Source organism: Zingiber officinale, unplaced genomic scaffold (genome assembly GCF_018446385.1).
Source record: "Zingiber officinale cultivar Zhangliang unplaced genomic scaffold, Zo_v1.1 ctg79, whole genome shotgun sequence".
Taxonomy (NCBI): Eukaryota; Viridiplantae; Streptophyta; class Magnoliopsida; order Zingiberales; family Zingiberaceae; genus Zingiber; species Zingiber officinale.
The window spans coordinates 431,813-495,659 of record NW_024589974.1 but is presented as its reverse complement, the minus strand read 5'-3'; the positions used below and the strand labels follow the sequence as shown (position 1 = coordinate 495,659).

Sequence of the window (63,847 nt, the reverse complement as noted above, 5' to 3'; positions counted from 1 at the left end):
TGTTTGTAGTTGTTCAATTAATTTATATTGTAGATAACATAGTATGTGTGTCGCAGAAGATGATGTTATCGATTACCTTATAAATTATAAGCGATTATCACGTCAAAATGGAAAGGAACAAACCATTAGAAAGTCGTAGTGTAATTAGGTATCGGTTTATCTGGACTGTATAATTACACTAGTCAGTGTATTGAGTGGGACCATTTGAGGTCGTTTTTTACTGACTTTATAAAGAAACATAGACCTCGGTTATTATGGAAGTGTGTTCTTAATCTAATATAATAACAAGCACATATATTTGATATTTATTTCTTTAATTTATCAATAGGTGAGATTTAGTTCGATGAATCAATAAACCCGATAAGTTGGGAATATCACTTATAGTGTGTTGTTGATTATAGAAGAAGCTGTTCCTAGAGATACTAGGTTGATAATGTCCCAAGAGGAGCTCATAAGGATTGTCATGTTAAACCCTGCAGGTGGACTTAGTATTAGACATCAAAGTGATGATCTTACTCTGGTTTAGATATTAATTAAATGAGTTGTCGTAACTCACTTAATTAGTGGACATTCGATATCTTAAACACAGGGAGACTAACACATTCATAATAAAGGAGCCCAAATTTGGGATTAGTGCGGTAGTTCATAATAGTTCTCTGGAATGAATTATTATTGATAAAATTAAGTTGTGTGTTCGGCGAACACGGGATGTAATTTTATCGGGAGACAAAACCAATTTCTCCTCTCGATCCGTAGCCTCTTATTTATAAGTACTATACCCACCTATACCCACTTTCTATACCCACTAATAGCCAAGCTAGCTTGGGAACCAAGCTAGGGCAGCTAGGTATAAATTGGGTGGCCTAGCATGACCCAAGCTAGTGGGGCTAACAAATTAAATTAAAAGAATTTTAATTTTAGTTTTATTATGTGGAAGAAATAATTTATTAAAGAGAATTAAAATTAAATATCTCTCTTGTAAAAGATTTACAAAGATTAAAGAAAGATTAGATCTCTTTCCTTATTTGTAGATTGGTGAGATATTTTATTTTCTCTTTAAAATTATCCACATGTTGATAAAATTAAAATTATAGAAATTTCTTTTTATCAACCATGAAGAGATTTTTAAAGAGAAATTTTATTTTTAAAATTTCTGGAAACAAATTAGGAAGTTTTAATTATTGATTAAAACTTGTCTAATTTATCTCTTTTGATGTGGCCGGCCATTAGAGATTAATTGGGGAAATTTTATTCTATTTTTTCTCAATTAAATCATGTCAAGGGAATTAAGGAAACTTTATTGTAATTAAATTTCCTAATTTGCCTAGGCCAAGGAATATAAAAGAAGGGGTGAGGGTGCCTTCATGGGAGACAACCTCTATTATTTCTCTCCCTCTTTTATTCCTTGGAGTGGCCGGCCATCCTCTTCCTCTCTCCCTCTTTGTGGTGGCCGAAACTCTCAAAGGCTTGGAGCTCTTGTGGCGGCCGAATACTACTTGGAGAAAAAGAAGAAGAAGAAGGAGAGGAAGCTTGCATCTCTTGGAGCTTGGTTGGTGTTTCGTTCTTCATCCTTGGTAAAGCTTCTTTGTGGCCGAACCTAGCTAGGAGGAGAAGAAGGTGGTTGGTGGTTTCTCATCTCGGAAGATCGTTGCCCACACAACGTCCGAGGTTAGAAAAGGAATACGGTAGAAGATCAAGAGGTCTTTCTAGAAGGTATAACTAGTAGTTTTTCCTTTTCCGCATCATACTAGTTATTTATGGAAATAATACCAAATACAAGAGGCTTACGTTCTAGTATTTCGAATATATTTTTCGAAGTTGTGTTCTTTTGTTTTATTTTTTCCTTGTGATTTGATTGTTCTTTTTGGTTAACCTAAAGTTATTTTAGGAAATTAAATATTAGATTTCTATAAAAGGTTTTGTCTAGTCGGTGGTGGTTGCTCCCATATCCAAGAAGGCCATGTGCCTCGCCACGTCAGTACTGGGAACCAATTATGAAAATTAATATTTAATGGAATTAATAACTTAAGGCGATTTGGGTCGAACGTGTTAAGTTCCGGAGACCCAAGTCAAAACCTAAAAAACGAATAGATTAAGTTTTGGATCAAACGTGTTAAGTTCAGATCCAAAATTTAATTTAAAAGAACACATGGTAGCTAGAAAAGGTTCGGACCTTTGTACAAAATTTTTCTATAGGAATCTCTAGGTTTTAGAGTAGCAACCAACAATTGGTATCGAGCTAGGGTTTTGCCTCTGTATTTAGTATTAGTTTAATTATGCATGTCATACATAATTTAGGCGGGTTAATAGTAGGATGTGCTAACTTTGTGGATGTAGGATCCAACTATTATGGCTTTTAGTTATTATGTGTGTGATTGGACCCTTGGACATGTCAAGGGCATTTATTTGTGTGTCGTGATTGTATTAAAATACAACAGGTGTATTTAGTTTTATTAAGATTTTATTTTTGATCTAGATATATGCATTCCTTTTATGGAATATAGGATCAAAATATAAAATTCTATTTATGTCATGGATCAAATCTTGCAAAGCGTGGAACCTTCGAGGACGGGCAGTGGAACAAGGAACAAGATGGATGCGACAGCTAGACCCGGTGGTGGTGGCCAAATATGGCAGCAGCTTGGGATGACAACACACGGAGGACAACTATAAAAGCCATAATAGTTGAAAATTAGATTTTCTATTTATTGCTTTTATATTATGTTGTGTGTGCATGTTAGTATACATGACTAGTAGGCTAGCATAGTTAAAATTCCTCGTTTATAAATAACTAAGTGGGAGAGGGATTTTTAAATAAATCCCATGGTCTCCATTACTGGTTTGTAAGTGATGCAAACAAGCTTGCGCGTTGGCTCTGAGTGCCTTCCTCCATAACGGATGAGCTTGTTTGTGGATCACTAGAACAGACTTCCATTTTTGGATGACTATAGGAAGTTAATTAAGCGTGTGATCTTCCCCAACGGAAGGGGCATAATCTTATTAATGGACTTAGTGTCAAGTAATGGTATACACTTAGACACATCTAATAGTATCCTCCCCATCGGAGTCACTGCTATTATTTGTGTGACCAAATGATACCAACTATTAATTTTATTTGTCAAAAAGTTAGGTTGACAAGATAATAAAATTAATGGGTTAAAACCCTCCTTTACAAATGTTGAATTTGTATCGTCCACACTAACGTGGCATACAAAATTCACGGTGTTTTGAGTGTTGGTTAATTTAAAATAATATTGTTTGAGGAATCAATATTATTCTAAATTTAAGTTCGACCAAAAGTTATTTGTGATTCTTAGGATGACTTTCAACCCTTGCCATCATTCTGAGAATAGACTTATTGGACCTAATTACATAGATTGGAAAATGAACTCGGACATTGTTCTTCTTCTGAAAGCTATAATTTATCTTGTTGAGGTGCGGTACAGAAGTACCTCTTGGTGAATCTACCCAAGAGATTGAATATCATAGGAAATGGGTAAAAGCGGATAAGATGGCGCGGTGCTACATTTTGGCTTCAATGTCAAATGTATTGCAACATCAACATCAAGATTTACCAACAACCTATGATATTATGAACAATCTCAAGGAACTCTTTAGTCATCAGGGATAGGGCTTCTAGGCAAGAAGCCATGAGAAAGATAATGGCGACCACCATGCAAGAGGTACCGTGAGGGATCATATCCTAAAGATGATGGCTTATCCAGAGATACAGATCCTTGGAGGAGAAATTGATGGGAAACCCAGATCGATATGATCCTCAAACGCTACCTAGAAGTTTTGAGCAGTTCACTTTGAACTAGAATATGAATAAAAGGATTTATTCATTAGCGGAACCACTGATGAAAGCAACAGAAGGATTATTTCGTCACAATGCTCAAATTCACTATCTTGAAAATGGTTCTACTTCTAAAGGAAAGAAGAAGAAGAAATAATTTGGTTCAACAAAGAAAGTGAATAAATCTCAGTGTACGGGATTTAAAGTTGGAGTGAAGAAGCCGAAGGGCAAGTGCTTCATCTGCAAATAGATGTTCTCGTAGGAACCAAAACAAAGGTATATCTCATACTCTAGTTGTTGAAACATGTTTAGCGGTGTTATCTACCGACACAGGTGTATAGATCTGGGAGCACGATCATGTCTGCAATTCCTCGGGGTTCGGAAACAGGCGACTATCTGAAGGAGAGATTACCATCTACATGGGCAATGCTACTAAGGTGGCATTGTTGCAGTGGAGACGTCTACTTATCTTTTAGTAGAAATAGAAATGTGATTTTAAAAATTATCTTTATGTACCCGTTTAGAAAGAATTTAATTTCAGTTCTAAACTGTTTTTAGATGGATATTCGGTTTCTTTCGATACGATGTTGTTATTAAAAGAAATAATGTGATTATCTGTTACGGTGCATTGGTTGGCAATTTGTATACTTTAAATCCAATTTCTTCCACGCAAAAAACATGGAAATTTATAACTCATCTTCTAATTCTAATAAGAAAAAGAACCTTGAAAATAAACCAAGCATATCTTTGGCATCTAAGGCTTGGTCATATTAACCTAAGTAGGATTCAGAGGCTTATAGCTGATGGACTTTTGAGTTCGGTAGAGTTGGAAAATTTTCCAACTTGTGAATCTTGCTTGGAAGGTAAAATGACCAAGAGGTCGTTCAAGGCCAAGGGTATAGGAGAAGTATTGGAATTGGTTCATTCGATTTGTGTGGTCCTATGTCCATCCGGGCAAGAGGTGGTTTTGAATATTTTGTCTCTTTATAGATGATTATTCAAGATATGGATATATTTACCTAATGCGCCGTAAGTGTTTTGATAAGTTCAAGAATACAAGGCGATGTGGAGAAACGATTAGGTAAAAGTATCAAGACACTACGATCGATCGTGGTGGCGAATACCTCTTAGGAGAATTTAGGAATTACTTATCGAGGCCGGGATTCAATCCCAATTGTCCGCACCGGAACACCCAACAGAATGATGTAGCAGAGCGAAGGAATAGGACTCTTATGGAGATGGTTAGATCGATGATGAGTTATTCAGAATTATTCGTTTTGGGGATATGCTCTGGAAACAGCAGTATACGTTTTGAACTTAGTACCTTCTAAATCAGTTTCTTCTACTCCCATATAATTGTGGAATGGGCGAAAACCAGATCTAAGATATTCAATTTGGGGTAGTCCAGCACATGTCTTTGAAACGAGATGTTGATAAGTTAGAATCCCGCAGAAGTTTGCGTGTTTGTAGGATATCCCAAAGGAACGAAGGTGGTTTATTTTATAGTCCTAAAGACCGAAGGTCATTGTTAGCACCAATGCCCGGTTTTAGAAGAAGACTATATAATGGATCACAAGCCCATAGTAAAGTTGTTTTAGAAGAACTAAGAGAGGACACGTCTACTTTAGTACCAACACAAGATGAAGTACCACAAGAGACGCAACACGTGTCACACATGATACACAACCACGACGGTGCCTTGTCGTAGTGGGAGGGTTGTAAAGCGACTGAGATTCATGTTTTGGGAGAGTCTTGGACTTGATCCATGGTGAACATGATCCCGAACATATGATGAAGCACTCCAAGATATAGATGCATTATCTTGGCAAAAGGCGATGAATTGAAATAGAGTCTATGTACTCTAATAAGGTGTGGGAGCTTGTAGAACCACACGATGGTGTAAAAGCCGTTGGATGTAAGTGGATCTACAAAGAAAAAGAGGACGACGGGAAGGTAGAAACCTTCAAGCTAGGCTTGTTGCGAAAGGGTATACTCGAAGAGAGAATCGATTATGAGGAAACCTTTTCACCGTAGCCATACTTAAGTCTATCCGGATACTCTTATCCGTTCTTGCTCATATGGATTATGAGATTTGGTAAATGGATGTCAAGACTTTCCTTAATGGAAATCTTGAAGAGAACATCCATAAGCAACGAAGGTTCATTGAAAAAGGCAAAGAGCATCTAGTGTGTAAGCTCAATCGGTCCATTTATGGATGAAGCAAGCTTCAAGATCTTGGTTTAATGAAGTAATCCAGTCATATGGATTTATTCAAAGTCCGGATGAGTCTTGTGTATATAAGAAGTGTAACGGAAACGTGGTGGTATTTCTTGTACTATCGTAGATGATATTTTGTTAATTGGCAACAATGTCAAGGTATTATCGGGCGTAAGGGTATGGTTGTCCAAATAATTTGATATGAAGGACTTAGGAGAGTGTGCACATTTTGGGATCAAAGTGATAAGGGATCGCAAGAAAAGAATATTGTGTCTGTCCCAAGCTTCATATATAGATACAATCCTTGCTCGTTTTAGCATGCAAGATTCCAAGAAAGGTTTCTTACCTTTTAGGCATGGAATAGCTCTATCTAAAGAGATGTCTCCAAAGACATCAAAGGAGATAGAAGACATGAAAGCAGTTCCTTATGCTTGGTGTAGGAAGCCTTATGTATGCAATACGAGACCTGATATTTGTTTTGCCATGGGCATGGTCAGAAGATATCAGAGTAACCCTGGACAAGGACATTGGACTGTGGTAAAACATATATTAAAGTACCTGAGAAGGACTAGAGATTATATGCTAGTTTACCAAGCAGACGATTTACTCCCTGTGGGTTACACGGATTCAGATTTCTAATCAGATAGGGACAATAGTAAGTCTACATCAGGCTATGTGTTTACTTTAGGAGGTGGAGTCATTTCATAGAGGAGTGTTAAGCAGAAATGCGTATCGGACTCAACCATGGAAGCTGAGTATGTAGCTGCCTCTGAGGCAGCTAAAGAAGCAGTATGGCTCAGGAACTTTCTAATGGACTTAGATGTGATTCCTGGTTTGCCCAAAATCATCACAATTTATTGTGATAATAGCGGAGCAGTCGCAAACTCGAAGGAACCACGAGCTCATAAGGCAAGTAAATATATAGAGCGCAAGTACCACCTGATACGAGATATCGTGAAGCGAGGAGAAGTTGTCATCACCAAGATTGCATCAGTAGATAACCTGGCAGATCCTTTCACTAAGGCCCTTTTGGCGAAAGCTTTCGATCAGCATGTGGAGGGAATGGGAATCAGATGTATGGTAGAAGATATGACAGCTTAGTCATTAGTATAAGTGGGAGATTGTTGGAGTGTATACTGAAAGCCTAAGCTTTGTAAACATTTGTTATGAATAAAGAATCACATTTGGTCAAATGATCTACATTTAGTTGTAGTTGTTCAATTAATTTATATTGTAGATAACATAGTATGTGGTGTCGCATACAGAAGATGATGTTATCAGTACCTTATAAATTATAAACAGTAGCTCACGATCAAAATGGAAAGGAACAAACCATTAGAAAGTCGTAGTGTAATTAGGTATCAGTTTATCTTGACTGTATAATTACATTAGTACACTCAGAGTGTATTGAGTAGGATCATTTGAGGTCGTTTCTTTTATACTGACTTTATAAAGAAACATAGACCTCGGTTATTATGGAAGTGTGTGCTCTTAATCCTTATATAATAACAAGCACATATATTTGATATTTATTTCTTTAATTTATCAATGGGTGAGATTTAGTTCGATGAATCAATAAACTCGATAAGTTGGGAAATGATATCACTTATAGTGTGTGTTGTTGATTATAGAAGGAAACTGTGTCCTAGAGATACTAGGTTGATAATGTCCCCAAGAGGAGCTCATAAGGATTGTCATGTTAAACCCTGCAGGTGGACTTAGTCCGACATGACAATAAGGTTGAGTGGTATTACTCTTGGATTTAGATATTAATTAAATGAGTTGTCAGTAACTCACTTAATTAGTGGACATTCGATATCTTAAACACAGGGAGACTAACACATTCATAATAAGAAGGAGCCCAAAAATGTAATTTGGGATTGGTGCGGTAGTTCAATAATAGTTCTCTAGTGGAATGAATTATTATTGATAAAATTAAGTTGTGTGTTCGATGCTTAATTTTATCGAGAGACCAAAACAATTCCTCCTCTCGGTCCCTATCGTAGCCTCTTATTTATAGAGTACTATACCCACCTATACCCACTTTCTATACCCACCAATAGGGGCCGGCCAAGCTAGCTTGGGAACCAAGCTATTGCCGGCCTAGGTATAAATTGGGGTGGTCGGCCCTAGCTTGAATCCAAGCTAGTGGGGGCCGGCCAAATTAAATTAAAAAAAGAATTTTAATTTTAATTTTTATTATGTGGAAGAAATAATTTATTAAAGAGAATTAAAATTAAAATATTTCTCTTGTAAAAGATTTACAAAAGATTAAAGAAAGAGATTAGATCTCTTTCCTTATTTGTAGATTGGTGAGATATTTTATTTTCTCTTTAAAATTATCCACATGTTGATAAAATTAAAATTATAGAAATTTCTTTTTATCAACCATGAAGAGATTTTTAAAGAGAAATTTTATTTTAAAATTTCGAAACAAATTAGGAAGTTTTAATTGTTGATTAAAACTTGTCTAATTATCTCTTTTGATGGTGGCCATTAGAGATTAATTGGGGAAATTTTATTTTATTTTTCTAATTAAATCATGTCAAGGGAATTAAGGAAATTTTATTGTAATTAAATTTCCTAATTTGCCTAGACCAAGGAATATAAAAGAAGGGGTGAGGGTGCCTTCATGGGAGACAACCTCTATTATTTCTCTCCCTCTTTTATTCCTTGGAGTGGCCGGCCATCCTCTTCCTCTCTCCCTCTTTGTGGTGGCTGAAACTCTCAAAGGCTTGGAGCTCTTGTGGCGGCCGGATACTACTTGGAGAAGAAGAAGAAGAAGAAGGAGAGGAAGCTTGCATCTCTTGGAGCTTGGTTGGTGTTTCGTTCTTCATCCTTGGTAAAGCTTCTTTGTGGCCGAACCTAGCTAGGAGGAGAAGAAGGTGGTTGGTGGTTTCTCATCTCGGAAAATCGTTACCCACACAACGTCCGAGGTTAGAAGAGGAATACGGTAGAAGATCAAGAGGTCTTTCTAGAAGGTATAACTAGTAGTTTTTCCTTTTCCGCATCATACTAGTTATTTATGGAAATAATACCAAATACAAGAGGCTTACGTTCTAGTATTTCGAATATATTTTTCGAAGTTGTGTTCTTTTGTTTTATTTTTTCCTTGTGATTTGATTGTTCTTTTTGGTTAACCTAAAGTTATTTTAGGAAATTAAATATTAGATTTCTATAAAAGGTTTTGTCTAGTCGGTGGTGGTTGCTCCCATATCCAAGAAGGCCATGTGCCTCGCCACGTCAGTACTGGGAACCAATTATGGAAATTAATATTTAATGGAATTAATAACTTAAGGCGATTTGGGTCGAACGTGTTAAGTTCCACAGGAGACCCAAGTCAAAACCTAAAAGAACGAATAGATTAAGTTTTGGATCAAACGTGTTAAGTTCCGCAGGCGATCCAAAATTTAATTTAAAAGAACACATGGTAGCTAGGAAAAGGTTCAGACCTTTGTACAAAATTTTTGTACAGTGGAATCTCTAAGTTTTCCGAGTAGCAACCAACAAGCAGAAGCGGCAGATGCGGCTGATCTCTGAAACTGGCAGATGCGGCTGGAAATGGTCTAGAAATCAGAGGGGAAGGCAGAAGCAAACACTCATGCCCCTTTAGATGGCTGCAGAGCTTCGAGGAAGAATGTCGTCGGCTAGAAGGAGGGAGAGAATTCGGCTCAAACCACTAAATCGCTCCACTTCTCCGTTCTTTTTCTTAGAATCACAGTGGATCAGGGATGAATCAGATGGTTGAAATGGTGTCACCGGCTTGAAGATGGACGATGACCGGAGGAAGGGAAACACCCTTGACCTCAGTAGCTCGCCGGGGGTGGAATGGATCGAGATCCATATCGCTGGAGTGCACCTCCTCTGTCTTTGACGCAAGGAGAAGAAAAGTCCCCCTCATTGTAGCTTCTCATCCCCTTTAAATCTAATCAAGATTAGAATGGACGACTGTGATTTCTCCAGATCGATCCAACGGTGGGAATTACTCCAAATCTGTTCCAAATCTTCAGATCTTGATCAATGGTCGTAATCTACTCCCCTGTGGCTTGGATGGCCTGGATCATGATAGATGGCTCAGATCTCCTCAAGTCTTGAATGAACGATTCATATTACTCCAAATCTTGATCTCTTCATTTAAGCCCTAGATTTGAACCCAAATCTGGTCTGATCTGATCGAGCCCTTGCCCTTTTGATGCCTATAAAGAATATATCAAAATATTAGCATCAAATACTGTAATTATAATATAATTTGTAATTAAGTCCACAAATGAATACAACTCATGAAATATGATATTAATATGAAATTAATACATGAGAAGATTAAAAAGTATGTTTATATGAATCAAAGTATCGTGACAAAATGATGACTATCAGCCTCCGCTCTCTTCTGTGGTTAGGCCCCTCTTCCCCTATCTCCCTACTCATACTTCCGTAAAATTATGAGCAGATGTTTGCTCAGTCGCTCCGCCTAAACCAGACAATGCACATATATCGACACAATAAAATCTTAAAGGATTGAGTGGCAGATCTAGAGTCTCAAATCTTCGACCCTAAGGCAGTCGTGTCGGGACATAGGGTAGAAGTGGCGGCCTTGAAGAAAGCAAGCACCTCTAGGGAGCAAACCTTGGAAGAGGCCCAGTCAAAAATCGATCTCCTGCGGGAGGAGAAGAGCAAGCTTGAAGCTCTTCTGTAGACCTTTGAGACTAAGTGTCAAGAAATGCAATCGACACTAACTCAACTATCTTCAGTTCTGGAGGATGTCAAGCTTACACATAAGCAAGAAATAGATCGCATGTCCCAAGAGATGAGTTCCCGAGACCTACTTATCATGGATCAAAGGAGAGATCTGGAGTCTCAAGCTACAAAGCTAGGTTCTATACAAGGAAAGCTATCTCAAGCTCAATCTGCACTATCAACCTCAGTTATCACCTTGGAGACCTACAAGGTGGGGGAGAGCGACTGTCAGCAGGCAAGCCTACAAGAATACTTGCATTCTTCAGAGTTTGGCACATAGGTAGAGGGACACTTCGTCACGTCCGTGGCCTATGGTGTGGTAAGGACATTGCAGCAACTTAAAGAAGAGGGATATCTACCTTCTGTTCCCCTTGCAGATTTTCTAGACCATCGTCACATCCTCAAAGAGATGTCTGATGATGTATTTGCTGAATTTAAATGATTTGTGTATGAATCGTAAGAACATTTTATTGCACTCTACTTAGTAAAGATGTCATATCTTCTCCTTAGTTTGGACGCTTAACCCAATAGGACCAGAGTTACTTTATCCTGAACACCGGGTCCTATCTTGACATGAAAAAAGATTCTCGAGCGTCCTGAACCTAAGTATCCTAACCTGACAGTTTGTACCCAGCCTATCATACTTTCTTGATCAAAGTCTTACAAAATATTAATTTTGGGTGCGATAAGGCTGGAGGTAATTAGTACTCCAGGGATAATCTAGTTTCCTACCCTAAGCATTTTGCAAATAGTAAGTGCACGATGCTAATCATTTAACAATCTTATTAGGGGCATCTCACTGAGGTGCTAATTTTGTTACCTCCTCTATGGGCTTTGTCCTCTTCCGCACTAAGTCCCCTTCTCCGAAGAATCGGGGAGCAACCCTTTTATCATAGTTTTGACGCATCCTTTACCGATATGCCATTACAAGGGTTGTTGTGCATTTACAAACTTCATTGATTAAATCCAACTCTGAGAGTCGCCGCTCGACATTCCCTTCATCGTATAGCACTCTCCTGACTGAAGGTACCCCGACCTCGATAGGAACCACTGCCTCACTGTTGTAGACCAGGTGAAATGGTGTGAGCCCCATGTTTTCTCGAGGAATAGTGCGAAAGGCCCAAAGGATACTGAGCAGCTCCTCCACCCAATCACTCCCAACATGATCCAACTTGACTTTCAACCCCCGCACTATCTCCCTATTGGTAACCTCGGTCTGTACATTGCTATGAGAATAAGCTAAAGATGTGAAAGCCTGGATTATACCGAACCCTTGACACTATGCCTGGATTTTGCGCCCCTAGAATTGTCTTCCATTGTCTAATACCAATTTGTGTGGTATCCCAAATCGACAGAGGATGCTCTTCTATAAGAATTAAATAACAGCTCCTTTAGTAATTCTGGCTAGGGCTTCTACTTCTACCCATTTAGAGAAGTAATCTACTGCTACTAGTAGGAATCTCTTCTGCCCTGGCGCCATTGGGAATGGTCCCACAATATCCATACCTCATTGATCAAAGGGGCATGAGACTATTGAAGTTCTTAATGTATTGGTTGGCGGGTGGGTCAAATTCTGATGCTTTTGGCAGGTTAAGCAAGTGTTCACCAATCTTTGAGCATCTTTCTATAGAGTGGGCTAGAAATACCCAGCCAGTAATACTTTCCGGGCTAGTATCCTCCCTCCAGTGTGATTACCGCAGCATCCCTGATGTATTTCTTGCAAAGCATACTCTGCTTCTTCCATTCCTAAACATTTAAGTAGCGATCGGGAGAATGCTTGCTTATACAACTGGTCCTCAATTAGGGTATACGTATGAGCTCTTTTCCTGATCAACCTAGCCTCTTCTGGGTCATCGGGCAAGTTGCCCCGCTGAAGGTAAATGATCATCGGGGCCCTCCAATCAATCTTCTCCTCCATATTATTTTACAGGTCTATCTGAGCTACCAAGAAGGTCTGAGCTAGCGACCTATCCAGCACCCAAGTGGTCAAAGAGTTAGTCATTTTGGCTAGTTCATCTGTCCTTTGATTATCTGCTATGGGAATCTTAGTTGCGATGGCCTCCTTAAAATACTCCTTCATCTTCTCATATGTCTCTCGATATACCTGCAGCTTGTCACTATTGACTTCAAAGTTGTTTGCTACTTGCTGAGCTACAAGCTGAGAGTATGAGTAAACAACTACTCGAGCAGTTCCAACATGCTGAGATGCTTGAAGCCCCGCCAATAGTGTTTCATACTCTGCCACATTATTTGTAGCCCTGAAATTCAACCTGACCGCTAGTGGCAAGATATCTTCCTGAGGGGATATCAGGAGGATCCCAACTCCGCTTCCTTACTATGTAGATGACCCGTCCACATAGATCTTCCAAGTTTCTTCTGAATCCAACTGGTGAACCTCCCTCAGAAAATCTACTAGAGCTTGCGCCTTAATTAACGTTCGAGGTTGATACTGTATATCATATTCTCCCAACTCAGTGGCCTATTTGATGAGGCGCCCTGCTACTTCAACATTAGTGAGGGCTTTACCCATAGCGTTGTTGGTCAGAATTGTGATGGGATGTGCAAGGAAATATGGCCTCAAGCGTCGAGCCATTAGCACCAATCTGTTCCAGAGTCGTGTATCAGGACTCGACCCCTTTTAGTAAGTGACTGAAGAAGTAAACTGACCGTTGTACATCGTCCTACTCTTTTACCAACACCGCCCCCACGACCTCAGGAGTGGATGACAAATAAACCTAGAGTGGTTCTCCCGCAGTAGGCTTAAACAGTGAGGGTAGAGTCTCCAGGTGCTTCTTTAATTCTTCGAAGGCCCGGTTATATTCCTCGTCCCACTGAAAATTGGCAGCTCTCCTGAGCACTTTGAAGAAAGGCAGGGCTTTATCCACAAACTGAGATATAAACCAGGATAATGTTGTTATTCGGCCCACCAACTTCTGAGCTTCCTTCAAGTTTTGAGGCACCTTCATATCTCCAGGGCTCGGACCTTCTCCAGATTTGCTTCGATCCCTCGCTCAGTGACGAGGTATCCTAAGAACTTTCCTCCTCGAGCTCCAAACAAGCATTTTAGGGGATTCAACTTCAGCCCATACTATATCAGAGTGTCGCAAGTTTCTTCTATGTCGACGATCAAATTTATAGCCAGAGTGGACTTGATGAGTATGTCATCCACATAGACTTCAACATTTCATCCTATTTTCTCCCGAAAGATCTTATCCATCATCCTCTGATAGGTAGCTCCGACATTCCTCAATTCGAAGGGCATAACGGTATAACAGAAGATACCATCTGCCGTGATGAAGCTAACCTTCTCCTGATCTTCTTGCGCCAATGAGATTTGATGATATCCTTGATAAGCATCAAGCATGCAAATTCTTTTACAGCTCAAGGTTAAGTCCACCATCTGATCGATCCTGGCCAGTGAGTAGCAATCTTTAGGGCTAGCGCAGTTGAGGTCCCAGAAGTCAATGCAAGCCCTCCATTTATTGTTGGGTTTACCTACTAGGACCACATTGAAGACCCAAGACGAGAATTGTATCTCCCTAATGTGGCCTGCATTCCTGAGCTGATCTACCTTAGCCAGGATGATCTTATTTTGCTCGGCTGAGAAATTCATCTTCTTCTACTTGATTGGTCAGGAATCAGGCAGAAGGTGCAGTCTGTGTTCGACTACCTTGGGCTTGACCCTAGCCAACTCCTCAGGGGACCAAGCGAAAATATCCCTGTTACGAGTCAAGCATTGAATCAGGTCTGTCTTAACTTCGATAGGTAGGTCACTGGATATGCGGGTGACACTTTCCGGGCATTCAGGATAGAGCTGTACCGCCTCCCATGGTATAGGTTCCTTTGCTATAGGTAAAGGCTCCGCTTGAATGACATGGATTCTGCCGTCTTGAGTTCGTTGAGCCTTGCGAGCCTCCACCTTCACCATGTCGACGTAACACCTGCGGGAGATCAACTGCTCACCTTTAACTTCCCTGACCTGGTCCCCCATAGGGAATTTGATCTTCTGATGAAAGGTAGAGATCGCCGCTTGGAACTCATGCAGTGCAGGTCTTCCTAAGATGATGTTGTATGAGGACGGTGAATCCACCACTATAAAGGTGCTCCTCCTCGTCCTCACCAAGGGCTCGCTACCCAAAGATATGGCTAGCTTGATCTAGCCCATAGGTCGTACTTCTTTGCAGTGAATCCATACAATGAAGTAGTCACGGGCTGGAGTTCGCTGGCGTCAATTTGCATGCTCTCAAATGCGCTCTTGAACAGCACGTTGACAGAGCTACCAGTATCCACGAAAACTCTGGCCACGCGACTGTTGGCGATGATGGCCTTTATTATCAGGGCATCATCATGCGGAAACTCCAGCCCCTCCAAATCTTGGGGCCCAAACCTGATGACGGGCCCTGCAGCTTGCTCCTGGCTGCACCATACGACATGTATCTCCAAGCACCTCTCATGAGACTTCCGAGCCCAGGCATAATCTCTATCTGTGGGTCCTCCTGGGATCATGTCTATCTCGCGAATGGTCGCGTTTCCTCGGTTCTCCTCTTCCCTGGCTTCCCCAGGCTCCTGGTTGTAGCCAGGCTACTGATTTCCTTATCTAGCATTGTCGGGCTGGGGTCTGCCAGGCTGACCTGTTGAATGGCCAGCATCATCTGCTGAGTCCTGGGCGCAATCTCAAGTAGGGGTAGACCCAGCTCAGCTGCACACCGAGAGTCTCGGGCGAACTGGAAGCAATCACTTGTGGCATGGGTGTGGGACTGATGGTAAGTGCAGTAACGCGGCCCCCGTGGTCCAAGCTTTGGGGCTTGGACAGCTGCCACACGTGGAGCTGGTCGGGGATCCTGACCGGGACCGAAGGGCGGTCGGGCATCCCAGACACGCGAAAGAGGCTGAGCTGGTGGTTGAGGCAACCTTTTCTCAAACTTGTTGGCAAGAGTAGGCGCTTTGTTTGCTTTGCATCGAGCAGTCTGAGCTTCTTCCACGTTGATATAGCTAGCGGCCTTCCCAAGCATCTAGTCAAAGTTCTTCATGTGATCTCGAATGAGATCTCGGAAGAACTCCCCCTCTACTAGCCCATGAGAAAAGGCGCTCATCAGTATTTCAGAGGTGGCCGATGGAATGTCCTAAGTCACCTGGTTAAAGCGCTTGATATAACTTCGCAAGGGCTCAGCCGACCCCTGCTTAAGAGTGAAGAGACAATGACCCATTTTCTGATACTTCCTACTGTTGGCGAAGTGGCGCAGGAAGACAGTTTTAAAATCATGGAAATAAGTGATGGACTCATTCGGTAATCCATCAAACCATTATTGGTGCAATATTCCCTAAGTCAAGGTTGACCTGGTTGACTAAGCTTGAGATGGCTCAAGCTTGAGTCTTGATATTTGGGTTTCGATGTTTGACAATACATGGAGACTGATAATACATGGAGATTGCAAGTGCAATCGTTCATTTGGGGAGATTGTTGGTAAAATTCTTCTCTGGTCAAAGTTGACTAGTTAGATATAAAGAAGAGTCAAGTAGGTCAAGACTGACTGGATACTTGACTTAGAAGTCCTGGTGAGTGAAGCCAGACAGTTGGGAAATCTTGGTGAGTGAAGTCAGGTGAAAGACCTAGTGAGTGAAGCTAGGCAGTATGAAAATCCTAGTGAGTGAAGCTAGGTGAAAGTCCTGGTGAGTGAAGCCAGGCAGATGGAAAATCCTGGTGAGTGAAGTCAGGCAGATAGGAAGTCCTAGTGAGTGAAGCTAGACAGAAGGGAAGTCCTGGTGAGTGAAGCTAGATAGATGGAAAGTTCTGGTGAGTGAAGCCAGGTAGATGGGAAGTTCTAGTGAGTGAAGCTAGGCAGAAGGGAAGTCCTGGTGAGTGAAGCCAGGCACGTGGAAATCCAGGTGGGTCAAGGTTAACTGGACACCTGGTATTGAGAAGTCCAAGTAGGTCAAAGGGTTGACCGGATACTTGGCACAAAGAGAAAAGTCTAAGTGGGTCAAATGGATTAAACGGGCACTTGGTGAGGAAGTCCTAGCAGGTCGAGGGTGACCGAATGCTAGGCATGATATCCCAACAGGTCATGGTTGACCAGATGTTGGGTTTTAGGGGGTTGGGACTTGATTAGGGCAAATCAAGTTGGATTAATCGATCAATCGATCGATTAACTCATGCCCAATCGATCGGTTAATAGATTGGGTGAGGTGCCGCGACAAAATCTTCTCCCAATCGATTGGTGGATCGATTGGGGAGAATCAGTGCGAGCACAGAGATCCTCCCAATCGATCACCTGATCGATTAGGAGCCTCCAATCTATCGAGTGATCGATTGAGAGGCTGGAATCGCGCGAGGGTTAGTGAATCGATCGGGAAATCGATTCAAGCGAGTTCCAGAGAGCACAGAGGTGCTCTGGATCGATCAACCAATCGATCCAAAGCCTCCCCAATCGATTGAGAGCAATTCAATCGATTGGGATCCGACCGTTGGCGCTGGATAAAGTTGTTGCGAGCATCTTCTTCAGCACTTCTTCGCCCGATTCTTCTCCGATCTACACAGCAACTTCTCCGAGCTCTCACTGCCAGTTCTTGAAGGTTCTTGGAGGCAAGTGCTTGTGCACGTCCAAGTCAAGAGGCGATCTATGACAAGAAGAAGAAGTTAGGGTTAGGGTTTCAAGTGTAAATCTTGTAAGATTTCAATTGTATTTGCTTCCCTTTTTCTCTTCTTGTACTGAGAGTGTTGTAGAGCTTCTCCGCCTTTGGTAGTTACCGTAAAAGAGCATTTTCATAGTGGAGAGTGCTCGTGTGTGTGGATCCTTGGATTAGTCACCTCTTCTTGAGATAGATACCAAGTAAATCCTTGTGTTAGCGTTATATTTTGGTTTCTTGTACATTCCACTGCATATCATGACTAAGAAACAAACAACGACAAGCGCGACGAGCTATTCACCCCCCCCCCCCTCCTCTAGCTATATTTTGACCCTAACAATCATTTCTATGTCGAGCCAGAAAGAGTGTTCAGAAACACTCACCACTTAATAGCGTCGCTATACTGGTGTAACAACGCCGCATTATGGAACTTGCGGAGATAGTCTTCCGGATCCTTACTGTCATCGTACTCTCTAATAGTCGGGGGCTTGTATCCCTTCGGTAGTTTCTCTTCTAGTACCCTTAAAGAGAAGGGCACTTGCTCATCAGGTTCTACTCAAGGCTCTTCCCAGAGAACTATAGCCTTCCCCCTCTTTGAATCCCTAGGCAGGAAGTTCTCCACCATAGAGGCCTGCGGTTGCTCTTTCTTATTATAACAGTCTGACCCCTTATGGTAGTAGTCCGGGATTGGTTCCCGGTAGAAAGCCGGGGGGAATTCCTCGGGTTGATTCCTTTTAGACCCTCTGTCTCAAACGTGAGTCGGGTCCTTGGAAATAGCGGGCATTTTGTATGGTCATGAGGCAGTGGTCTATTTTTCGGAAGCCGCTCTTCTCTTCACTTCCTTGAACAGCTCGTACTCCCCTATCGTCATGGTCATGTTGATTTGTCCAGTATCCTCCATCTTCACGTTCCGGAACAGGTGAAGCAGTTTCCCACATGCGACACCAAATTGATCCTGTCTGAAATCTGAGTCAGACGAGGGACGGGTGAGCTGTTGAGGACGCTGACGGAGGGGTGACTGAGTTGCCTTTCTCGTACGTGTTTCTGGAAATGGACTACCACGTGGTGCTAACGGGCGACAATGACTGCGCCGGCGGTACTTGAGCTCTGCGCACACTCAGACAAACACATGGGCGTCAGAGGCCAGAAACCAGGGAAAAAGTCCCCGGAGCAGGCCCTCCGACGCTCAAGTCAGATACTTCTTCCCTAGAAGAACAGTGCACGAAGAAGAAGGAAAGTAGAAGACAAGTGTGAATGTGCGAGAGAGCGTACCTGCATGAGGGAGAGGACTTCCTTTTTATATGACAGTGCATACCTTCTGGAGCCTGACTGATGTCAGAGAATGTCGGGTGTCAGGCCTTGTCGGGTGATGGAAGACACATGACATCCTTCTATAGCCTGAAGGAAGGTTCCATTCGTAGGTGATTACAGACCATTGGAATATTCCCTGACACTTGGTAGTTATTTTCTGACAAGCGGTTATGATTCTCTGACCTCGTTGTCCTATAGCGCTCTTCGTCCTGATCGAGAAGGAGTAGGATATATAGCCCGGGATGACCAGTTGAGTATAACACCTGGTCTAGACCTTAGGAGGCCGAGGGTGTCGAGAGATAGTCCCGGCGTTGGCTAACCGAGAGCTTTAGCTTACTGGGAGCATCGGGTTTACGTATCGCCAGGCCGTGAGAGTTCAACCCGTCAAATCCTGGTCAGGTGTCATCCGACTATCTACCCAGCTGTTTCAGGTCTGGAATCCCAGTCTGTTGGCACCCGGCCGGGAATCAAGTTGCTGACATCGTTCCTGACCTTTTGACTGATACGTCTTCTTGACTTCTGACTGTCATATCTCTTTGACTTCTGACTGTTACGTCCTCTTGACTTCTGACTATTACATCTTTATGGACCTCCATCATCATGTAACGTATCATACAGTGTTTAAGAACAAAAAAAGAAACTATAGAGTATTGAAATCAAAATATAGTGTCGTGGTCCAATGTTGTTTTATAGCTTGAGGTTCACAACTTTATTTATAGCTCTCCTGGTCAAACTGACCGTTTAGCTCCATGTGTAGTTTGACCGTTTAGCTTCATGTGTTCGACAGCACATGGAGACAAGCCAAGAAGATGGTGACTGCGAGCGTGTCGTTCCTCGAGCGATTTGCTATTAGGGTTTCACTAGGCAGATGTGATCGACGGGTGGAAGGGCCGAGCACGTTCGAGTCAGAGCTGATGCTTAGGGGTTGTGTGAGCACAATGGAGGCAGTGGCGAGGGTGTGGCGAGTGGAAAGGGGTGGAGGTGGAGGGCACGCTGAAGAATAGTGAGTTACAAAGATGTATATTAATTATACAATATCAAATACAACTAATTGACAGGAAATTTATAACTGATTTAGTAATAGGTCAAAAGGAATGAGGAGATACGAATTGAAGAAAAGGAATCACTCCTAGGTTATCCAGGTAGGGAAGAAAATTGTTAAATTGAAAAAAAAAAAAATTGAAGAGAGGAGATATATTACTTTTTGCAAGTGCAAGCTGTATTGCTGCATCATTACTGTATGAGTATCTCCAGCAGGTTGCTTTTTTTCCAACTGATACAGAACTTGTCTATACTCTTATCTCTTTATTTCTCAGTTCTTTTATCTCCTTTTTGCCTTCGATATTCATAGTTTAAATATCTGTTTTTGATCTTCTTGTCCTAAGGTGGTGAATAGTGGGTTGGATTGTATACAAACTTTCTTCATTTTTTTTTTTTTGTATCAAAAACATGTACTTCAATTGCACCAATCTATAATTACTTTGCCTTAGTTCCTCTAAATGTTTTAGGTGTGCTACCTTAATGCCTAATCATGCGCCTATTGTGTACCCATCATAAGCAGCCAAAAATTACTTGTTCATATTTTATTAAGATGGCTATTATATGGACAACCAGCAATTCCTATAGAGGTGAAATGGCTCTGCCATGAAGTTGTTTTTCCAGAGTATGCAAGTATCTAGTCAACCTGGCATGCTCACAGTCTAACAGAAATCTAGGTATATAAAGTAGTGTTCTGCCCCTTACCTAAAGATAGTTTTGTTTCTAGGCGGATAGTGGAGCTAATTTATTGATGAACCAATAGCGTCTTTTCAATTCTCTGACCTTGATGTCTGACTGGTATCAAGAAATTATTCCTTTCATTGTTGAAAGCGAAGGTCCAGTCATGCATCAAGATGATATACCTTCTTTTCTCAGCATATGCTTATTGAATATGAACCAGCATTTCTTCATTTGTCAGGGAAGTACTGCTGAAGATGGAAGAGGAATATATACAAACTATGTGCATGCAGTTACTGAAGTTCAAACCTGATTTAGTGATTACTGAAAAAGGGCTCAGTGATCTTGCGTGCCATTACCTCAGCAAGGCTGGAGTTAGTGCTATCCGGAGATTGAGGAAGACAGACAACAATAGAATTGCAAAGGCTTGTGGGCTGTTGTTGTCAATAGACCAGAGGAGTTGCAAGAGTCTGATGTTGGAATTGGAGCAGGCCTGCTTGAATTCAAAAAATTTGGTGATGAGTTTTTTGCATTTATTGTAGATTGCAAAGATCCAAAAGTTTGCACTTATTGGTTGCTACTAGGAATATCGTACTGGTTCCCCTGTATAAAAATTTTATACAAGTTCTGAACCATTCCTAACAATCTATTGTGTTCTTTAAAAATTAAATTTGGAATCGCAAACGGAACTTAACATTATTGATTTCAAATTCAACTTATCTGTTCTTAGTGATTTAGACTTGTATCGCAAACGATGTTTAACATTATTAATCCAAATCCACCTATGCTACAAATTCAATTAAATATTAATTTCAGAAATTGACTTCCAGGTTAAACATGGCGAGGCACTAGGCCTTCTTGGCAATGGGAGCATCCACCACTTCCTCGACAAAGCCTCTTAACGAAATTCAATATTTAATTTCTTTATAGTAACCCTAGGTTTAACCAAAAAGAACAATCGAATCACAAGATCGAAAAAACAAAAGAAACACAACTTCGAATCACAAATCCGAAAATCTAGAATCACTAGCCTCTTGTGTTTGGTATTTCAAAATCCATACAAAGAAAACTAGTATGATGCGGAATAGAATTACTAGTTATACCTTTCTTTGTAAGCAACAACCTCTTGATCTTCTATCGTATTCCTCTTCTTATCTCGGACGTTGTGTGGGCAACGATCTACCGAGATGAGAACCACCAAGACACCTTCCTTCTTGCAAGTTTCGGCCACCAACCTTCAAGCTCCAAGGGATGCTAGAACAAAGCCTCTTTTCTCTCCTTCTCCTAGCAAGAACCGGCCACCACAAGAACTCCAAGAGAGGGATGCACCGGCCACTAAAGAAGAAGAGAAAAGGAAGAGTATAGGGTCGGCCACACCAAGGAAGAGAAGAGAAAAACAATAGAAGATATGTTGTGAGGTGAGGCACCTCTACCCTCTCTTTTATATTCCTTGGTCTTGGCAAATAAAGAAATTTAATTATTATTAAAATTCCCTTATTTTCCTTGCCATTGGTTAATAAGGAAAATTTAATTAAAAATTATTTTTAACCCTTCTCATGGTCGGCCCCTACAAGTGCTCCAAATAAGGCAAGTTCTAAATACAAAATTAAAGCTTTTTTATTTGTTTCCGGAAATTTTAAAAATAAAATTTCTCTTTAAAAATTCCCTTCATGGTTGGTTATAAAAGAAAACTTTTATAAATTAAAATCTCTCTATTAAAATATGTGGAGGATTACAAAAAGGAAAGTTTTCTTAAAATTAAAATCTTCCTTTCAATATACAAATAAGAAAAGATATCAAATCTTTTCTCTTAATCTTTTGTAGAAACTATAAAAGGAAAGATTTAATTTTAAAACTCTCTTTTAAAATCATGAGGATGATTACATAAAAGGAAAAATTTCTCAAAAATTAAAATCTTCCTTTTAACTACAAATAAGGAAAGATATCAAACCTCTCTCTTAATCTTTTGTAGAAAACTATAAAAGGAAAGATTTAAATTTTAAACTCTTTTTTAAAACCATGAATTCCACATAAGAAAAGATTTTAAAAAATAAAATCCTTTTATTTTATATGGCCGGCCACCCCAAGCTTGGGCTCCAAGCTATGGTCGGCCACCCTACTTAGCTCAAGCCTTTGGCTTGGCCGGCCCAAGCTTGGGCTCCAAGCTTGCTTGGCCGGCCACCTAAGGGTGGGTAGGAAGTGGGTATTTGGTGGATATAATTCTCTATAAATAAGAGGCTACGATAGGGACCGAAAGGAGGAATTGGTTTTTGTCTCCCGATGAACTTGAGCTTCCCGTGTTCGCCCCGAACACCCAACTCAAGTTCATCAATAATATCTCATTTTACTAAAGAGTTATTATTGCACTACAGCACCAATTCCATATTACTATGTAGGCTCCTTCTTATCATGAGTGTGTTAGTCTCCCTGTGTTTAAGATATTGAATGCCCACTAATTAAATGAGTTACTGACAACTCACTTACTTAATATCTAACTCCAAGAGTAGTACCACTCAACCTTATCATCATGTCGGACTAAGTCCACCTGCAGGGTTTACATGACAATCCTTATGAGCTCCTCTTGGGGACATTATCAACCTAGATTACTAGGACACAGTTTCCTTCTATAATCAACAACACACTATAAATAATATCATTTCCCAACTTATCGGGCCTCTTGATTTATCGAACTAAATCTCGTCCATTGATAAGTCAAAGAAATAAATACTAGATATATGTACTTGTTATTATATCATGATTAAGAGCACACATTTCCACAATAACAAAGGTCTTGTTCTTTTATTCAGTCAGTATAAAAAGAACTTACCTTAAATGGTCCTGCTCAATACACTCAGAGTGTACTAGTGTAATTTTATAGTTAAGATAAACTAATACCAAATTACACTACGACTATTCCAATGGTTTGTTCCTTTCCATCTTAGTCATGAGCTACTATTTATAATTTATAAGGAATTGATAACATGATCTTCTGCGTGTGACACCACACACCATGTTATTTACAATATAAATTAATTAAACAACTACACTTAGCATACAAATGTAGACATTTGACTAATGTGATTCTTTATTTCAAAATAAATATTTATAAAAAGTTAGACTTTTAGTATACACTCTAACAGTACTGTACTTCTGAGAGATGCCAGTAAGGATCTTCTGAATGAGGTTAAAAGAAACCTAGGGGTACGGTTCAATGCCCCCACAAACTAATTTAAATCATTTATGCATCCTTCAATAATAGTAGATGTTGACAGGATGCAACGGCAGTAGCTTGAAACATTTTGAAAACCCCAAAACTTCTTCCTGGTTGAGGTGCAACTGAGTTGACAGTATCATCTGCTTTAAAACAGAAGAGTTCTTCAGTTGAAGGAATAAAAAAGGTGGCAACCATTATTTACTTATCTAATATGTTTATTGTGCAGTTGTTTAAAGTGTACCTGCATCGACATTTGACACCAATGTTCAGTTCATTTTTGTGCCACATAGCAGCTAATTGATCCTTCTATGTGGTTCTCATTAGTGGCCCTATGAAGCTGCTGCTGTAGCTTTTGAAGCAATCCTAGGGACCTTAGCTCAGAATTGTGGGGTAAATGTCATTCGTACAGTGACTGCTCTCCAAGGAAAGGTAACATTAGCCCTACTGTGATCGGTTAGTTCGAGTCAACTCTTATTGTGGTTTGATGGATTATGTGTCACGCCCCCAGAGGAGTCCTTGTCAGACAAAAATCCGACAACATCTCCCATGTACCGGTGACAATATGAAACATACATACATACATCACAATATATATACATAAGCAACGTATTCATCAGCCCATACGGCTGAAACATATATAAAATAGAAATAACATAACCACGAAATGTATCAAATTTATATATCTATCATAGTTTTCGTAAACTACAATTACTATACAGATAAACGACATCTGTAACAAAATTTCAAAATGTAAATACAGCGAAACAAAAGTAAAACAAACCAGAAAAATCAGCACGTCGAGATCTCTGAGCAACTCTATGGAAGTCCAAAATCAACTATAATATCAAAAGGATCCCCGTGCCTGCAAAACTAGAGGCCAAGGAATGTAGAAAGTTAGCCAAATGGCTAAGTGGATACTCAAGAAAGATGTGCATGAATTTAATCTTATTGAAGAGGTCAAAGAAGTAGAATAAATCACAATCTTTTGTTACAACTTTAGGTTATTCTTAAAGTTCTACATTTATACATATATATATAATCATTTTCTTATTATCTATAATCAGGTAAGATTTTTATATTAGAGTTTAGGATCTTCACCTTATCATCACTTGTCATCGTTAATAAAATCAATTCTTCAATCTTATTATTTAATCACTCGGTTATAAGTTATCATGGTAATATCAACATGTATATCAATAGTCTGAATCTGATAAATCAACTAAAAAGTGAATCACTGGAGCCAACATCATCAGAGTGTAATATCATATGGATAGGCTAAAAGCCTCCTCAGAGTATAAAACTGTCGCATACGTCATCTGACGTACGGGCTATCAGCCCTCACCGGTGGAAGACATAATAAACACTGAACGAGGGCTACATCACGCCAACACGCCTCGGGTGTACGGTCAGGTACTCTGGACCGCGGCCGCCGCGCTACCACAATAACATGTGGGCGGTCCAGTACTCTAATATAGAGCTCTGGTATAAAGCTAGGCTCATAGTCTTCACTTTTTAATTCTTCATTTACTATCTTTATTATTTCACCTTTATGATTATATTCATCCATTTATCATAATTATTCTCTTTTCAAATTGAATGGTCAATTAAGGTAATATTTTCGTATCAAATCTATTAATTTATCATTATAGGGTCCACAGATAAAAAGCTACAAGTATCAATAGATAGAGTATCAAAAGCATGAAGTATGAAAGATCAAGCAAGTCAAAAAGACAAAGTATCAACAGAATAGTAATTCAAAATATTTCTTTAAATTTAAAAAACAACCCTTCCCATATAAATTCCAGTATGAACCCACATGTGAACAAGAAATAATATCAATTATTTACCCTCCAATGATTTAATTATTTAATACTCATTTCACTATTTAAGTATCATTTTAATTCCCATTTTGAAAACAATGATACAACATATACATAATACAATTTATATATTTATTCATGCACAAGGAAATATACAAGAGTAGATGTATCCACCTTGTATACCGTAAAATCTGTAGGTGTCGGTAGGTCATCGCGCTCCACTCGAGCTCGTGTCTACAAATATAATACAACATAACTCAAATAGTCAAAATACTATCTAATAAGAACCCTGACATGAACATCTAAATTTTTTATCTACAACTTTGATCTCGTTTTCTCGTACCATTTCACATTCTTAAAAGACACCTCCATTATTATCTAATTCTTTACCCATCTTAACCACAATTCGATCAACATAAGGTATATAAAATATACCGCATGGGTGTATTTGTTTGTTTTTTTTTTTTTTTAAATACTTAACATTATGCCAGTTAGATGCATTGATCAACCATAGTCCTCAACTGAAACGAGCAGTTTCATTTGTTTACTTTCTATGCTGCAGCATGCTAATGTCGGAAATGAATGGGTTGGCATTGATGGAAACGCTGGTGAAATTGTCAATATGAAGGAACAGAAGGTCTTGTTTGTGCCTCCCCTTTCCATTCCATACTCCTGTTTTTTCTTCCCTCTCGTTTAACAATTCCTGTTGCCCTTTTCCTTCAGATTTGGGACTCGTACAATGTGAAGGCCCAAACGTTTAAGACAGCAATTGAAGTAGCTTGCGTGCTTCTGAGGATTGATGATATTGTGAGTGGTATAAAGAAGAAGCAAGCTCCTGGGTCCGGTCCAAGTCCATCTAAAGCCAAGATAGAGGAGGAAGGAGAAGCAGACAACGACCCGCTAATTCCAGAATAAACTGAATTGTTTGGTTTTTCCTCAACTTGAAAGACCTTTTGGGGGTTTAACAATGGTGACTTGATGCTCTGTCGCATTCACGGGATGAATTCACTTGCTAAATGTTGAATTTTAAGGTGGGTTTGCCTTCAATCCAAGATATTTTATGATTTTTTAAGGTGGGAATTTCTTTTTCATATTTCCTTTGTATTTATTCTCTATTTCTTTTTTTCCCTCCATTCATTTTCGTACCATTTAACATCCTGTGTTGTTAAAGGCGCGCCTGAGGCGTACCTGAGGCGTCAAGCGCACAAGGCGCTAAGAAAATCGCCTTCTACAGCGCGAGGCGGGCTATGTTTGCCAGACGCGCGCCTGGGCACGCCTAGGGCGCTTTCGCGCCTCACAGAAGGCGCGATCGAAGCGCATCGCGGGATCGAAGGGCATCACGCGATCCTTCCCGTTCACGATTTCAAACCTAATTTGGTTTGGAATTAGGGCACGGAGAAGAAAAGGGAAGAAGAAAATAACGGAAGGAGAAGAAGAAACCTTGCAAAAGAATCGCGCCATCCTCCACTGCCGCCGCCGCTGCTGAGTTGCTTCCGTCGCTGCCCAGGTATGAGTTTTTTCCATCTTTTTTTTTGTTTTTCTATTCTTCACTTCATCTTCTTCTTCTCATCTTCTTCTTTTGTAATCTTCTTCGCTTCTTCGCTCCTTCTCTTCTTTTTCTGTTTTTTCTTTTTTTTCTTCTTCTTCTTTTCGTCATTTTCACTGTTCAATATTTCAAGTTTTCAATGTTTTTTCATCACTTTCGTTTCTTCTCTCTGTTATATCTTCTTCCTCTATTTTCTTTTTTGCTTTTTCCCTTCCTGTTGACAGCAAAACTGCTGCTGCTGTGATGCTGTCTCGTTTCTTTATTTCTTTTTTTTTTTTGCTGTTTTTCTTTTTGTTTTTTTTTGTTTTTTTGTTGCTGAGACGGTAAAAAACTGCTGCTGCTGTGAAAACTGTGATGTTGTCCCTGTTTGCTGGTAATTTTAGCCAATTAAAACAATGTGCTTGCTGGTAATGTGATGTGCAAATATTTTCTCTCCCTTTTTGCATAATCAAGCAGTTGTCCCTGTTTTTCTTTTTATTTTCCTATTTTTCTATTGCTGGTACTAGTGGTACAGTACTTTTCTATTATTGTTGATACTAGCTACAGTAGTTTACCATTCCATTAATTCATTATTTTTTTAATTTTGTTTTTAATTTTTTAGGTTATTTTCTTATTCAATTATCATGGAAGGTAATAGTGATACTCCAACATATATATCAAAAGATCCGGCATGGAATTATTTTCAAAGAGTTAATCCGAATAACAAAAATAATTTAATTTGTAACTTTTGTCAAAAAGTTACAATAGGAGGTATCTATCGTGCAAAACAGCATCTTGTTGGAGGATTTCGAAATACTACGACTTGTAAGAAATGTCTGCCTCATATATGTGAAAAAATAAAAAATTTCATGGAGAAAAAGGCAGAGAAAAGCAATCTTTCTAAACTTGCGACATTAGACTTTGAGGATGTAGACTCTCTTGGTGATGATATTGATATGGATGATATTGGAGCTAAAGTTGTACCACCTATAAGTCCAAGTACAAGTTCTAGATCAGTGAATATGCAAAAAAAGACCAAGACAAATAAGTCCAATGGATACATATTTTGCTCCTAATGTGCAAAAAAATGTTGAAAGTAGAAAGGGTAAAGAAAGGCAAACTACGATAAATGAGGCATACAAGAAAGAATTGAGGGAAAAAACTTGTATGACTATAACTGAGTGGATGTATGATGCGGCAATTCCTTTTAATGTCGTTAACTATTCAAGCTTCAAAAGGATGTTGGACTTGGTTGGCCAATATGGTGTAGGTCTAAAAGGACCTAGTTATCATGAGGTGCGGATTCCTTTTCTAAAAAAGGCTGTTGATAATGTGACTAATGATTACATTAAATCGTGTGAAACATAATGGGCAAAGTATGGTTGTAGTTTGATGGCAGATGGGTGGACAGACATAAGGCAGAGGACATTGATTAATTTTTTAGTGAATTCTCCTAAAGGTTCAGTTTTCATCGAATCGGTAGATGCTTCTGATTATGCAAAAACTGGAGAGAAAATATTTCAGTTGCTTGATCGATTTGTGGAGCATGTACGAGAAGTAAATGTTATTCAAGTTGTAACGGATAGTGCAAGTAACAATGTGCTTGCTGGTAAGAATTTATTTAATTTTTTCTTATCATTATACTTTTTCTTATATATGTTAAAATTATCTAGTTTTCTAACTTCTTTTATAGGAAAATTATTAGAAGTAAAAAGGCCACGCTTGTATTGGACTCCTTATGCTGCTCACTGCGTCGACTTGATCTTAGAAGATATTGGGAAATTGCCTGATTTTAAAGCAACATTGAAGAAGGCAATGAGTGTGAATGCTTACATTTATGTTCGCCCCGGCATGATAAATATGTTGAGGCAATTCACAAGATAAAAAGAGCTTTGTCGGGCAGGTGTCACAAGATTTGCTACTGCTTTTCTTACTCTTGAAAGGATGCATCTACAGAAGTAAAATTTAAGAAAAATGTTCATTTCAAAGGATTGGACAGAGAGTAAATGGGCAAAAGAAGCGGCGGGGAAGAAGGTAGCTAAAATCATCATGACACTTAGATTTTGGAGCAGTATTGTGCATATTTTAAAGATATATGGCCCTTTAGTCCGTGTTCTGAGACTGGTTGATGGCGAAAGAAAATCTGCAATGGGGTATATTTATGAGGCTATGGATAGGGCAAAAGAAACAATTATGAAGGCCTTTAAGGAGAAAGAAGAGAAATACAAAGAAGTGTTTGAGATCATTGATAAGAGATGGGAATGTCAACTTCATCGGCCTCTGCATGCTGCAGGATATTATTTGAATCCAGAATATTTTTATTCATACACATATTCAAATATCTATGGAGAAGTGGTGAATGGTTTATTTGAAACTATGGAGAGATTGGTTTCAAACGCTGCCGAGCAAGATAAAATCACTGCCCAGCTCTCTATATATCGAAAGGCAGAAGGGCTATTTGGGAGGAATGTGGCAATTAGACATAGAAGAGCATTATCTCCAGCAGAATGGTGGGAATGCTATGGAGCAAATACCTCAGAATTGTAAAAGTTTGCTATTAAAGTGTTTAGCCTCACTTGTAGTGTTTCTGGTTGTGAGCGCAATTGGAGTGTATTTGAGCAGGTATGTAATAAATATAAATATTTGATACTATTAGTATACTACTTTTATAAGTAGAAAATATTCTTTGATATTTTATTATACTTATTGTGATTTTTGACATTTTGTAGATTCACAGCAAAAAAAGAAATAGGCTAGCTCAGCAGCGCTTAAATGATTTGGTATTTGTGAAATACAATCGTGCCTTAAAGCTTCGGTATGATGCACATGATAAGATTGACCCCATCTCTTTGACAGATATTGATGATAGTAATGAATGGTTGATGGGTAGAATGGATGGAGAAAGTGATAATGAAGAAGATGAGTTAGTTTTTGAAGGTGATGACTTGACATGGGATGTCGTTGCTAGGCCTAGTTGAGCTGAAGAGCTTGAATATTGTACTAGAGGAAAAAATATTGCAACCATGACCTCTAGTTCAAATGCTAGGCCTAAACAAGTCAAGAAGGGAAATGCATCTTCCTCTATGAGACACTCATCTCTAAGATTTAGAGATGAAGAAGAAGAAGAAGAAATTGAATTTGAAGAAGATGAAGATAACGAAGAAGAAGAATACAATGAGGATGATCTTGAGCTTGATGATTAATTTGACTTATTACGTTTGTTTTGATGGACTTTGTTAGTTTAAATTAGAAAGTTGAAACTTGAAAGTTTGAAACTTTTATTAATTTTATCATGGTGTTGTTTTGCTTGTTATATTTGATATTGATGTATGTGGAATATTAATAGTTATCATATTTGACATAGTATATGAGTGTGGCAATAGTCTAGTAGTCATCAACCTCATGTTCAAGAGGCGCGCGCCTCGGGCGCGCCTCCGCTTGGGCTCTAGGAGCCTTTTGCGCCTCGGGCTCTAGGAGCCTTTTGCGCCTCGGCGCGCCTCGCACCTCTAACAACACTGTTAACATCAAACTAAAACATATGCTACTACTTTTTTTCAGATAAGCAGGCCAAAAGATTTTAAACGGCCACTAGATCTTAGAAAATATTTTGTTTAATTCTTTGGGACTTCAGAAATGTAAGTTTGCCAATTCTTTTGCATGATTTACAACTGTTTGATACTCGGTTTGTTTTGTTCTATATTCTTCTTAAATGTGGAACCGCGACATCAGCGGCCCCCCTAGAGCCGGTCCCACGGATATGGAGGGAGGTAAATGCAGGTACACAGGTGGAAAGTGCATAGCGGAGACGTTGTTCTATATTCTTCTTGATAGTACATTTGATTGTGATATTAATTTGGTATAAACTATTTTATTTGGAACTATTGCCTTTTTTTGGTTGTTAGAGAAACTAGTGTTGTCTTCATGTTATTGATTATGAGTGAGGATTTGGCTAATAATTACTTCCTAATGCATTTTGCAAGAACTCCATCACAACCCAGAAATCAAGCAATTCTAAATTAGATTATACATCTAGAAATGAAGATGAGGGCATTGAGGCTTATATATAGTTTTTCAACATTTGATCATAAATATAGTGGTAAAAGATGAATACGCTCACCCTCAGCATCTCCGCCAACCCGTCCCAAGGCCAACACAGAAGAGGTAAATCACGAATGGTTACTAGTCTTTGGAATAGTGACTAGCACATAAGGGAAGTATTTATCTCAGATTTCACGAGATTCGAACTCCAAATTTCATGATGACAACACCTCATGTGCTAGTCACTAGATCGTCCCGAGGGGACACATCTGATCATAAATATGAAGCTAGAAATGAAGGCTAAGATGGAAGTATTGAGAATGACATGAACACTTGTGGCTAGCGAAACATTGTTGGATGCATATTAGATTAAAGCAGTGTTGGAACATTATTAAGAGTGAAATACTTAATTGTTAGTAATTCATGATTTTTGTAGTTGATTTAGAGAATTGTGTTAGCTTTGTAAAATGATTATTATATGAATAAAAATTATGTATTCACATTTTAATTGAATTTTATAATTTTTTTATTTCTATTTTAAGTGATAGATGAGTTGTGATAATATTTAAAATTTAAATTATATATTTTAAATAAATATTAGTGGTAATTGTATGATATTTTAACTCTAGCGTGTATCGCATGCTGCGAATGCTGTTAATCGCAACGCGTGGTGCATGTTGTGAATGCTTTTAACCACAGCGCGTAGTATGCGCTGTGAATGCTCTTAATCGCAGCGTGCAGTGCTCACTACAACGGCTCTTAATCACATCTTGTGGTGCGCGCTACGATTGATCTTAACCACAGTGTGTGGTGCGTGTTGTCGATGTCTTACGACTTTCAATAGCTTACAGTTGTGCATCGTGCGATGCGCGCTGCGGATAGTATATTTGCGCGTTGTTAAAAGTCAAATTTGTTGTAGTGAATAATGGTGTCCTTCGTTTAAGGGGAGGATTGTTGGGAATACAATTAAAATCCCACATTGGAAATACATAGAAAAGATCATGGGTTTATAAGATGAAGATATCTCTATTGGAATGAGGCCTTTTGGATATAACCCAAGAATAAATCCATAAGGGTGTAGGCCCAAAGTGAATAATATCATACTATTATGGAGATATCTGATCTTTTGGTCTTAACACTTCCATGTTGACCATTGGTTGGCTTCTGCTCCTCTGGGTGATGGTTTAGTCGTCCAAAAGTTGAGTTCACCTGAATCCAACTCCGGCTTTCTCCTCAAGCAGGCTTCCTCCTAGCTTCACGTTCCTTGAAAGCATCGCGCGCTTGCTTCCTGTGTCATCCTTCTCATCTGCTACATCTTTCGCTCGACTTCTTGTATTCCTAAGTTGTTGCACACTTAGACACAAGGCACCTAACCCTAACATAAGGTTAGGTTCAAATATAATTGAACTCAAAACTGACTTTATTATTAAAAAGGTATTTGGTTGATAACTTCAAATATAATCTACTTAGCATTAGTTAACTGTCTAATTCTGGATATAAGGTTAGGTTCTTATCTTCTGAATGCTTAATCTGTAACAACCCGCCTCCTACTAGCTAGGCTGCGAAGCCGATCGCTACATTATACTGTGCTGGACTATTAATGCGGAATGAAAACTGGCTAATTTAAAATTTTACTGAACTAAATGTTGTAAAGTTTAACTTAGTGTTCTGGGTGTACCTAGGAGTTGTACACATCCTAGGGGAGGTGTCTACAACTGATAATAAACTTCGGATCGATCCACAGACCGATCTATTGATACTGGCACGGTAGGAAATTCCGGATCGTTCAACCGACCGATCCATAAACTACGCTGCAATCCTGTACGCTGCTGGATCGGTCTGCCGACCGATCCAGCTGGTCCCTGATTGGTCAATGAGACCGATCAGTGGCTTACTGATCGGTCTGCTGACCGGACAGTGAGCCATTTTTTTTCGCGATCCAGCTCCTGATCGATCCACGGATCGATCAAGGAACGAACAGAAAGCTTCTGTTCGCAGAAACCAGGTCCCTGATCGGTCTACCGACCGATCAGGGGTTTCTGATTTCGTATCAGGCCCCTGATATCAGCACTGATGCGTGCCAAAGTCATTACACAACACTATAAAAGCTAAGAGAAACATTCTACTAGGTAATGGCTAACATACTAAACATGATTAAGGCATAGAATACTAATTCATGGCATGTAAACATATGGAAACCAAAACTAACAAGGTTTTAAACTGTTCTCTTGCTAACTAACAGAAACATAAGATAACGCTTGCTATAAGTACTAATGCATACTGAACACGTTCTAATGCATAGTAAAATAAAACTAGACCCCTAGGATCTTTATTCCAGTTCTTTCCACACACATCTTGATCTGCATTGACCTCCAGCCTCCACTGCTAGTCCATTTTCCTTTTACCTGTATCTGCAGTATAAGGAAAATAGTATCTGTAAGCTAAAAAGCTTAGTAAGAAACCATCTACCTCACTAAAACATGCATACGATGCAAATATGATTTTAAATCATGCTGTTTGAAAGGATATGTTAAGTATACTGAATAAACTAAACATGGCATGGCATATAAGCATACAATCATGGCATATCTAAAGCTGAACATGATATCAATCACATGGTATCAATGAAGAACTAAGTTGATACTAAAAACTGAGCTAAGCTAATACTGAGCTACTGCTAGGACTGTACTGAATTCACGAACTAATTTGTGAAAGGTTGAAAACCATATACATATAGTAAGTGAAAATACTAAACATACTGCTGATGGGCCCTGGCAACTGTACTTGCTGTGCGCGCATCCCTAACTAGACCCGGGATTGCAAGTTTCGAATCTAGTAGGGTTTACTAGGTTAGCTAAACCTAGGGATGACTATGGGAGCCCAACCCAATGGATATCTAATCCAGTACAGTGCCACTGAAAAGTAAAATACTGAAATAGCTAATACTATTTTGCTGAATCTAGGTTATCTGAACCTAGAACTAGGTTGTCTGAACCTAGAGGCGACTGTGGGAGCCTACCCATTTGGACATCTAGTCTCGTAAAAGCTGAAATAAAAACTGATCATGCTAATTAACATGTTCTATGGCATTTAACTAAATGCCCACTGTATCATAAGGCTGTGCTAGGCATTTTGTCGAGCATTTGGCGCTCTCTAACTCTCCTCTCGATCAGGGAGACCACCTCTAGGCACCCAGCAGCGTCTAAACCCCTATCTACAAAGGATACACGTGCTCGGCCCATCTAGAGATGCTCATTAATCCCTAAATCTGTGAGAAGAGTTAAACTACACACTATATGCTGACAAAATTCAATAAAACTAATCTAATGCATAACAGAAAACACGCGAGAACTACTTATACTGCAGGTGAGGGATTTCTTACCTTGTGTGCTAGATTTCTTACAAATCTAATCGCTAGAAATTCCGGTGGAGACGACTTCTCGACGATTCGCTCGCGTCCACGTGCTCTACTCGCGGAGGGGAACGTCCTTGTGCTGAAATCGTCGCCGGAAAGTTACCTTGGGACCCTAGGGATGGAACCTAGTTCTTCCCTTGTTGTGGCGCCGAGAGAAGGAGAGGAGAAGAGGGGCGGCGTGAGGCTAGGGTAAGGAGAAGAAGTTCACGGTGGAGAATTCCCGAACCAAAGAAAATAAACCAAACCCACTCAAGTTTTCTATTTATATTAAGTGGATATTTGAACTCAACTCTAATATAAATATAATTGATTCCTCTTTCTTTCAGCACGGCCCTGCTGGGTTCACCGGTTACTAAGGCTAACTAAAAGTTATCGGACCCGAGAGGTTCCGGGTTCGATTCTCGCCTAAGCTATTTTGCGGTTCTAATTATTTTTGCCGCTTCCGGAAAATTCGGAAAATATCTAAAAATTCTAGAAAAATCATAGAATATTTATAATGCAGTTTGAGAATTTTCGGTGTTACAATCCCCATACCTTATAAAAGTTCGTCCTTGAACTTAAAATAATTCCAGGTACTTACTATCTTCTGCCTCCCAAGTTGCCTCTTCTGTGGTGTGATCATGTGACTCGACTAATGGTACTTCCTTGTTCCGCAATTTCTTAAGCGCTCGGTCTATTATCCGAATAGGCCGACTATCATAGCTGAGGTCTTCACGGATCTGTACCGCTCAATCACCTGGGTGGCATCTGGGGTATGCTTCTGCAGCATAGAGACATGAAATACATTGTGGACAGCTGACATTTCCTGGGGTAGCTCTAGCTCATATGCTACCTTGCCCACTCTTCTGCTGATAAGGTATGGTCCCACATATCTGGGACTTAGCTTGCCCTTCTTCCCAAAACGCATCACCCCCTTCATGGGAGCTACTCTGAGGAACACTGTATCCTCGACTGAAAACTCTAAGGGTCTGCGCCGTGTATCAGCATAGCTTTTCTAGCGGCTCTGAGCTGTCTCTATCCTCTGGCGGATCTGCTGTATAGCTTCTGTGGTATCTGCTACTAGATCTGTCTGAAGTTCTAGTTCTTTCTGTTCACCACTCTCATACCAGCAGATTGGCGATCTACACCTCCGCCCATAGAGAGCCTCGTAAGGTGTCATGCCGATAGTGGCCTGATAGCTATTGTTGTATGCAAATTCTGCTAAGCTCAGATATTTGCACCAACTTCCCTTGAAGTCTAGGGCACACGCTCGGAGCATATCTTCGAGTACCTGATTTACTCGCTCCGTCTGACCATCTGTCTGAGGATGGAATGCTGTGCTGAACTTTAACTTAGTGCCCAACGCTGACTGTACACACTCCCAAAAATGTGATGTGAATCTCGAAATGATGGTTCGTGGGACTCCATGTAGTCTGACGATCTCCTGGAGATACAACCGAGCTAGCTTCTCCATGGAGTAGGATATCTTGATAGCTAAGAAGTGGGCTGATTTAGTCAATCATCGACTATTACCCGGATGGCGTCAAAACCATTCGTGGTTCCGGGTCCACTATGAAATCCATAGAGATATCCTCCCACTTCCATTCTGGAATCAGATAGGCTGCAGAACTCCTCCTGTCGCTGATGTTCCGCCTTGACCCTCTGACGGTGAGGCAGATGCTAACATATCTGGCGATGTCTCGCTTCATCCGGGCCACCAAAATGGTTCTTCGTCTTGATACATTTTGGTAGAACCTGGATGCATCGCATAGGGAGTCTTGTGAGCCTCATCTAAAATCATCCTCCGTAGCTCCTCCCGATCTGAAAGTCTGTCACCAAAATACAACGCCCGCTATCGGACACTCTGTCTCTACTTTGATTACGCTAGCCCTTGCTTGATTTTCTCAATTTCGGTCCCGCTCCGAGCTGAGTGAATATCACCAAGCAAGGTAGACTCTAAGGTCATAGTAGAGCTGTCCAACGATGAGTTCGAGATCGAAATCTCGATCTCCTTCCGTAGGGGTGGTGACATGGTGTAAGAGATAATCTGGTAGCTTGGATTTTCTGCTAAGTGTGTCGGCTACCTTATTGGCTTTCTTGGATGGTAGAGGATGTCTATATCGTAGTCTTTGACCAGCTCAAGCCATCTGCGCTGTCGCATGTTCAGATCCTTCTGAGTGAAGAAGTACCTCAGACTCTGATGATCTGTATACACTCTGCACTGAGCTCCATATAAGTAATGTCTCCAAATTTTGAGAGCGAACACTACTGCTGCAAGCTCAAGGTCATGAGTAGGGTAATTCTTCTCATAATCCTTGAGTTGTCTGGAGGCATAGGCGATCACCTTGCCGTTTTGCATCAGTACTGCTCCTAGTCCCAACTTAGAGGCATCACTATAGATGTCAAAGCTGCTGGTGTTGTCTGGTAGAGCCAAAATGGGAGCACTGGTCAATCTCCTTTTTAGCTCGCTGAAGCTGTTCTCACAGTCCTCTGTCCACTGAAATTTCCTGTTCTTTCTGTTAAGAGCTGTCAGTGGGGAGGCTATCCTGGAGAATGTTGGTTGCTACTCGGAAAACCTAAAGGTTCCACTGTACAAAAATTTTGTACAAAGGTATGAACCTTTTCCTAGCTACCATGTGTTCTTTTAAATTAAATTTTGGATCGCCTGCGGAACTTAACACGTTTGATCCAAAACTTAATATATTTGTTCTTTTAGGTTTTGACTTGGATCTCCTACGGAACTTAACACGTTTGATCCAAATCACCTAAGTTATTAATTCCATTAAATATTAATTTCCAAAATTGGTTCCCAGTACTGACGTGGCGAGGCACATGGCCTTCTTGGATATGGGAGCAACCACCACCGACTAGACAAAACCTTTTAAGGAAAGCTAATATTTAATTTCCTAAAATAACTTTAGGTCAACCGAAAAGAACAATCAAATCACAAGGAAAAGAAAAAACAAAAGAACACTATATCGAAAACAAATTCGAAACACTAGAATCGTATGCCTCTTGTATTTAGTATTATTTCCAAAAATAACTAGTATGATGCGGAAAAGAAAAATACTAGTTATACCTTTTAGAAAAACCTCTTGATCTTCTACCGTATTCCTCTTCTAACCTCGGACGTTGTGTGGGCAACGATCTTCCGAGATGAGAAACCACCAAAGCACCTTCTTCTCTTTTCTTCAAATTTTGGCCAAGCACAAAGCTTCCAAAAGATGAAGATCTTTTCCACCAACCAAGCTCCAAGGGATGTAAGCTTTCTCTCCTTCTTCCTCAAGCTAGATCCGGCCACCAATTAAAACTCCATGAGCATGAAGAGGTTCGGCCACAAAGAGAAGAAAAAGAGATGAAGGAAGGGCCGGCCACACCACCAAGGAAAAGAGGGAGAAAAATAGAATAGAGTCGTTAGCCTTGAAGCCTCCTCTACCCCCTCTTTTATAATCCTTGGTCTTGGCAAATAAGGAAAATTTAATAAAAACTTCCTTAATTCTTTTGCCATTGAAAAGGAAAATTTATTTAATTAAAATAATTTTCTCTTTTCAAATTATAATGGCCGGCCACTCTTCTCCCCAAAACAAGGAGAGTTTTAATTAAAACAAAAATTAAAACTTCCTAATTTGTTTCTAGAAATTTATAAAAATTTCTCCAATAATTTTAATCCCTTCATGATTGGTTAATAAAAAGAAATTTTATAAATTAAAATCTTTCTTTTAAACATGTGGATAATTTCCAAAAAGGAAAGTTATCTCTAAAAATTAAAATCTCCTTTCAATCTACAAATAAGGAAAGATATTAAATCTTTTCTTAATCTTTTGTAGAAACTAATAAAAGAGAATTTTTAATTTTCAAACTTTCTTTTAAATCATGAATATAATTAAAAGGAAAGTTTTTACCAAAATTAAAATCAACCTTTTAATCTACAAATAATGAAAGAGATTTTAACTCTTCTCTTAATCTTTTGTAGAATCTTATAAAAGGAAGGATTTAAATTTTTAAACTCTCTTTTAAATTATATTATCCACATAAGAAAAATTTTAAAATTAAAATTCCTTTTTATTTTAATAGGGACGGCCACATGAATTCACCCATGAACATACCCATGGCCGACCCTAGCTTGGTCTCCAAGCTAGCTTGGCCGGTCCCTATAGGATGGGTAAGAAGGTGGGTATAGTACTCTATAATTAAGAGGCTACGATAGGGACCGAGAGGAGGAATTGATTTTGGTCTCCCGATAAAATTAAGCATCCCGTGCTCGCCCCGAACACACAACTTAATTTTATCAATAATAATTCATTCCACTAGAGAACTATTATTGAACTACCGCACCAATCCCAAATTACATTTTGGGCTCCTTCTTATCATGAGTGTGTTAGTCTCCCTGTGTTTAAGATAACAAATGTCCACTAATTAAGTAAGTTACTGACAACTCACTTAATTAATATCTAGCTCCAAGAGTAGTACCACTCAACTTCATCGTCATGTCGGACTAAGTCCACCTGCAGGGTTTAACATGAAAATCCTTATGAGCTCCTCTTGGGGACATTCTCAACCTGGATCACTAGGACACAGTTTCCTTCTATAATCAACAACACACACTATAAGTGATATCATTTCCCAACTTATCGGGCTTATTGATTTATTGAACTAAATCTCACCCATTGATAAATTAAAGAAATAAATATCAAATATATGTGCTTGTTATTATATTAGGATTAAGAGCACACACTTCCATAATAACTGAGGTCTTTGTTCCTTTATAAAGTCAGTATAAAATGAACGACCTCAAATGGTCCTACTCAATACACTCTAAGTGTACTAGTGTAATTATATAGTTAAGATAAACTAATACCTAATTACACTACGACCTTCCAATGGTTTGTTCCTTTCCATCTTGGTCGTGAGCCACTGTTTATAATTTATAAGGAACCGATAACATGATCTTCTGTGTGTGACACCACACACCATGTTATCTACAATATAAATTAATTGAGCAACTACATTTATCATAAATGTAGACATTTGACCAATGTGATTCTTATTTCTAGATAAATGTTCATACCAAAAGCTATGCTTTTAGTATACACCCTAACAATCTCCCACTTATACTAAAAGATTAAGCTGCCATGTCTGCTGCCATACATCTGATTCCCAAGCCTTTCAAAAAGCTCTTGCCTTAAGGACCTTAGGTTATCATCTGATGTAATCTAGGCGGCAACAACTTCTCCTCGTTATACAATTTCTTGTATTGGGTAGTACTTGCGCTCTATTGTGTTTTCTTGCCTTATAGACTCATGGTTTCTTCGAGTTTGTTACTGCACCATTATTATTACAATAAATTGTAATAATCTTTGGACAAGCTAGAAATCATATCTAAGTCTATCTTGAGGTAATTAAGTCATTCAGCTTTTATGGCTACCTCAGAGGCTTGCCATATACTCAGCTTCTATGGTGGAGTCCAGAAAAAACACCTATGCTTATCACTCTTCCATAGTTATGACTTTTCCTCCTAAAGTAAACACAAAACCCCGAGGTTGACTTATTATTGTCCCTATCCGATTGGAAGTCAAAATCCGTGTAACCCACAGGGACCAAATTAACTGCCTTGTAAGCTAGCATATAATCTCTAGCGCCTCTAAGGTACTTTAATATATGCTTTACTGCAGTCCAATGTCCTTGTCTATGGTTACTTTGATATCTGCTAACTATGCCCTTGGCAAAACAGATTTCTAATCTCGTGCATAGCATACATTAGGTTGTCTAACTGTCGAAGCATAAAGAACTGCTTACATGCCCTCAATCTCCTTTGATGTCATTGGAGACATCGCTTTAGATAAAGACACTCCATGCTTAAAAGGTAAGAAACCTTTCTAGGAGTTTTGCATGCTTAAAACGAGCAAGGATTTTTTTCCGATGTATCAAGCTTGGGATAAGTAAAATATATTATTTTTCTTGCGATCCCTTATTACTTTGATCTCAAAAATATATACATTCTCCCAAGTCCTTTATATCAAATTATTTGGACACCCATACCCTTACTTCTGACAACATTTTGATATTGTTTCCAACTACCAAAAATGTTATCTACGTATAGTACAAGAAATACCACCACGTTTCCATCACACCTTTTGTATACACAAGACTTATCCGTTTACTCAATAAATCCATAGGTCTGGATTACTTTGATAAACTGAATGTTCCAAGACCTTGAAGCTTTGCATCAGTCCATAGACTGATTGAGCTTGCACACAAGATGCTCTTAGCCCTTTGCAATGAACCCTTCTGGTTGCTTTATATGGATGCTTTCTTCAAGACTTCCATTAAGGAATGCTGTCTTGACATCCACTTACCAAATAGATAAAAGAATCCGGATAGACTTAAGCATGGCTACCAGTGAAAAAGTTTCCTTTTTCATCTAGCCTTGCTTTGAAAGTTTCTACCTTCCTGTCTATCCCTCTTTTCCTATTATAGACCTTTTTATACCCAAAGGCTTTTACACCATTTGGTGGTTCTACAAGCTTTCAGATTTTATTAGAATACATATATTCTAATTCTGTTATTCATTACTCTTTGCTAAGATGTTGCATCTTTATCTTGGAGTGTTTCGTCATATGTCCGGAGATTAGATTCATGTCCTCCAGGGATCAAGTCCAAAAACTCTCCCAAAACATGAATCTTTTTAGGTTGCCTAACAACCCTCCCACTACGACAAGACACTTTCTGTAATTGTGTATCATTTGTGATACGTGTTGCAGTTTCCTTGTGGTATCTCATCTTGTACAGTTGGTACTAGATTAGACATGCCTTTTATTATTTCCTTAAGAACAAATTTTCTTATGGGCACATGGTTTATTACATAGTCATTTTCTAAAAATCGATCATTGATGCTAACAATGACCTTCTGATTTTTAAGACTATAAACCTACTTTCATTTCACTAGGATAACCCACAAACAAGTGAATTCCTGTCCAACTTATCATTGTCTCTCTTCTGCATATGTGCTGGACTACCCGAATCCGAATATGCTTCGAAATAGGCTTACGCCTATTCAGCAATTCTATATGAGTAGAGAGTTCTGACTTTGGAAGGTACTATATTCACTTCCGTTTCCAGAGTATATCCTTAAAACGATTTTGGTAATAATTTCCATAAGAGTCCTATACCTTCCTTTTTCTACACCATTCTGTTGGGGTGTACCAAGTGCAGTTAGTTGGGATTGAATCCCTACTTCTGATAAATGACTCCTAAATTCTCCCAAGAGGTACTTGCCACTACGATCTCACCGTAGTGTCTTGATACTTTTACTTTGTCGTTTCTCCACATCAGCCTCGTACTCTTTGAACTAATCAAAGCACTTAGACTTGCGGCACATCAAGTAAATATATCCGTATCTCAAATAGTTGTCTATAAAATAGACGAAATATTTGAAACAACCTCTTGCCTGGATGCTCATAGGATCACACAAATCAGAATGAACCAATTCCAATATATCTTTGACTCCATACCCCTTAGACTTAAAAGCTTCTTGGTTATTTTTCCTTCCAAGTAAGACTCGTAGATTGGAAAGATTTCCACTACTAATGAACCCAAAAGTTCATCAGCTACCAATGAATCCTACTCAAGTTAATATAACCTAGCCTTAGATGCCAAAGATATAATTGGTTCATTTTCGAAGGTTACTTTCTCTTAAAGTTAGAAGATGTGTTACTAATTTCCATTTGTTGCATCGTGAGAGTTATTGGATTTATAAATTGCCAACCAACGTACCAGAACAGATAACTTCCCTCTTTTTCTTAATAACAACTTTGTTATTAAAAGAGGCAGAATATCAAGTTCTTTGAATAGTTTAGAAACTGAAAACTAGTTCTTTCTAAACTTGGTGCGTAAAGACAATTACTCAAAAATCTATTTTTTATTCTTATCAAAAGATAAACATCTCCCACTGCAACAGCTACCACTTTTACAGTAGTGCCCATGTGGACGGTGTTTTAATTTTCATTTAGTTGCCGGGTTTCCTAGAACCCTGCAATGAATTGCGGACATGATTAATGACATCTGTATCTACACTCCAGGTTCTGGTAGATAACACCACTAAACATGTTTCAACTAATGAATTAAATACACCTATATTGTTCTTAGTTCTAAGAAGACAGTCTACCTTAATGTCTAAGTCCTATTTCCAATCATTACAATTGAGACTACTAAGTCTTTTCTATAGTATGACTATTAGGGATTGACAACCATTTTAAATCCTAAGAATCACAAAAATATTTGGTCAAGATCAACTCCTTAAAATTTCCATGAATTTTGTGTATACAAAATCGAAGAGGAGATTTTATTCATTAATTTTATTATCTCGTCAACTTTACTTTATGACGAATAAAATTAATAGTTGATCTGTCTTTGATCAAATATTTGGTCAAAAACTTTTGAATTTAAAAAAAATATTGATTCCTCAAACAATATTATTTAAATTCACCAACACCTCAAACACCGTGAATTTTGCATGCCACGTTAGTGTGGACGTATACAAATTCAACATTTGTAAAAGGAGGGTTTTAACCCATTAATTTTATTATCTTGTCAACCTAACTTTTGACAAATAAAATTAATAGTTGGTATCATTTGATCACACAAATAGCAGTGACTCCGATGGGGAGGATACTATTAGATGTGTCTAAGTGTATACCATTACTTGACACTAAGTCCATTAATAAGATTATGCCCCTTCCGTTGGGGAAGATCACACGCTCTTAATTAACTTCCTATAGTCATCCAAAAATGGAAGTCTGTTCTAGTGATCCACAAACAAGCTCATCCGTTATGGAGGAAGGCACTCAGAGCCAACGCGCAAGCTTGTTTGTATCACTTACAAACCAGTAATGGAGACCATGGGATTTACTTAAAAATCCCTCTCCCACTTAGTTATTTATAAATGAGGAATTTTAACTATGCTAGCCTACTAAATATGTAAACTAACATGCACACACAGCACAATATAAAAGCAATAAATAGAAAATCTAATTTTCAACTATTATGACTTTTATCTCTTGTTGTCCTCCGTGTGTTGTCATCCCAAGCTGCTGCCATATTTGGCCACTGCCACCGGGTCTAGCTGTCGCATCCATCTTGCTCCTAGTTCCGCTGCGCCTCTGGTCCTTAGAAGGTTCCACGCTTTGCAAGATTCGATCCGCGACATAAATAGAATTTTACATTTTGATCCTATATTCCTCGAAGGAATGTACATGTAAACTAGATCGAACATAAAATAAAATTTACATCCATCGATCCTATATTCCATAAAAGGAATGTACATGTAACTAGATCAAAAATAAAATCCTAATAAAACTAAATACAGCTCCTGCTGTATTTTATAATACAATCATGCACACACAATAAAATGCCCTTGACATGTCCAAGGGTCCAATCACACACATAATAACTATAAGCCATAATAGTTAGATCCTGCATCCACAAAGTTAGCACATCCTACTATTAACCTGCCTAAATTATGTATGACACATGCATAATTAAACTACTACCAAATACACAGAGGCAAAACCCTAGCTCTGATACCAATTGTTGGTTGATACTCGGAAAACCTAAAGGTTCCACTGTACAAAAATTTTGTACAAAGGTATGAACCTTTTCCTAGCTACCATGTGTTCTTTTAAATTAAATTTTGGATCGCCTGCGGAACTTAACACGTTTGATCCAAAACTTAATCTATTTGTTCTTTTAGGTTTTGACTTGGATCTCCTGCGGAACTTAACACGTTTGATCCAAATCACCTAAGTTATTAATTCCATTAAATATTAATTTCCAAAATTGGTTCCCAGTACTGACGTGGCGAGGCACATGGCCTTCTTGGATATGGGAGCAACCACCACCGACTAGACAAAACCTTTTAAGGAAAGCTAATATTTAATTTTCTAAAATAACTTTAGGTCAACCGAAAAGAACAATCAAATCACAAGGAAAAGAAAAAACAAAAGAACACTATATCGAAAACAAATTCGAAACACTAGAATCGTATGCCTCTTGTATTTAGTATTATTTCCAAAAATAACTAGTATGATGCGGAAAAGAAAAATACTAGTTATACCTTTTAGAAAAACCTCTTGATCTTCTACCGTATTCCTCTTCTAACCTCGGACGTTGTGTGGGCAACGATCTTCCGAGATGAGAAACCACCAAAGCACCTTCTTCTCTTTTCTTCAAATTTTGGCCAAGCACAAAGCTTCCAAAAGATGAAGATCTTTTCCACCAACCAAGCTCCAAGGGATGTAAGCTTTCTCTCCTTCTTCCTCAAGCTAGATCCGGCCACCAATTAAAACTCCATGAGCATGAAGAGGTTCGGCCACAAAGAGAAGAAAAAGAGATGAAGGAAGGGCCGGCCACACCACCAAGGAAAAGAGGGAGAAAAATAGAATAGAGTCGTTAGCCTTGAAGTCTCCTCTACCCCCTCTTTTATAATCCTTGGTCTTGGAAAATAAGGAAAATTTAATAAAAACTTCCTTAATTCTTTTGCCATTGAAAAGGAAAATTTATTTAATTAAAATAATTTTCTCTTTTCAAATTATAATGGCCGGCCACTCTTCTCCCCAAAACAAGGAGAGTTTTAATTAAAACAAAAATTAAAACTTCCTAATTTGTTTCTAGAAATTTATAAAAATTTCTCCAATAATTTTAATCCCTTCATGATTGGTTAATAAAAAGAAATTTTATAAATTAAAATCTTTCTTTTAAACATGTGGATAATTTCCAAAAAGGAAAGTTATCTCTAAAAATTAAAATCTCCTTTCAATCTACAAATAAGGAAAGATATTAAATCTTTTCTTAATCTTTTGTAGAAACTAATAAAAGAGAATTTTTAATTTTTAAACTTTCTTTTAAATCATGAATATAATTAAAAGGAAAGTTTTTACCAAAATTAAAATCAACCTTTTAATCTACAAATAAGGAAAGAGATTTTAACTCTTCTCTTAATCTTTTGTAGAATCTTATAAAAGGAAGGATTTAAATTTTTAAACTCTCTTTTAAATTATATTATCCACATAAAAAAAATTTAAAATTAAAATTCCTTTTTATTTTAATAGGGCCGGCCACATGAATTCACCCATGAACATACCCATGGCCGACCCTAGCTTGGTCTCCAAGCTAGCTTGGCCGGTCCCTATAGGATGGGTAAGAAGGTGGGTATAGTACTCTATAATTAAGAGGCTACGATAGGGACCGAGAGGAGGAATTGATTTTGGTCTCCCGATAAAATTAAGCATCACGTGCTCGCCCCGAACACACAACTTAATTTTATCAATAATAATTCATTCCACTAGAGAACTATTATTGAACTACCGCACCAATCCCAAATTACATTTTGGGCTCCTTCTTATCATGAGTGTGTTAGTCTCCCTGTGTTTAAGATAACAAATGTCCACTAATTAAGTAAGTTACTGACAACTCACTTAATTAATATCTAGCTCCAAGAGTAGTACCACTCAACTTCATCGTCATGTCGGACTAAGTCCACCTGCAGGGTTTAACATAACAATCCTTATGAGCTCCTCTTGGGGACATTCTCAACCTAGATCACTAGGACACAGTTTCCTTCTATAATCAACAACACACACTATAAGTGATATCATTTCCCAACTTATCGGGCTTATTGATTTATTGAACTAAATCTCACCCATTGATAAATTAAAGAAATAAATATCAAATATATGTGCTTGTTATTATATTAGGATTAAGAGCACACACTTCCATAATAACTGAGGTCTTTGTTCCTTTATAAAGTCAGTATAAAATGAACGACCTCAAATGGTCCTACTCAATACACTCTAAGTGTACTAGTGTAATTATATAGTTAAGATAAACTAATACATAATTACACTACGACCTTCCAATGGTTTGTTCCTTTCCATCTTGGTCGTGAGCCACTGTTTATAATTTATAAGGAACCGATAACATGATCTTCTGTGTGTGACACCACACACCATGTTATCTACAATATAAATTCATTGAGCAACTACATTTATCATAAATGTAGACATTTGACCAATGTGATTCTTATTTCTAGATAAATGTTCATACCAAAAGCTATGCTTTTAGTATACACTCTAACAGAGAAGTCCTCTACAAACTTTCTGTAATATCCTGCTAATCCCAGAAAGCTCCTGATTTCGCTGACGTTCTTAGGTCTCTTCCAGTTACTTACTGCTTCTATCTTGCTGGGATCTACCATAATACCATCCTTTGAGATGATGTGACCCAGGAAGGACACCTGATCTAGCCAAAATTCACATTTCGTGAACTTGGCGTATAGCTGGTTCTACTGAAGGGTCTGCAATACTAGTTTCAGGTGCTCTGAGTGTTCTTCCTGAGTTCCTGAGTAGATAATAATGTCATCGATAAACACAATAACAAACTTATCTAAATACTCCCTGAATACTCTGTTCATGAGATCCATGAATGTAGCTGGAGCATTGGTCACGCCAAAGGGCATGACTACGAACTCGTAGTGTCTGTATCTGGTTCTGAATGCTGTCTTGGGTATATCCCCTTCTTTAACCTTTACCTGATGATAACCTGATCTGAGACCTATCTTAGAGAACACTGCTGCTCCCTTCAGCTGGTCGAACTTCTGGGAAGGGATACTGTTCTTGATCGTGACTTGGTTCGGTGATCCGTAGTATGCACAGTCGCAAGCTTCCATCCTTCTTCTTCACGAACAATACAGGCGCTCCCGTGGTGAATGACTCGGGCGTATGAAACCCTTGTCAAGAAGCTCTGTAGTTGCTCTGAAGTTCCTTCATTCTGCTGGAGCCATGCGATAAGGCGCTTTGGAGATAGGATTTGTAGGAATGAGCTCTATCTCAAAGTCAATCTCCTGTTTGGTGCTAAGCCTAACTCTTCAGGGAAGACTGCTGGTAGTCACATACGACTCGAGCTCGCTAGCTGTTGGTTCTTGTCTGGCTGGCGTTGACTACGTGTGCTAGGAATCTGACATCCTAAATCCAGAGCTTCAGTGCTTTCATAGCTGAGAGAAACTTCTTGGCCTTTCTCTTTGGTTCTCCGTTGTATTCAAATTGCACCGCCGCTTCAGATGACTTTCTATTTACGGCACTCTATGGTAGCACCGTATCGATCGTAAAGTCCATTCCAAAGATAACGTCATAGTCGGTCATCTCTAGCACTATCGGATCACAAAAGAGCTCTCATGTCTGCTATAATGACCCAGACCGCCTCGAGCCAGCGTGGATGCCATGATCTCTCCCGAAGGTAGTCAAAAAATGACCACCGAGTACCTCTGAGGGTATTTCTAATTTTTCGGAGAACATCCTGGCTATATATGAATGGGTTGCCCCAGTATCAAATAGAACAGTAGCACTATACTGTAAAATGCTAATATGACCTGTGACAACTGTTGAGGCATTGGCTACGTCTCCTCTGGTGAGTGAGTAGATCCTCGCATTCGCCATCGCTGGAGGGGCTTCTAATCTGCCCTGGCTGATAAGTGGACCTTCTAGAGCGGCCTGCATCTGAGATGGCTGGCCTGCATACTGAATCTGCTGTGGCTGAGGAAGACCGGTCTTGTTCGGGCACTGCTTGGCCATGTGCCCTTCTTGTCCACATTCAAAGCATCCTCGTGTGCCCTTGCGACAAACCCCTGGGTGGAATTTCCCACAAGTAGCACACTTTGGATAACTGGGGCGCTTGCTAGATGGTCCTCCTTTTGGGTCACTCCCTGATTTGCGCTTGCTGTTGGAGTTCCCCTTCCAGTTAGAGCTGTGGCCTTGCTATTTTTGAGTGTGAGAGTTTCCTTGGCCTTTGGACTCTGAGGAGACTTGCTTCTGCTGCTTTATGCTGTTATGGTAATGCTCTGTGGTCAAGGCACTGCTCACTAACTCCTCTGTGGTTTGTGGCCTATGTATGCCACCAGCCACGTTCACTGCTATCTCTGGCCTCAGCATCTTGAGCATCAACCGGATTCGTTCCTTCTCTGTGCTGACTAGCTCTGGGCATAGACGAGCCAACCTGTTGAATTTCTTCACGGCTTCCTCAACTAAAAGGTTGCCCTGACGAAACTCAGTGAACTCGTCGTAGTGGTGGTTCGTAACCCGTATGTGAAAGAACTCCTCGAAGAATTCTTTCTCGAAGTCAGCCCATGACATCTGGTTCACTGGGCGCTTCATTCTGATTCTTTCCCACCACATGCGTGTGTCTCCTGTCAGGCAGAAGGAGGCACACTTCACCTTCTCGTGTTCTGGCCAGTCCAGAAGCTCCATCGTGCTCTCCAGTGTTTTGAACCAGGCTTGTGCATCCCATGGTTCACTAGTGCCTGAGAAGTTCTCTGGCTTGACTCGCTGCCACTGGATCAGATAAGCTTCCTTTCTTGGCTCAGCTGCTGGGACTGCTGGTGCTGGTACTAGTGCTGGCGCTGGCGCTGGCGCTGTAGGCTGGGCTGGTGGAACCTCTAAGACTTCTGGAGTCTAGCTGCTGCTGTAACTGAGCCACTAATGCTGTAAGGTCGGGAGGAGGCACTGAACTGCCTGCCTCTTGCTGGGGCTCAGTAGCTAGTGCCCTTCTAGCTGGGCGTCCTCGTGCCATTGCTAAAGACATAGAGGACAGAACATGAATAACTATTACAATCATAATTGTATAACTATCGTTATCATGTTATATACTATCACATACTATCATGCAGCAGTTTATCTATAAACATAATCTATAACAAGGAAACAGAAAGCATAAATAAAGTAGAGGTATTCTTACTTGGAAGTTGTAGGTTCAATGCTGATGTGTGTGTAGGAAGTATGGAACACTGCTCTGATACCACTCTGTAACGACCCGCCTCCTACTGACTAGGCTGCGAGGCCGATCGCTACATTATGCTGTGCTGGACTATTAATGCGGAATGAAAACTGGCTAATTTAAAATTTTACTGAACTAAATGCTGTAAAGTTTAACTTAGTGTTCTGGGTGTACCTAGGAGTTGTACACATGTTAGGAGAGGTGTTTACAACTGATAATAAACTTCGGATCGATCCACAATCCGATCTACTGATACTGGCACGGTAGGAAACTCTGGATCGTTCAACCGACCGATCCATAAACTACACTGCAATCCTGTACGCTGCTGGATCGGTCTGCCGACCGATCCAGCCGGTCCCTGATCGGTCAATGAGACCGATCAGTGGCTTACTGATCGGTCTGCTGACCGATCAGTGAGCCTTTTTTTTCGCGACCCAGCTCCTGATCGATCCACCGCCACGTCATGCGCCGCCGCCTGGATGTCGGCGTCTGGGAAATCTTCATCCCCGATATCGGCGATGCCGTGCCAAAGTCATTACACAACACTATAAAAGCTAAGAGAAACATTCTACTAGGTAATGGCTAACATACTAAACATGATTAAGGCATAGAATACTAATTCATGGCATGTAAACATATGGAAACCAAAACTAACAAGGTTTTAAACTGTTCTCTTGCTAACTAACAGAAACATAAGATAACGCTTGCTATAAGTACTAATGCATACTGAACACGTTCTAATGCATAGTAAAATAAAACTAGATCCCTAGGATCTTTATTCCAGTTCCTTCCACACACATCTTGATCTGCATTGACCTCCAGCCTCCACTGCTAGTCCATTTTCCTTTTACCTGTATCTGCAGTATAAGGAAAATAGTATCTGTAAGCTAAAAAGCTTAGTAAGAAACCATCTACCTCACTAAAACATGCATACGATGCAAATATGATTTTAAATCATGCTGTTTGAAAGGATATGCTAAGTATACTGAATAAACTAAACATGGCATGGCATATAAGCATACAATCATGGCATATCTAAAGTTGAACATGATATCAATCACATGGTATCAATGAAGAACTAAGTTGATACTAAAACTGAGCTAAGCTAATATTGAGCTACTGCTAGGACTGTATGAATTCACGAACTAATTTGTGAAAGGTTGAAAACCATATACATATAGTAAGTGAAAATACTAAACATGTTGTTATGGGCCCGGCAACTGTACTTGCGCATCCCTAACTAGACCCGGGATTGCAAGTTCTGAATCTAGTAGGGTTTACTAGGTTAGCTAAACCTAGGGATGACTATGGGAGCCCAACCCAATGGATATCTAATCCAGTACAGTGCCACTGAAAAGTAAAATACTGAAATAGCTAATACTATTTTGCTGAATCTAGGTTATCTGAACCTAGAACTAGGTTGTCTGAACCTAGAGGCGACTGTGGGAGCCCACCCATTTGGACATCTAGTCTCGTAAAAGCTGAAATAAAACTGATCATGCTAATTAACATGTTCTATGGCATTTAACTAAATGCCCACTGTATCATAAGGCTGTGCTAGGCATTTTGTCGAGCATTTGGCGCTCTCTAACTCTCCTCTCGATCAGGGAGACCACCTCTAGGCACCCAGCAGCGTCTAAACCCCTATCTACAGAGGATACACGTGCTCGGCCCATCTAGAGATGCTCACTAATCCCTAAATGTGTGAGAAGAGTTAAACTACACACTATATGCTGACAAAATTCAATAAAACTAATCTAATGCATAACAGAAAACACGCGAGAGCTACTTATACTGCAGGTGAGGGGTTTCTTACCTTGTGTGCTAGATTTCTTACAAATCTAATCGCTAGAAATTCTGGTGGAGACGACTTCTCGACGATTCGCTCGCGTCCACGTGCTCTACTCGCGGAGGGGAACGTCCTTGTGCTGAAATCGTCGCCGGAAAGTTACCTTGGGACCCTAGGGATGGAACCTAGTTCTTCCCTTGTTGTGGCGCCGAGAGAAGGAGAGTAGAAGAGGGGCGGCGTGAGGCTAGGGTAAGGAGAAGAAGTTCACGGTGGAGAATTCCCGAACCAAAGAAAATAAACCAAACCCACTCAAGTTTTCTATTTATATTAAGTGGATATTTGAACCCAACTCTAATATAAATATAATTGATTCCTCTTTCTTTCAGCACGGCCCTGCTGGGTTCACCGGTTACTAAGGCTAACTAAAAGTTATCGGACCCGAGAGGTTCCGGGTTCGATTCCCGCCTAAGCTATTTTGCGGTTCTAATTATTTTTGCCGCTTCCGCTACTCGGAAAATTTCGGAAAAATATCTAAAAATTCCAGAAAAATCATAGAATATTTATAATGCAGTTTCGAGAATTTTCGGGCGTTACATAATCAAACACTTAGATAACCCTAACATAAACCTAAAAGGGTTCAGGAAGGACAACATCTATGCAATCAACCTAACTGTCTCTTCACTTAAGTGTCACCTGACATAAAGAAGAGACCTGGTTATGGCATAAAAGAATGCCCCACATAAATTTTAGAAACTTAACAAAATTAAATGGTTTAGTTAGAGCCTTATCAAAATTACCCAACTTAGATTCAATAATCTGTAATGCTTGTCAACAAGAAAAGTAAACCAAATCAACCCACAAATTAACTAATCAAAGTCAAACCAATTCTATACTAGAATTATTGCACTTGGACCTATTTGACTCTCATGGAATCAAATCCATAAATCGGAGTCTCTATTGTCTAGTAATAATAAATGATTACTCAAGATTTACTTGGGCAAAATTTCTAAAAAATAAAGATGAAACGTTTGAAGTGTTTAGTAAATTCTGCAAACAAATTGAAAATGAAAAAAAATCAAAAAATAAAAAAAATTAAAAGAATCAGAATGATAACGGAGATAAATTTAAGAATCATAACTTTAATCTATTTTGCCTTGAAAATGGTTATCATCATAAGTTTTCATATCCTAAAACACCCCCAAACAAAATGGAGTAGTAGAAAAAAAGAATAGAACCCTACTTGAAGCCTCCAGAACAATGTTAAATGAGTATAAATTTCCAAAATATTTTTGGACAGAAACTATTAGCACAACCTGCTATGTACAAAACAGAACCACAATAAATAAAACTTATAATAAGACATCATTTGAACTGTATTATAATAAACAACCTAATATTAAATATTTTAAAATATTCGGGTGCTCAGTTTATATATTAAATACAAGAGAACACTTAGGAAAATTTATCTCAAAGGTAGAAAATGAAATTTTTATGGGTTATTCATTAAACAGTAGGGGGTATAGAGTATGTAACAAGGATATACTAAGAATTGAAGAGACCACAAATGTAAAATTTGAAGAATCCAATATGAACCTAGAACAAACTCATATTCAACCAATTGACTTTGTTAGAGATAGCACTAATCTAGGGGGAGCAAGTGATGAAAAAGAACATCAACCTCAAGAACAACAAACTAGAACCATAAGGGTTAACTTAAACCATCCACTTGACCAAGTAATTAATGACCTAGACCTAAGAGTCCAAACTAGATCAGCCTTTAGAAACTTAAGTCAAATAACTTTAATCTCTAACATCAAACCCAAAACAATAGAAGAATTATTAAGTGATCCAGATTGGATCTTAGCCATGCAAGAGGAACTAGTCCAATTTGAAAGAAATGAAGTATGTGATTTAGTTCCATTACCAAAAAATAAAAGGATAATCGAAACCAAATGGGTCTTTAGAAACAAACTAAATAAAAAATGGAAAGTTGTTAGAAGCAAGGTCAGATTAGTAGCAAAAGGATTCTGCCAAATTGAGGGACTTGACTACGATGAAACCTATGCACCAGTTGCTAGACTCGAATTAATTATAATGTTACTGAGTTATGCAGCCCATAAGGGATTCAAATTATATCAAATGGGTGTTAAGTCAATCTTTCTAAATGGACTAATTAAAGAAGAGATGTATGTAGGTCAACCCCTTGGGTATGAAGACTTAGAATACTCGAATCATGTGTTTAAATTAAAGAAAACCTTGTATGGCCTAAAACAGGCCCCCAGAGTTTGGTATGAAAGGGTGACCACATACTTAATCTCAAAAAGCTTCAAACAAGGTCAAATAGACTCAACCCTTTGTGTAAAAGTAATTAATCAAGATCTATTTATAGCTCAAGTCTATGTGGACGATATAATATTTGGATCAACTAACTCAAAATTGTTACAAAAATTCATAACGTTAATGGAACAGGAGTTTGAAATGAGTCTAGTAGGACAACAACATTCTTTCTAGGTCTACAAATCAAACAAACAAATGAAGGTAACTATATTTATCAACAAAAGTATACACTTGAATTACTTAAGAAATTTGGAATGGAAAACTCCAAAAACATTAAAACTCCAATGGCTACCAATACAACCCTAGATAGTGACCCAAGTGGAAAATTTATAGACCTTAAATATTATAGAAGTGCTATAGGAAGCCTTACTGTACATAACTACAAATCGACTAGATATTGTTAGGACCTTGACGGTCGACTAGAGGGGGGCGAATAGCCCCTGCACAAAAACAAAAGAAAAAGACATTTCTCGAACTTATAACTTAATTAAAACACTTGCATAAACATAGAAGTAATAATAAACTAAAGAGACGAGACTCAATAGATTTACTTGGTTACAACCGGGGAGGTTGTTAATCCAAGACAGATGAAAAAGCACACTAAAAATCTCCTCTGGGTGGAGAAGCCTCTTACAGCAATGAACGCACAGAATCAGAAAGCTAAACTCAGACAAATTCAAGCACAAGTGTTGTTACTTTGTAATTCTTGTTGCTTTTAGCTTTTGGGAGCAGGGTTGCTTATATAGCCCTGCTCAGGGCACCTGAAAGGGTTCCAGGCGCTTGGAATGAGATAGAATTCTATCTCCGAAACAACATTCAAACGCTACGTCGAAATGGCTAAGAATCGAGTTCCGGGCGCCCGGACTGGTCCGGGCGCCAGTCCAGGCGCCCCAACCAGGTCCAGGCGCCCCGGTCTGGTCCGAGCGCCCCGGGCCCAAAAATCAGATTTTGCTAATTTTTGGTCCTGGTCTCCTGCTCCGGTTCCGCTCGCATCGATCCAGGTCTTCCGCTCTGGCTTCGCTCGCTTGGGTGATTTCGGTCATTCGGAATAGGGCTCACCCAAACCCAACTTCTGACCTTCTCGAGCAAACTTCCGCTTCGGCTTCTCGTCCCTCGGAATCGCTGCTTGCTTCTCTTCCGCCAGCCTACTCTTCCACAGTTTTTCGTCCCTCGGACAGCTACGTCTTTTGTTCCTCGAGCAATCTTCCGCTCCAACTTCCGGTCCCTCGGAAACATCGCACGCTCCATTCTTGTCCGTCGGTGTACTCTTCCACAACACCTCGTCCCTCAAACACACCAAGCCTGTCGGCTCTCTCCTGTACTGTCCTTCTCGCTAGCTGCGTCTTTCGCTCGACTTCCTATGCTCCTAAGTTCCTGCACACTTAAACACAAGGTTAAACAAAATAGAACCTAACTTAACTTGTTTGATCACATCAAAACTACCTTGGGGTACCAATAGATATCTCATTTGTAGTCAGTATGTGTGCTAGATATCAGACTTGTGCCAAGGAATCACACTGGGTTTATGTTAAAAGAATTTTTAGATACTTGAAGGGTACGTCCAACGTAGGAATGTGGTACCCTCGGGTAGGAAATTTTGAACTCTTAGAATACTCTGACTTCGATTATGTTGGCTGTAAACTCGATCGAAAAAGTACAAGTAGTGGTTGTTAACTACTTGGATCATCACTTGTCAACTAGTTTAGTAGAAAGTAGCATTGTGTTGCTTTATCTACTACTGAGACAGAGTATATTGCAATAGGAGAATGCGTTGCACAATTATCATGGATGATGCACACATTAAAAGACTATAATCTAAATTTTAAACATATACTATTTGCCACTTTTTACCTCCGTTGCTTGATCAATCTAGGAATGTGTTTCATAGAATAAGACTATTTTTTTTTCTTTCTTTAAAATAGTTTAAAAATTCTAAGCAAAATCTATACTTTTATTTTCTTAAAATTTTCATTTCCTTAGACTTTCAAAATAAATTTTAGTCTTAGTCTAGATTAGATTCATAGAAAGCATGTTCCTATAGATCTAGGACTTAACTATCTCATAAATACACTAGACTTACCTTGATTGTGTATTCACTAACTTAGAACGGTATGAGATGCATAAGCAGATTGCCTGAACTTATGATCCTTATATGTGTGCATCAACACAAGTCTGGGTGAGAAATACCAAATTACAGTGATCAGGTTAAGTAATCCATCTTAGTTAGATACTAACTGGGCACACATATTTAACTTGACTAACCAAGTGAACACTGCTATCTTCTGATAGTTAGTTAGCAACTATTGATTAGACATTGAAGGATACTTTCTAAGTGTTTAGATTATTTTTAATATCAGATTCAAGGGCAGAATATTTAAAACTAATTTTCAAAATAATTTAAATACAAAATGTCTTTAAAACTATTTTAAACATACTTTAAAAAAATATTTTCAAAAACACTCATACTTTTCCCTAATTCTTTTTGAAAAATTACTTTTGCAAATTATGTTGACATCATTTTTTGCAAGTGGGTTGAAAAATATAATACAACCACTATCAAAATCTTAAAAATATTTTCAAAATCTTGTTTAAGATAATTTGAAATTCATAGCACTAAAATTCTTCAACGCTCATTTCAAAATTATCCTTGAAAATCATTTTGCAAAAGTACTTTCCAAACCACTATTATGCTATTTTTGAAAATTACCTTGAAAGTTTCTTCAAAACTATTTGAACTTCAAACTTTATAGTTAGTTTTGTAAAAGTTATTTTTCAAAACTTAGTATAAAAATTCTAAACTTTCCTTGCACAAAATTCTAATATTTTTATATAAAATATAAGTATTTTGATGAACTTTTTTTAAAAAATGTTTATAAAACTCTTTTAACTCCTTTCCTCAATAATCCTGAAATTTTTTTGTTTAATTTTTTTTTTATTCTCACTGATAATTTTACTCTTATTTGTCATTTATCTGTTCATGTATTTTTGATGAATGTCAAAGGGGGCGGGTTTTTCTTACCAAGTCACACTCGACCATGTAGATTTGGTGAGCTCCTGGGCTGAGAACATCGGTCACACTCAACCACGTTCATTACATAAACATGGACATAAAATCAGGCACTTAACATAAACTTGATCACTACTTAAACATGGACATAATCGTAAATCTTCACATAAGCATGTAAATTCATAACGTAACCTTAAGCATATACTTGTGCATCAACATAGCATGAGCAAGCATAGCAACTTAGACATGGCATATTCGTAAACCTAAATGTAAGCATGTAAATTCATAATATAAGCTTCAACATAGACTTGTGCGTCAACATAGCATGAGCATGCTTAGCAACATAAACATGGCATAATCGTAAACCTAAACGTAGGCATGCAAATTCATATCATTCGTAAACCTAAACATAAGCATGCAAATTCATATCATTCGTAAACCTAGTAAACTATCATGATGCGAAGCAAGTGGAAACATAACTCAACTAAACTCAAAACCGAAACTCATCTAAGATATCTACACATACATGAATTTGAGGAACTAAAATAAAACATGATATGAGAAGAACATGAAGCAATGGTAGAGTAGCATCATAATAAATAACCTCTAAAATCAATGGATAAAATTCCTCATAAAAAGTTTGAACCTTAGAATCTCTATACTAAAATCGAGCATGTAAAGTTTTCTAACTTCCAAGGATAAACACATAGAAGAACATGAAGCTATTGTAGAGTTATCCTCAAGATAAATAACCCCTAAAATCAATGAATAAAACTCCTCTTAAAAATTTGAAACATAGAAATTCTATAACATAAATTGAGCACACCAAGTTCTCTAATTTCTAAGGGTAAACACATAGAAGAACATGAAGGAATTGCAAAGCAACATCATGGTGAATAAACTCAAAAATAGAATTTAAACTTCTCCCTATAAAATCCTAAACTTAGAGCTTCTACCCTATAATTTAAACTTTGCCCCGGTCCAACCAGAGCTCCCAACCTGGCAGGAGGAGAACTGCAAAAACACTGCCTGAGGTGAATTGGCATGATTGTTGGGGGTCCAACTATGGAGATTCCAACTGAGTGAGAAAGTCACATGCTCGTCGATTGGAGATTCATGCAGTTAGTTGTAGTGCAAAGCAGACGGTCGGCTCTGAAATTAGATTCAAGCCAAAAGACCTAGAGGGGGTGGAAGTCCCCCATGATGATGCTTTAATAATTAAGGTTGTTATAACCAATTACAATATTCATCGTACTTTTGTTGACACAGGAAGTTCAGTTAATATCATCTTTAAATAAGCATTTGAGCAGCTACAAATAGACCAAGTGAACTCCAACCCATGGCCACCCCTCTGTATGGGTTTATGGGCAATGAGGTCCACCCGCTCGGTCAAATAAAGTTGGTCATATCCTTATGGGAGGAGCCCCTAATGAGGACTCATTGATTGACTTTCATAGTCGTGGACACACCCTCTGCCTATAATGCTATTTTGGGCCGATCGACTCTAAATGAATTCTAGATGATCGTTTCCACCTTTTGCCATAAAGTGAAATTCCCTATGGACGACCAGGTGAGTGAAGTCAAGGATAATCAACTAGTGGCACACAAGTGCTACATAAAAATTGTCAAGACCAAAGACAACTCTGCCCAGAAGATACAATGGATGGAAGTCAACACTATCCGGGAGGCACCACCCACCTTGGTTTATGCGGAGAAAGACGAAGTTTAAATTCGACCAGACCGGCCGGAAGCCACTACTCAAGTAGCAGCAAACCTACCTCCAGAGCTTAAAGAAGAGCTCGTTGCGTGTTTAACATGTAACAATGATGTTTTTACTTGGGAGCCCAAAGAGATCACAGGAATCTCTCCCACAATCATGGAGCACGTACTCCATGTCTTCCCTGAAGCTCGGCCAATCAAGCAGAGAAAAAGAGAGTTTGGAGCATATCAAAACAAAATCATCCGAGCAGAAGTAGACAAGCTATTGGAGGTTGGTTATATCTAAGAAGTACAGTTCTCGAGCTGGCTAGCCAATGTAGTCCTGGTATCTGGGGAAATAAATAGAGGGTATGCATCAACTTTTGAGACCTCAACAAAGCATGCCCCAAGGATTATTACCCCTTGCTAAGGATTGACCAGGTAGAAGACTCAACTTCTAGATGATAGCTAATTTACATGTTGGATGTCTATCAAGGGTACCATTAAGTACTGCTCACCAAGGACAACTAAGAGAAGTTTAACTTCGTCACCGCTGAAGGCACTTATTGCTACAATGTTATGTCATTTAGATTAAAAAATGTAGGTGATACTTACCAACTGCTTATGAACAAAGTATTCTGGAAGCAGATCAAGTAGAATATGGAGGTTTATGTGGATGACATCCTATCAAGTCCCTCCGAGCGACCAACCTGTGTGCTGATGTGGAAGAGACTTGCCAGACCTTAAGGCAATATGGATTGAAACTTAATCTCAGTAAATGTTTGTTCAGAGTAAATAGCGGACGGCTCCTGAGATACATTATGATCGAGCGAGGGATAGAGGCCAACCCGAGCAAAGTTCAAGCCCTCCAAGACATGGCTCCCCCGCACAATATGAAGGAGACACAAAGATCGATAGGCCGGATTACCACCTTATCTCGCTTCATTTGTCGATCGGCTGATCAAAGCCTGCCTTTTTCCAAGATCCTCTGTTGGGTGACCAAATTCCAGTGGGATGCTGACTGTGACAAAGATTTTGAGAAACTAAAAAATTACTTATCCACCCTGCCTGCACTTGCTAAGCCAGTGGCGGGTGAATCTTTGTGGATGTATCTGTCAGCCAATGAGCATGCAATCAGGTTAGTATTAGTGAGGCAGGAGGGAAAAGATCAACAATTAACCTGTGTACTTTTTAACTCACTTATTAAAAGAAGTTGAGTATCGTTATACCGTACTCGAGAAATTAGCATATGGATTGGTCTTAACTGCTCAGAGGTTACACCCTTATTTTTTATCGCATCCAATCATAGTCCTGACTAGCAGCACCTTGGGCAAAGTGCTTGTCAAACCTGAAGCCTCTAGGAGGTTGATCAAGTGGACCACAGAACTCAATGAGTATGATATACAATATTAACTTCGAGCGGCCATTAAAGCCCAAGCCTTAGCTGGCGTTATCATTGAGGTACAAAACATTGAACCTGAAGAAACTTGGAAAATATATGAAGATAGATCCTCTACTCGGCAAGGCAGAGGGATAGGTATTCACATGATATCACCCAGGAAAGATAGAATGCAATTATCTATTGGTCTAAATTATTGGGCTACTAAAAATGAAGCAGAATACAAAACATTGATAGTCGGCTTACAAGTCGCCCAGCATGTAGGCGCCGCCCGAGTTTTAATTTATTCCAACTCTCAACTAGTCGCCCAGCAGTTGTCAAACAACTTCAAAATTAACAATGAGTGGCTCAAGCTTTATACAGAAACCTTCGAAAAACTTAGAGCCGAGTTTTAGGAGGTAATCATGTGGAAGGTTCCCCGAGCAGCAAATCAGACAACAGACGACTTGGCTAAATTATCTTCTACTATAGTCCCATGGACCTTAGAGAAGCCTATAGAACAGACATTATTGGTGGCTTGTATCGAGTGGTCGGTTGACCTAGACTTGTAGAGTGATTGGAGAACACCCATCATGTTTTTTCTACAACAAGGCATCTTACCAGCTAATGGAGAACAGGCACACATGATCAAGAAAAGAGCCAGTCGATTCACTATGACCAAGGACCATCTCTATAAATGGGTTTTCTCATGTCCTCTACTAAAATGCATTGGCCCGGATGACATGCAATACATTTTACAAGAGGTACATCAAGGTTCTTGTGGAAGTCATGCGAGCAGACAGTCTCTTGCTCAGAAAATATTATTGGTAAGATATTTTTGGCCTACCTTGCAAGCTGATGCAGCTCGATTAGTAAGAATCTGCTTGTCCTGCCAGAAACACTAGAACATCCCACACCACCTCACGGAGTTGTTGAGAACTTCCATTGTCTCTTGCTCATTCGATCAGTGAGATATGGATATAATGAGGAGAACAAGCGCATACAGTCAAGAAAAAGGAGTATATCGATTCACTATGATCGGGGACCATATCTATAAACGGGATTTCTTATGTCCTCTACTCAAATGAATTAGCTTGGATGACGTGCAATACATTTTACAAGAGGTACATCAAGGTTCTTGTGGAAGTCATGCGAGCGTCAGTCTCTCGCTCGGAAAATATTACTGGACGGATATTTTTAGCCTACCTTACAAGCTGATGTAGCTCGATTAGTAAGAATCTGCTTGTCCTGCTAGAAACACCATAACATCCCATACCACCCCACGGAATTGTTGAGAACTTCCATTCTCCTGCCCGTTCGATCAATGAGGTATGGATATAGTGGAGTATTTTCCTTTAGCACCTGCCTAGAAAAAATTCTTGCTAATAGCAGTGGACTATTTCTCTAAATAGGTGGAGGCTAAGCCATTAGCTAAGATAATCGAGTATATGGTTATCAAATTCTTATGGCAGCATATTATTTACATGTTCGAAGTTCCATATAAACTAGCTTCACATAATGGAAAATAATTCTAGGGCAAAGAAATCTAAGAGCGGTGTTCAACCTATGGTATCATCCAGACCTTCACATCTGTGGCTTATCCCTAGAGTAATGACCAGACGGAGGTAACAAATAGAGAAATTATTAGAGGGCTAAAAACCAAACTAGACCTCGTTGGATGAAGTTAGTTGATGAGTTGCCTAGTGTGCTATAAGCATATCATACAACTTCTCGAGAAGCGATAGGTATAACTCATTTCCATCTGATTTATGGTGGTGAAGCAGTGGTCACGGTTGAAATTGGTGTGGAGTTTGATCGGAGGTGACTGTACGACAAAGACAATGTCGATCGGTGCCTCATGGAGCTTGATCTGATAGAAGAAATAAAAAACAAGGCAACAGCTCGGTTAATGGCATACCATCAAAAGATGAGACAAAATTACAACAAAAGGGTTATACCCCGGTTTTTCAGGTTGGCGATATGGTCTGGAAGCGGATTAAACCGGTCGGAGATGTTAACAAGCTAGAGCCACAGTGGAGAGGACCTTATAAAGTGGTACAAAAGCTCGTCTCATGCTCCTATTACCTCGAACATGCAGAAGGTAAAAGGTTGGAGTGACCCTAGAGCGCACATCATCTATAGTCCTATAGGGTTTGAAAAGTATGCTTGTAATTTGCTCATGTATTATGTTAAACTTCTACTCTTAATGAGAATACAGGCGAATTCATCAAAAAATCTCTCAAAATTATAAGCCCCCGGGTTTCAGACCGGGTCTATCTTAGACTCTTGAGAAACTAGCTGAGTTGCGAGCATGCTCTCACACCTCAGAGATTCTAAGTTCCTAGATTTTAGACTGGGCCTATCTCAGACTCCCGAGTCGCTGATTGAGTTATAAGCGAGCATACTCTCACACCACAAAATTATAAGCCCTCGAATTTCAGGCCAGGCTTGTCCTGGACTCCCAAGCCACCGGCCGAGTTATAAGCGAACATTCTCTCGTACCTCAAAATTATAAACCCCCGGATTTCAAACCGGGTCTATCCCAGACTCCTGAGCCACCAGCCAAGTAATAAGCGAGCATGCTCTCGCGCCTTAGAGATTCTAAGCCTTCGAATTTCAGATCGGACATGTCCTAGACTCCCGAGCCACTGACTGGGTTATAAGCGAGCACACTCTCGCGTCTCAAAATTATAAGCCCTCGGGTTTTAGAACGGGCATGTCCAACCCTATAATCATTTTTTACTAGCTACAAAGATAAACCGAGAAACGCTCAAAATGGACGGTCCATCATCCCAGCATTCATAGATCCAATGGCAGAGCAAGAAATGGTAGCTCATGTGGACTAAAAATATCCTCCGAATGGGTCACCGGACTAAAAGCTCTTCTTTTAATTGGAAAATTCAAAATGGATACTGTGAATAAGTAAAATTAACCTAATCATGGCCCCGAGCTACAACCCAGATAAGCTATTGTCGAGCTCCATCGTTACTTAGGTCAATTCATTTGTTAAGTTGTGGAAGTTGAAATTTTAAATGCATGAGAAATTGAGAAGATGATTTACCATTTCACCATTACCATGGGGGCGCTTCTCTTCTGTTATATATATTGTGCGTCGATATTAGAGGATCATAAAATACATAGTTAGGATGATGGAGAGGGCACCGTACGACAAAGCTAGTGTAAAGAAAGGGCACTGGTCACAGGAGGAAGACAAGCAGCTCAAGGAGTTCATAGAGAAGCATAGAAGTGATGGCAACTGATCTCTCTCCCTCGTTAAGGCTGGGACTATTGTCGTATGCATTATACGTACAGATAATAATAGAAAATAAATTTAAATTAATTTTAATTAATTAAGATTTATTAAATTTGACATCACCATTAAAATCAAAAGTGACATAAATTAAATAATAAAATAATACTTTTAAATCTATTATATTTATTACTATAGGTACAATCATATGTCATATTTAAAAGAAATAAAAGAGAATTATTAAAATTAACCGGATCAAATCATCAAATTAAACCAAATTAATATTAGAATTTCTCTAATAATTCTATTATAATTATTAGAATAATTCTATTATTAATTAATTAATTAATTGACCAAGTATTTTTTGAACATTATATAGTATATTATCCTTAGAACAAATATCAATGAATAATAATATTTATTATTACCCTCACATTATTTTTTTCTCTCTTCTTATTCTTTCTCTTTAACATGATATCAAAGCCTTTATTCTTTTTTTCATTGCGCCGCCACCACCATATCTTATTTCCTCTTTGTATTATTCTTTTCCCTTTCTCAAGACAAAGTTTTCATTTATTAATATGATTTTATTTCTTTTTCTATCTCCACTTTCCCTTCTTCTTCATCTTCCGCTGCCATCGCCGTCGCCAAGGGATTTTCCAGTAGCAGTCGAGAAGTGATTTCTCCTTTCTCTGTTGTCGATGCCAACTTACTACAGGTGCATCTTCTTCTGTTGTTGACCCCACGGATCATCCGAGATGGTAAGTGATGAAGGAGCCACCCCTTTCTGAAGAATCCGACTCGAGCGGCCTGTTGCTGCCACCCTTTCTCAAGAAGTCGGCTCGTTGCCACTACCGATTGGCTCTCCTTCTCTTCTGCTGACACTAACCAAAAAGGGGATTCGCTGCTGCTACCTCTTTTCTGCCACTACTAGCCACAGGAGCATCTCCTTCGTAATCTGCAAAGCCAACATCATCTACAGAACAAGTTATTTTACTTTAGATGTCAAATACTCAATACCATCAAGAAGGCCAAAAATGAAATTTAGATCGATGTCAGATTTGTCACATCGTTGGTCATATTAGAAATCTATGCCCTAAAAGACTTGATTGGTCTCGGGTAAAATGTCAAATTTGTCTTAGAAATGGACATTTTGGTATTCAATGTTCTAGTCAA

General features: G+C 39.1%; 1 protein-coding gene and 1 pseudogene across 1 annotated transcript; one reads left to right on the top strand and one right to left on the bottom strand.

The window, feature by feature from the left end:
• Positions 1-14,893: 14,893 nt before the first annotated feature.
• Positions 14,894-15,759, bottom strand: LOC122037764. The gene is made up of 2 exons (XM_042597207.1): positions 15,379-15,759; positions 14,894-15,313 (listed from the first exon to the last, which is right to left on the bottom strand). The coding sequence occupies exons 1-2, from the start codon at positions 15,757-15,759 to the stop codon at positions 14,894-14,896; spliced, it is 801 nt and encodes a 266-aa protein (XP_042453141.1).
• A 3,735-nt stretch (positions 15,760-19,494) lies between these two features.
• On the top strand, positions 19,495-26,350 carry LOC122037763 (annotated as a pseudogene).
• The last annotated feature ends 37,497 nt before the right edge of the window (positions 26,351-63,847 follow it).

Bases quoted from the DNA above. Each gene is read 5' to 3' on its own strand.
- LOC122037764 (XM_042597207.1), bottom strand. From the start codon at position 15,759: ATGCTTGGGAAGGCCGCTAGCTATATCAACGTGGAAGAAGCTCAGACT. The intron at 15,314-15,378 runs GTCAGCCTGGCA...GGCTACAACCAG, and splicing joins TGATGCTGGCCATTCAACAG to GAGCCTGGGGAAGCCAGGGA.